This window comes from Biomphalaria glabrata, chromosome 6, assembly GCF_947242115.1.
Source record: "Biomphalaria glabrata chromosome 6, xgBioGlab47.1, whole genome shotgun sequence".
NCBI classification, from domain to species: domain Eukaryota; kingdom Metazoa; phylum Mollusca; class Gastropoda; family Planorbidae; genus Biomphalaria; species Biomphalaria glabrata.
Genome location: NC_074716.1, coordinates 46,371,268 through 46,443,356, shown reverse-complemented (window position 1 = coordinate 46,443,356; position 72,089 = coordinate 46,371,268). Strand labels below are relative to the sequence as shown.

The window sequence follows — 72,089 nt, the reverse complement described above, 5'->3', positions numbered from 1 at the left end:
ACTTAAATCTTATCTTTTCATCGACTTCTAATGGTGGCTCTACAGTAATTAATTTGACCATTTCTTCCATATTTTCTGGTTGAACAAGACTGTTAAAAAAAAGTGTTTTTAATTTATAAAGAGTATGCTTGTAAGAAATATAGGGGCCAATGGTAATATGCATATATTATGTCTTAGTAACTGCACAGTGCTGGGGTATATATATATATATATATATATATTAATAATGCAGTGAAGTCATTTGAAAACCTAAATACACTTTCTAATAAAAAGAAACAAAATTAACTGAAATAATGGTTTATTTTATTAATTAATGTTTATTAAAACATGGACATTTATTTTCATTTGAAAAGCACAAAATAAATAATGAAATAATGTTTAAACTAAAACAAATGGGTTTCAATGTTACTCAACTTGACTGGTTATATCTTTTGCAAACACTGCTAAAACTATGGACTATTTCAAAAATTTCATTTTAATAGAATGCTACCATTTGTCAATATTGGGATTTCTGATTTATATGTGCACAACAGCATTTTAAATCTCTAATAGCCAAATTCCTACCTATAGAATGTTGGTTATGCAGGGTTGTGTGGTAATAGGATCTGTCTCAGTTTAATTGGGGCATATAAAGGGAAGGGTGGGTGGGGATTATTCTGTTTAGGTGAAAATTTTAAGATGTGTTTCCTGTTCTCATTTGAGAGAGTAAATTAAAGAGTGTACATTTAGTTTCAGTGATTTCCCCATATCTCTATATATATACATTTTTTGGTGAATTTAGTTGTTTTTGTTGTTTTTTTTTTACTTTAGAATCCCTGTCATAGTTTAGCGCTCTATGTAATGCTGAATTAGCGGAACAAATAGGATGATTTCAAAATATATGTATCAATGCTGTAGTTCTTCTATTAAGCAGCATTATTTTTCATTTTGAATAGATGAGCCTTACTAGAGTTAGGTCATTATTATGCACATTTTCGTGGTATCAGACTTTTTTATTTACATTGAAAATAAATTCCATTGAAAAAGAAAGGGATTCTATTTAATATTAAAATATTCCAATTTTGCAGTCTCTATCATAAGAGCCCAGGTGAGAAAGGAGGAGGGTTTGGCATGGGGCTAGCGACCCCACCGTGTAAAACCACAATTGCTACAGAAACAGCAAACTTGACACATACAGAAAACTATACATGTGCGAGGGCAGCCAACCCCCGATGACGGTGTTGGATCAAACCCAACATTGCCAACGACAGATCTTTATGGAGACAGCTTGCTGCCCAATGCGCCGAACGGCACGGGAGGACCTAAGTCTAAGTCTATCATAAGATAATGTAGTGAAAAACTTTTGAGAGTTCTGTTTGATAATACTTACAATTCCACCAACTTTCTATTCTGTGCCTTACATTCCTGAAGGATGTCATCTTCATCCATTAACTCACGTAGTGTCACATCCTTAAAAAAAAATACATGTTTATTATTTTAAATACATTGAATATTTTTAAGTTAGAAATAATTTTTACTATTTCCTGGACCAAAAAAACTTCTAAACATTTAATAGCACTAGGTTTAAAAGCTAAATTTCCCATGATACAACTTAGAAACAGCTCTTTAATCCAGCTTGAAACAAGCAAATTGAAAATGTTTAAAATCATTTTAAAAAGAGTGCTTTTACATATGAACAATAAACAATAATGTTTATCAAGATGCTTTTCAATTCATAAAAAAAAAAAAAAAAAAAAAAAAAAAAAAAAAAGGCTAAAAGTGCACATGTTGACTAAGTGATGTAGAACATTTTCAACAAAAAAAATTTTTTTATGAAATAATACTTTTGTTAATAGGTTGTTACGTTGTTTGGGTAGAGGGAAAAAAATGTGTTTACAGTATATATTTGTTTTTTTGTTTTTTAATATATGTAGATCAATTATATCAAATGAATCTACTGACCTCTTTGTCCAACAATGTATCTATATGTGAAGATGTCAAAAGATTAAATTTCCAAAACATGTTTATCTGCAAGTAAAAATGCATGATTAGATTAAGTTTTTGTTCAAATATTCCAATTATATATTATTATTATATATATTATTTGAATAGTTATATATATATATAATTATATATTGGAAAGGAGTTATAATTACTAATTAATCTATTACAACCATAAAGAGAATAGTAGGACAAAAAGCAATATAAAAAAGAAGACTGATTGAAACAAGCTTTTTCCACTGAGTTTATATCACAGAGTACTGCTACATTGTTTCAAACAAAATACCATAGAATCAAAATCAAAAACTGAATAAAAAATCACTAAGCTCACCTAAAGGGGAAGAACTACACCCTAACATTTCTTTTTTTTTATTTTATTCATGTCTTGTCTATGTTCAATGAATAATTGTGCTAAGTCTCAACTTAATCCGAGAATGGGTGTGGGAGAAATATCTGTGCACACATTTTACCAGACAGACATACAGAAAGACAGAGTGATTGGTGATATAAGCTTTGAAAAAATAAAATAGTATCCCTAACAAGGTTTGATGTAAAAATGGAATGGTAGAAAAATTATTTCTAAAAGAATTACAAGATACATTTTAAACAATCACATCAATTATAAGTACAAACACAAACTAAATGACTAAATAGCCAAATCTAGACAAAAAAACCAAAAGCCAAAAAAGATGTCCAAAAAAAAAAAAAAAAAAAAACTGGCAGAGATGTGAACATTTATCTGCATAATCAGCTAAGTTTGATTACTTAATTCATTAGTTGTGAATTAAATATATTAATTTTCTATATTTGGGATTTTTTTTTCATTGTATGTAACACACCCACAATTTCATCATTTTCAGTATAATATTTTTTCTATCATGGCTGGTGAATTAGAGCTAAGCTTAAAAAAACTATGTGCCCTGAGGTAGCGATTTAGAGATAGCCTAAGTCTAAGTTAAAAAGAATTATAAAAATGGCGGAGAAGACCCTTTGAACAAATGTTTGCAGTTTCTAGAGAATGCTAAAAGTATTTTGTACAATTTCATCTACTCTTAGCTAAATTTGTAAAAAGAAAAAAAAATGTGCTATGAACTGGTGTAACTCAATATCTCAGACAGTTGAATTGAGTGCAATTAGTTTGTTTTTTTTTTGGTTTCAAGAATATCAAGGGCTCTTGATAATTTTATTTCACGATACTATTTCACTTTTTTTAAAAAATATTTAACATTTGGGGTACTATAACTTGTAAATACTTTAGCCCGCTGAATGGAAAGAAAACCAGCAGAGCCAATATTTTAGAGTTATTTGAAAAATAATTTAAAAAAAAAAGCAAGAGAGACCACTGTGAGTCATTTTCTTTTAGACCATCACATTAGCATAATCCTACCAAGCGATAAGGGAATATAATTACAAATTAGTCATATTGTTTGCTCAATTTCCTATAAATTTAGACACTTAACTTAATCTAGGACTAAGATACCTAGTGTGGTAATCCAGTCAAGTGTATTTGTTCTGTGAAATACACAGTAACTAAGTAACTGATAGTGGACAACAAGATTTTTCTAATCAACCCAAATGTACAACCCATGAAAAGAAACATGAAAACAACACATTAGCCAAGTAATGGTTCAAATAGTTCACATGACTATCTTAATGGGTGCTGCATGTGATGAATTATATGGGTTGACATGAATGATGCTAATAATAAATAAATTCTAAATCTCAGTCTTCAATGAGATTCAGAAGCCAAGTGCTTTACCCCTCTTAAATTAATATACATTACAACCCTGCACATACCGAACTATACAGTATAAAAACAGAAATGTTTTAAATGATAAAAAAAAAAAAAAAAAACTATAAGTGCATTAGAAGAAAATGGATGGCTGACATGTTTTTTGCTTTGTGCTTCCAACTTAGGGTTACATGTTAGGAACCTGTCTTCCTGCACGAGGTTTGGACAAGGAAGAAAAAATCTACATTTCTGAAGGGACGTCTAAAACTTATTAACAAACAATTTAAAAAATGGTAGGTTAGCATTGGAAATGTGAAAAAGTTGTTTCTTTACTATTGATTGTTTCATGGTTATTGTACAACTACTAAATTAGAACTATTCATTCTCCATTTTAATATATTTTTTTACATATAATACATAGCCATAAATATGCTTTTGTTTTTTGTCTCAAAGACAAATTTAACTGTCACAAGTGACTGGTAAGTATTTTTTTTTATCTCTCCATAAAGAACAAACATTTATTATAGGTCAGTGCTATTTTAAGCCTATTGACTGACATATAAGGAAAAGATTTGTTTTACCATAACCTTTGCAAAACAAAAATGTAGAAATTGATGTATTAAATAAAAATCTTTAATTTATGTTATGTATAAATAAAAATTGTACAAATTTGTTGCGTATGAATATGTACACTTTTTTAAGTACAAATGTGACCTGATCATAATCTACAGTACCAGCAACTTATTTTCTGTTGTAATCAATATAGAAATATAAATATTTTATATAAACCACTTTAAAAAAAAAAGCTTGTTAGAACAACATATAAATCCAATTTCAGTTATCAAGCAGTTTTAACACTGGCTGTTCAACAGACAATGACAGGAGTGAAGAGCAAGCTAAAACAATCAATTCTGTCAAGTGGGAATGTGTATCTGAGTGGTATTAACAGCTTAGTTTAAATCCCAATAGATACTTGGAATTTTTTTTAAAAAAAAAGAAGAACTCAAGCTGAGTAGCGTTTATTAAGTCCCAAAAGGCTGCACAGAAACATTCTTCCACATACGGATCCATCAGCATGTTCGATTAAGTAATGAGATGTACACTAGAACATGAGTGCTTATAGGAGCATGGTAACCACTAAAAATTTATCAATATATAAGGAATAATACAAGCAGAGAAGGGAAATACAGAAAATGGGAAGACTGACAACTTCAAGACATTCATAAATCTACTATATTTATATTTGTAAGTTACCACTGACACACTTATCAACAGATCTCATCAACTGTACGGATTCACATGAAATTTAGTAAAAAGGCTCCTTTGACCTCCTAGGCACTCACTATGACACGGTTTTGACAGATTCACAGCTTAACTTCTGCAATTTTTTGAAAAACTGCAAGCTTTCTATCAAATCTTGGTTAATTTATATGCAGTATTACCCCAAAGAATAAATAGAAATAGCACAAAAAAATAGGATTTCCTGTATTTTCTTTCTTTTCCCCTAGAAGTGAACTTATTCAAAAATTTTGCCTTATGTCACTTCCTTCCTTTTATTTTTTTCTAGAGAGAACAAGGAATATTTTTAGATTTGCTATTTGGCTACATTCAATTGGGTTCAAATTTAAATAAACAATTACAATTAATAAAACCAATCTGATATTTCTTTTTATTTAGAGGACACAATGCCAAAATTATTGTTGAGTGCAGAATGGGATAAAATACATTGTTTTGGTTCTCTAAAAAAATGTTTGCAGTCTTTTACCATACATTGCTTGCCTTAAGATTAAAGGATGCAAAAACAAAAAACAAAATAATAAAAAAAGAGAGAGAGAAGGAACAAGAAAAAGAACAGGCTGTTTCATTTCATTGTAACATACAATAATTCACGGGTTAAAAAGTATATTTGGGGAATCGTTAAAATGTGGCCCTTTAATTGAAATTTCAGGGGAAAAAAAATAGAGTGGATGTCACTGTCATAATAAACAATGTAAAGCATAAGAACAAATCAATAGCATAGCCAATACATACTTCTATATTAAAAAAAAAATAATAAGTTGTTTCCTTTTTACTTTTTCAAATCTATAAATATACTTTACTTTGTGACACATTTGTGTATATTATATGTTTAATTCATGGACTAATGGACATATATTCTGTGAGTGTTGATTTTCCATTTTGAGGGGTAAGTGTGATTAACCTATTTTTAAGGTTAAATAATTGTGTGAAGCTAATGATTTCACTTTTTAAAAATTCCTCTATACTTAGGCATTAAAACTGAAATATAATGTCAATAACATGTCAGAAATTGATCAAAAATGGTCCTAAAAGTAGAATGTTAAGAACTCTTTTTTTTCTGCTCTAAAAAATTGTACATTACCAACTTGTTCAAGTAAAACCAAAATGGATTTATATGCATATTACCTACTTAATTCTAGCTCAAAGCTTTAAGCCTAAACTCCCTAAACTAACCCACCCTAACCTCAAGTTCAGTACAGAAGCCATTGATGTGTACATTACTTAAGTAAAATGAGAAAACTTGATTCCACACAATAAGGAAGCAAATCAGTTAATTTGCAGATGAGTTAGCTAATGTCCACATTGATGGCTTACGAGCTTTATCAATGGTGGTGACATTTAACTACATTTGATTAAAACCTTAGATTAGAAGTGCTTGAGAATCTAGACTTGAGTCCACTGACGTGAATTTTACTTAGTCTTGATCTAAGATTTATATTGTATAGCCTATGGATTGAGTGAGAGAAAAGAATTTTTTTTTACCACTCCACTGATGATTTCTTTGTCTCTTAGACTAGATGATAGATCAAGATCTATGACAGAACTAAATACTATATATACTATACACTACTACAACTAGTCTACTAGATAGTAGATCTAGGTATCTAGAGTTTTAAAGACTAATCCTGACTAAGACTAACAACAACAAAGAAAAGAAAGAATTGACCAAATTTAGTAACCAAGTTTACATACTATACACTTGACTTACAGTTACATGTAACACTGTGACAGTGTCAACATGTGACTGTATCTGCTGATGCAGTCAGAGACACCCACAAAATCACAGGATCATACATTGATTGATACAATGAATCAGTAACATTCACTAGGGAGGTTAAATAAACAATATATATCTTTGAAAAAACAATTTTTCATTAGTACATCATTATAATACTTAAACAGAAATTTCCAATGGTGTATAAATTACGACTGTATATTTAACAGTTAGAAAGTTATGATTTTTTTCGTGACGTTTTGACCCAACATTGAGTGCAAAGGAATAAGTGAGAGGAGAGCTTGTCGCTGGCTAAGCCGGGTGAGACACACCCCCAGGTCAAAAGTTCAAAGTTGAAGTTGAGTTTTGTAGATCTACTTATTAAATAAGAAATTTAATAGTAGATCTTGTAATCTTGCATTAGTCATAATTAGTAGTAAATTTCTAGCTCACAAAGCTGATTTCATTTATATTTTTGAACTTTACTTGTTAAGAATGTAAATATTGAAGGAAATAAATTATCTCCCGGGTCTTGAGCTACAAGAAATGTCAGAGAATTCTAGACAACTTGGCTGCATTGTGATGGCAGAAAATAACAAAAATATTTTAAAATTGGGATAAAAAATGGATTGAAACAAAATGCCACAAAAAAATCATAACTTTCTAACTGTTAAACATACAGTCATAATTTATACTTATAGTCTACACCATTGGAAAGTTCTGTTAAAGTATTTTAATGATGTACTAAGGCAAACTAAGGCTAAGGAAAAATTGTTTTTTCAAAGATACATTTTTATTTAACATCCCTAACTAATAATACTGATAATAGTCTATTAGTATTACTGTCTATTCTCTATATCCAGTATTCGACTACAGTCACTACACTCTATATAATTCCATATCGAGAATCTAGACTAGATCTACGTCTACGCTGTCTACAGAGTTTAGGAGGAAGCCCTGATTCAGAATGACTGAAGACTGAAGGGAAAAAGTGAGTAGATCTAGATTATAGATCTAGATTCTAGATCTAGGGTAATTTCCCTCTTCCAAACAAGTTAAGTGCTGCTGCTGCAATTTTTACATTTGAATTTTTATAGCTCGGTAACAGTTAGTCCTAGGAAAAAAACTACAAACATCTATAAACTCGTCATCCATTTGCAACAAAAATAGCTATATTGTTTTGTTATGCTACGCATAGTTACAATAAAATATGATGTTGAAGAGGATCAGGTCAATGAGGTCCAGCGCTAACATTAACTAACACCATTCCCCGCTCTGTACACTAACAAACACTGTCTGTACACTAACGAACACCTCTTAGTTATTGCATTTAAAAATAATATTATCTCAATTTTTTTTTATTTTATTATCAATTTCTTTTTAAACCAACTCAAGACAGACAGATTAGTGTCACTTTTCCCTCTTTTAATTGCTCCCTTCTCTGCTAAACCCTCAACTTTACAAAGGGCCATATACTGTGACCTACCTAGATCTAGTTGACCCAACAAAAAAAACAACAACTGAGCGTCCCCACGCGTCTAGCCCACTCACTCCACTCAGTGAATGTGACCTAATTTGGTACCTGATTGATCAAAAATTGTCCCTCCTCCTACTTTTTTTTTCTAGTACTGTGTTGATGATACCATGCTAGGTATATAATTAGAGCGACAAGGAGTGAAAAACAAAATAGAGTGAGTGCAGGATTGCGCCACTCATGAAAACATTTTTTTTTCATTATTCACATTAAACTAAAGTTAACAAAACCCAACTCTACCCCACATCAGCACTATGTTTAGCGATATTCCCTTTCCTTTTACTTATTCACATCACACTTGTTTTAACATCCAAAACAAAAGCAAAATTAAGTAAGAAAATGTTAGACCTATACAAAATAAATCAAAGAAATCTCCATTTCCCAGACTTGAGTTACATCCCTCTGATATGCATTTTCGGTATTAGTGACTAGAAACACTAAATCAGGTTTCTCTTATATTTTAAGAATATGCAGAAAAAAATGCAGATTACAAATATGTAATTTGATTTCCTCTGAGATAAATAGTTTTTTTAAAATATATATTTCTAAGCTTTATTTCTTATTACCATATATTGTCATTGGAAATACACCATTTTGGTTTTAAGGCTTAATACTAGACTATCTCCCTTGTATTACTTGCCAACTTTTTTCTGTTGCTGTTTTGTCTTTCTTTCTAGCAGCTATTAGATCTAATATTAAAATTCATTTAAAATGATAGCATAAGAACAAAAAACTTTTTTTAAAAAAAGTTATTAAAAAAAGAAGAAACAACTTCATCAATTTTTATTAACATTTTTTTAGACCTTCATTTCAGTAAATACACTTAAAAATTCATAAGTTGACAGCATAAGAACAAAAATCTCTTTAAAAAAAGTTTAATATAACATATAGATAAGTGAGATAAATATTATATATGCTTAAAAACAACATGGTGGTCAGTAAAGGTATCTGGGCATCTAAACTATTATGCATTTTCAACATTAAAATAGGGTTCGTTAGTGTCATTGATAGTGATAAAGACCGTTCGTTGGTGTCATTGATTGTGACAAACGAATATCATGAAACACCCCATATCTACACATAGACAGACTATGACGTGTGTGTTTTAATTTTTAGGCCTATTAAGAAGCATTTTAGATAGATCTAGATATTACTAGACTAGTTCATTTTTAGCTAAAAAAAAATCTCCTCACCCTGGACCTACCCTCCTTCTGTCCTAGAAGAAAAAAAATGGCATCGTCCTACCAGTGCTCTTTGGCTGCCTGGTCGTGCTTTTGCACGCTGGACTGTCGTTCGGATTTATCGATGGTCCCGGGTTCAAACCCTGCCCGCTCCAATCCCCCGTCGTCCTGCGGGAGGTTTGGACTAGGAAGTAAACTATCTTCAACTCTGAAGGAACATCCGAAACATGTAAAACAAACAAACAAACAACCCATGTAAAGTAAACGAAACTAAATGTGTCTCTGTCTGAACTATAATTATATAATTATATTAAATTTAATTATAAAGATAATAAAGTTAAAATCACCAATCAGTCCAATGTATAAAGAAATGGAGTCGGAGTATAAATAAAAACACTAGACTCCAGACTAGAGTAACTTACATCTATCGAACACCTTCGTTTTAAGGTACTTATCGAACACCCCATTGTATTTTTTAAAATTCTCCTTTATTTCGATGATTATAAAGAAACTAGTCCATTCTTATTGTGCATCGTCCATTTCTTTATACTTAAGTTATAATTAGTTTCATTTTCACCCGAGGATCATTTTTTTACTTATATTCAAAGTGCATTGGTAATATTGGTATAAAAATTTCACATTTTTTGAACTCTTGGGAAGAGTGGAGTGAGTCTCGGGTTAAGGGTATTTTTTAATGCTAATGATGCTTCAGCTCAAAAAAACTATATAATACGCTTCTAATTAGGCTGAGAAATATTTACAACTATTTATTTGAAAGTGTCCTTTGTTACCTAAACATGAAAATTGAGGTTTAAAAAGGGGGTGTTCGATAATAGCAGTTTTTATATAAGCAATCTCAGCTTCGTATGATATCGAACGCCATTTTAATGTTAAAAATAAACATCAAAGGGATATAACCCAAAGAAGACAAAATATTTAAATTATATATTTTTTAATTGTTATTTTTTAAAATAATGTAATGCAAAGTACAGATATAAATTAATCATATGTTACAATTTGTATCAGCTATTTGTGGTTTACCGTAAATGTGCTATATTTTTTTAAGTAAATAGATTTACATCGATATGCACTAATTGTACCCATTTTAAAAGCTTGATTTTATGACACATATATTATAGCTTGATGCTAATAGCATCTATGCGCGACCACCGGAAGGAACAGAGTGGAATGTATTCAGTTGTTGTTTCTTTTCAGATCCCCCATTCCATTAACTTCTGAATTTGCCCCATTCTATTAACTTCTGAATTATGTGTTATAAACCAATACCTAGCGCATGTGCTTGATGTGAAGAGATATTAATAAAACGAAAGGGCAAAAGGGGGGGGGGGGTATAGAATGCAGATATGGTATTTTGAAAAAAAAAAGTCTTGGGCAGGTAAAAAAAAAAAGGTCGGGGGGTAGGGGAGAGAAACAGTGAAGACACTGTATCCAGAGATCATCAATAATTGATCGACCATTAGAATTTGACGTCAGCCTCAAATACAAGAGTCAGTTGTGCTTCTCGATCTAGACGTGTGGCGCCGGGTCTATAAAATTATATATATATATTTGCCATAAAGTATGATAAAGCTCATAATGCGCTACAAAGACACTCCTTTGAAACATCACAAATACACAAAATAATAACTATAACACATTTAACCACTCTCTTATTCTGCCTACACCCCCTTACCCGCGCTTCCACTCTCCAACATTCACACTTTTTCAGTGCAAAGTAACAACGTAAATATCAAGACTCAATCCAAACGCAGCCACCAGACTAACACACAACACAAAAAAAAAGGTCAGTGATAGCGTAACACACAGGTGTAAACCAGGCCATCAACACGGCCCCAAAACATTGTTCAAGTTGTAGTAAGAACAATGTTGAGGGGAAAGGGGGAGGAGCCATCAGTCGAGTACCTACGGTCAAGCCGCTAATTAGGTCACAAACACTAGGCATGATAGATACGTAGTATATATAGATATGTTGTTTGTGTGTGTGACAAATACTAAGCGTGCTCTAAAATACAGTGTTTTTTTTTTTTTGGTCAACCAGGTGGTTTAGGGAGGGCAGATTTATCTACATCTATAGGTAACACAGCTTGCAAGCTACCATAGCTTTTCAGCACTCCCCCCCTTCCCCGCCCAGATCGAAAAATATCTAGCACTGACTTTTGGGCTGTTACATACACTGAGCGTGCTAGATCGGCGGCTAGTTATGTAGGGCCGCGTACCGTATGTTTTGTTTTTAGGTCAACCAAGTAAACTGTTGTCTCCTGCAATGACTTGGGGAGGGCGGGATTATCTATTGGCTACCAAAGCTTATTAGGCTCTCCCTCAAATAAATAATATCTGGATTTAATTTATTAATGGCCTTATGTCTCAAAACAGCTTAGACCTAAATAAGTACTACGGTAATGCGTTACTGGGCTTAGCACCGTCAGTTTCTAAACAGAGCTGATCAGTGATAGATTCCTTCGATGTGGACCATTTGAAAATGACTAAAAATCTGTCTTTCTTGACATGGCTTAAAAAGAAAATGATATAAATAAAAAAAAAATATAGATTATAACACTTTTGAAACACCATACTTTTCACAAAATTTTAAGATTATAACACTTTTAAAACACCATACTTCTCGTGTGTTCGATAAGTTCTTAATATGTTCGATAAGATAAGATAAAGGTAAAAAAGTGTTCGATAATTTAAGCTTTTGAAATCATCAACCTGACCCATTTTAATATCAAATATAAGTTTAACTATGAGTAGTAATAGAATAAAACATGTCTACTTTTTAAGAAAAATGGATGAGGAGTTCACTGATACAATCAGTTTTTTTCTAGGTCTAATTTTTACGGAGATACACAAATTCAAACATAAAAAATGTCGGCGAATGAGCTTAACTTGTTCGATAAACGTAAGTTACTGTAGTTCCGTCTTAGCTATCAAAATAGAGGCTCAATTTAATAAAGATTGTGGGGTGTTTGTTAATGTCAGAAAATAGGGGGTGTTCGGAAGAGGGAAATTACTCTAGATCTAGTAGATCTAAAATCAGACTGTATCACTGTAAAATCACTGTAAATCAGACTCAGACTGACTGTCACTGACTGAATGAACTGAATCAGAGTTGAGTTGTTGCTGCAAGTTCGCAATGATCTAGACCTGCATTTATCATGTTTACTTACTTATGGTTCAAAAGCACAATTCAAATTATTAGCTACCAACATAGAGTATAATCTTTACAACATTTGTAATAGATCAGATGTTTATGAATATGTTATTTTATCCCCCGAAATAAGTAAACATAGGCGGGAACAAAGTGCACAGAACAAAATGGCTTCCGAACTAGTAACTCTCGTGACTGCCCATAATTATCCGAGATTTTGCGAGAATCTTTTGCGGTGTTGAAACTTAAAAATAGATATGAAATCTAGAATCCAGATAATGATAATCTATAAATATAGACCTAAATCTCTGTAGATTTAGATATCGAGATCTAGACCAATGTCTTGACTAGATTTTTTTACTAGATTGATTAGATCCATAGGACGTCTCATTTAACTTCCTAATGTTCAACATACAGTGAATATGCACAAAATATTTTACAACGCCAAAATATTACCTTTAACCGCAAATGTACTAGTTTTCTAGACCTATATTTTTTTATTTTTTTTTTATTTCACTCCTAGATATATTATTGACCCTCTAAATATCAAATTAATGTTCACTATTTGGAATGCGCTCTTACACAGCTTGAGGTATAGATCATGCTGTAATATATAGACATGACATAGACAGGAAAGGAAAAGATCTCAACGAAATCTCAACGTCGCTCTTGAGGAAGGGAAGAGTTTGTTTGTTTGTTTGTTGATTTGAGGCACATCGGCACAATTTAGGCCATGTCGTGCCTGCAGTCCCTTAAGGACTACTCTCTCTCTCTAAACAACAAGGGCCAGATTCTATACAGTCATATAATTAAAATCAAGGTCTATTCACAGTTAAAATAGTAAAGGTAGTAAAAATTTAAGGAAGGGAAGAGAAACAACCGCACTTATCTTATCTTATCTTATATAATACAGACGTTACTTCAAAAAAGAAGATGATTACGTCCTACGCGTCATGCATTTAGTCATACATATTAACCAATGACTTAAATTCAGCCAAGTCACTGGTTTTCCTGGCTAGCTCAGGCAACCCATTCCATGCTCTAATAGCACTAGGGAAGAAGGAGTGTTTGTACAAATTTGTCCTAGCATATGGGACAAGGAATGTGCCTTTATCTTTGTGTCTTTCAGAGTATTTTATTAAATTTTGTATTTGAAGATTATGGTTCAGTGTTTTATGTATGATTGCTACTTTACTTTTGAGCCTTCTGTCCTGAAGGCTTTCTAAATTTAGTGATTTTACTAAAGGTGTAACTCTAGTCAAATGTGAATATTCGTTTGTTATGAATCTCACTGCTCTATTTTGTGTCTGTTCCAGTTTTTTAATGTTTTCTTGAGTTGAGGGGTCCCAAACGGAGGTTGCATATTCTATTATTGGCCTAACCAAGGTTAAATAACATTTTAGTTTTATGTTCTTATTTGATTTATAGAAATTTCTTTTAATAAATCCTAATGCTTTGTTTGATTTTTTTGTAGTTTCATCAATATGTGGACTCCATGACAGTTTTTCATTTATTATAACACCTTGGTATTTTGCGTTTTTAGTCTGTGTTACTGGTTTGCCATGAATAAGATAAGTGGAATTAATTTGTTTTAGTTTTTTTGTTACTCTTAACAACTGACATTTTTCTGGGTGGAAAGACATGCTCCAATTTGATTCCCTTTTCTCTAATTCTCTTTGTAAAATATCTGTGTCTTGTGTAGTTTTTATTGTTCTATATATTATGCAATCGTCTGCAAATAATCTGACTTTTGTTCCTGAAGTAATGCAATTTGGTAAATCATTTATGTAAATTAAAAATAGTAGTGGACCCAAGACTGTTCCTTGAGGTACACCTGAGTTTACTGTTATCGGTGTTGATTTAGAGCCATTTATTATTACAGTTTGTTCTCTCCCTATCAGAAAATCTTTAATCCACTGATGCAGTGGACCATTAATGCCGAAATATTTTAATTTTTTAAGCAAACTATGGTGGTGAACTTTGTCAAAAGCCTTAGAAAAATCTAGTAAGATGGCATATCTATTTGTTCACTATTATCTAAGCTGGAAGACTCGATTAAGACAAGTGACATGAGACAGGCGTGGGGTATCATGAACAAAATGTCAGGAGCACAAGTCAAAAGTAAAAATAATCTTGCTACAAGAGACGACAAAACATTATCCAACGAGTTAAATTATTTCTATTGTCGTTTCGACACTAACGATTTTAATTATATGTAAGCCTACAGTTCGATCTTATTCTTTTAACATTCTAGTAATATTTATCTATAATAAAATCAGTATTAAGTAGAATATGTTTCTTACATAAACGATAATGCACAATAAAATGTCTAAATTAATATATGTGCTTGTATTTTTGCCTTGAATTAAAACCTTTTGAAAATAATGGTACTCTTTTTTTTTAAAAATTATATTAACTTATTATATAACGGAAAATCTTACTTATACTGGTAAAGTTTAAAATCTCATTAAATAACATCGATTTAGAATTTCAAATTTAGATCTAGTATCCAAAGAAATAGAAACGAAATCGTTGGAGTTTTTAAAACATTTGACCTGTATAACTATTTTAAATTGTAAAATACATGCTTGACTAACCATGTCGGTGTGCTATCTTCTTGTCTGACCACTAAAAATACAACTAACACTATTGCATAACCGTTAAACGCGCAAGGGGAAAAAACTGGGTGATCTTGTCATTCGATACACTATATAGGCCTACACGTGTACGTTTATCTGGCCAGGTTGTTAAAATCAGTCGGAAACACGTCTTTTTACTTTCTGGGCAGGGAGGGTGAATAACTATTTTAGTGTAAAGATATATCTACGAACATGCTTGACTAGCCACGCCAGTGTGTTATTTTCTTGTCTGACCTCTCCACATTAAGCAAACACTATTGCATAACGCTTAATGCAAAGTAGTCTTACAGTATTATCGACTACACACGTACAGTACACTAGGCGTACATGTGGTCATGTGTATGTCTAGCTGACCAGGTTGTTAAAATCAGTTGGACACAGTCTATTTACTTTATGGTCAGAGAGGATGTGGATTAAGATTTTTTTTCTAGAGTTGGTTACCCTAATGCCTTTAGATCTATATAGACCTAGCTGTTGATTTAGACTTAATAGATCTCAATAAAAGGGTGTACTTGACGTTCCTGCGGTTAAAAAAAATATTGTTTGCCGCAAATGAATTGATTCAAACCACTAAATATTGACCTAACTCACTAATCAGATTCTCAATAGAAACAGAAATTAAACACCTCCACGTGGCTCACAAAAAAATTCGGAACAACCTCATTCATAATAGGCCTACTGCATAGAAGCTTTTGGCAAAAAAATGTTTAACATTTTATAATACTGCTACTTTCAAGTGCAAATATTTACTCCCATAACTTCTACCAGGATCTTACTTTACTTAGAGGAGCTGCAATGGCCATTTTCCGTGCGGCACGCTTTTCTTCAAGAATCGAGGCCCATGTTTTCTCACTTTCTATAGCTTTCTTGGTCACCGTCTCTCTCCAACTAGTGCGGTCTAAGGCTATGTCTTCCCAATGGTCAGTATCAATGTTCATAGATTTTAAATCCCTATTTATCACATCAACGTAACGGAGGTGAATGCCTGCCTCTAAGCAAATATGAATCAACGTATCTTGTAGGGTCAAAGCGTACGAGTGGTGGTCCAACGAATGTAAAAAATAACAGTGAAGATACAGTTGTTGTCATCAATGAACTTTTTGTCTGGGTGATGATAACATTCTTTTGCAAAAATCCTCTTTCGGCTTCAATTGAAGAAATTTACAAGTCTTTATTTTGAGAGGGGGTTGCGGTCGGATTTTTTTTTTAAAGAAAAAATACGACAAGGAGGCGGTAAGTAAAATAAGGTTGAAGACCACTGATACAGAGAGAGACCGTCTACAGGCTTACTAAACTCATTTTCTTCGAAGCGTTTAGTCAAATTCAATATAGAGATAATAGACTGCATGTCTGCAATCGGCATATTAATTACAATTACTCGAGTTATATAAGCCTAATAAGGTTTGTCTTCGATTCTGAAGAGTAGTGAGGAATGTAGTTGGCTATTTCCCGAGGCTATGCAGACTCAGCTGCGACCTACATATTTTGACACACTAGCGCAGGCATTCTTCTTCTTCCTCTTCTGGCCAGCTTTTTGCTGCTGAGCTGTGAGCTCTTTTGCAGAAGGTGTCAAGGAAAAAAAGTGTGCTGTTTTCTTCTGTTGTTCAGCACTGCCGTACAGGGTGTTGGTTATGTTGGGCTGGAGTGGTAGTAGGGTCTGCCTAAGGTGGATTAAGAAGGGGCATTCAAAAAGCGCAGGCATAACCATTGTCCGCCTGTGGTCGATTTAGATTTTCTTTTCACCGTCTACGTCTGTCCTCGGCAGCGGAATTTCTTTTGTTTTATAAAACTTATTTATTTTTATTTTAAGTCTTGACTTCAACGTAGGGTTATCCTTAATATGTAATATTATGTTCTATTCACTGGCTAAATGGGCATTCATGCTAATGCAAGGTGGGCCGACACCCTGTTCCGTTGTCACAGAGAAATAAATAAAATACTGTAGACATTAATTAATAATAACAATAATAATATAATAATAACAGAGACTTTGTGTTTATACAAGTAGACATAGACGACTATCATTTTTATTACGTCACACACCAAAGGAGCCTGTGCTTTAAAATGTAGTAGAGCCCATCAATATATATAGGCCTATATATATATTTTATTATCATTTGTTGTGGTTAATATTAATATAATATATTAATATAAGTCTAACCATGGGCGTAGACAGGAATTTTTTAAGGCATATATACGTATGTCCCGCATAAAAATCAAAACCATTTGATCAATCTTGATAAAACGTGGCATAAATATCCATTAGATCATGGCGGAGACAGTAGTAGGCCCTATATGCATTTAGGCAATGTTCCACACACTACCGGAAGGCCCTAAAATAAAAACAACAACACTAAATATATCTCAATTTAAAGACGTCGTGGTTAAAAAAAAAAGACTCTATACAGTGTAATATAACAATTTTTTTTTTTAGAAATAATGTAATAGCCTATATCCGTAGAAAGTGCTACTAGATCTAACAGTCATCCTGGGGCTACACACTTAGCGGTTAAAAAGCAACATAAGGCTTATACTTCTTATCAAAATTATAGAGCTCACTGTATGCATGTGTTTAGTTACCAATGCTTCAACTTAATAGAATGATTTTGAGGACAGGTAGGCCAAGACTTGGATACCCATCATGTGATATGCAATTATGAGCCTGATTGTATAGAAATGCCCATGCCGTTTTGACACACAGTCCGCCCCTGTTTATTAAGGACGATTTTGACAGTGAGTCGAGTCTATGGCCAAACCAGCTCAATGTTCGCCTCGCTACAGTATTAAGGAGTATTGTTTGCCAGCCAGAGTGTTAATTAGATAATGTACAAACTTTATTTTTTTCTGATATCTAAAAGTAGATTTAGTATTCAAACTCAACAGCTCCATTGGCACCCCGAATATGCAAGAATGGTCTAAAAAATGACACACTTTATCTCACTGCACCAACAAAAATAATAATTCTTGTCCTTAAGTAAATTCATCACTTGATATGTCCCTCAGGAAGCCCAGCGCTTGTGGATTTAACGCCTCTATAGTTGTGCCAGGATTCTCTCTCATACATTTGGCCGGCTTTTTTTAGTGTTAAACCAAAGGTATTGTAACTCGCTTTCCAATACTTTTCTGAAAATGGGGAAAATGAGTAGAAGTTCACAAAATTTAAGGTAAACTTCAACAGGCTGGAGAGAAGAACATGAAAAACGCATTTTTAAGATTTTTCTCAAGTGCTGGCAGTCAGAAGAAGCCCTGTACACAACCACTCGTCATTATCCTTGCAATAAAAGGAAATTTACAACTCTTTCAAAACTACACCATCAGACTTATTGATAGAGAGAAAAATATTAAGAAAGAAATGCTTAAAGGTCAAATATAGCGTCAGCATTAAAAAAAATATTTTTTTTCTAATAATGTTTTAAAACATATGCAATTTAATAATTTATATAAAATTCCACTATTTGAAGCAGCATTTGTAAAATACTAGGCCCTATGTACAAAATTGTAAGTTTAACTTTCAGTTAGAAATTATGATTTAACGTTTTTATAAATAACCTATATTTTCACTTATTTTGTGTGCCGTATAGCATTGCGTAGAACACTGGCCTGTCAATGCAAAGGTAGAGTGTTCAAATTTCTGACGATGTATATTTTTGTATTTATTTTTTTCCTTCATTTTTAAACAAATAATAACTGTATTAAGATAATCTAAAACTTGCAATTTTGTCCGAAAATATATTTAGGGCTTATCTTTTTGATACTAATCTGAAATCAAGAGAAATGCCTGCCAATTTTTTTTACGTCGATCATCTAGCAGCTTATTAATTATTACTTTTGTACTGTTATTGACAGCGGAGTGGCTATATGGGCATTAAGGCAAAAGCCCGGTGGGCCTTTACCCCAATTGGCCGTTAGGATCACTGAAAGAGTCACATAGATGCCCCTATGTATTAAATTATTAAAGGTTTTATAATATTCTCTTATAAATTGACCATCTGAGCGTCCTGTTAAAAAAAAAGCTCTATACAGTGTAATCTAACAAATTTTAAGAAATAATGTAATAGCCTATATCCGTAGAAAGTGCTACTAGATTCAGTAGAAGTCATCCTTTTAGGGGCTACACACACTTAGCCATTAAAAAGCAATATAGGCCCTATACTTCCTAACAAAAATATAGAACTCACTGTACGCATGTGTACAGTTTACGATGCTCCAACTTAATATAATTATTTTGAGTACAGGTAGGCCTAGAATTGGATACCCATCATATAATATGCAATTATGGGCCTGATTGTATAGAAATGCCCGGGTCCATTTTGACACACAGTCCGCCCTTGGTGCAAAGTCGTGCACGTGCACCCCCCCCCCCCCGGACTCTGAGAGGCCGAATTCTAGCCAATTTTTAGCACTTCTAATCCATTAACTTCTTCTAAGTAGCAACTGTATTGCTTCCACTGAAGTACAATTGTAAAGATACGCTATTGTATTAGACTTATAACAATAATAATAATAATAATCTTTATTATCGAGAAAGATATTTTCTTACAATTTGTGCATTACATGTCATCAAACTAGCCTAGGCTTTTCAGGAATTGATGCACCCTTCCCCTTTCCTTAATCCCGTGTAGCCTAATTTTAGACAATCATTTGCACCTTCAAGTCTATGGGCGTAGCCAGAGGGGGGGGGGGTGAACCCCACCCCCACCCCGAAATAAAATCCCACCTCGGGGGGGGGGGCGGAGTTTAGTGATGATCTTTTGCTTTAATTTTGTTTATTTTAGGTGAAAGTTTAATACTAAACCATCACTTGCCCCAGCACAGCCAAGGGGGATTTGAGTTTAAAACCCCCTACCAGGGGGTTTTGAGTTTGAAAACTCCTACCAGGGGGTTTTAAGTTTAAAATCCCTTACCAGGGGTTTTGAGTTTAAAAACCCCTACCAGGGGGTTTTGAATTTAAAAACCCCTACCAGGGGGTTTTGAGTTTGAATCCACCTCTTCTATAAAACAAAATGCAAACGACAATCCCAAAATTCCAAGAGCACATCTAAGGAAGATTTTGATTTTAAACCCCTCTCCAAATTTTAAGATAAACCCCTCTTCATTAAAAAAAAAAACAATTACACACTCAAAATTGTATGAGCGTAGCCAAAGGGATTTTGAGTTTAAACTCCTCTTCAGCTGGGTTTGAAGCTAAAAATACCTCTTTAATATAAAAAAAAGCAAATTACGCACTCAAATACTATGAGCATAGCCAAAGAGTTTTTTTTTAGTTTAAACTCCCCGCCAGCGGGGTTTGAAGCTAAAATAAATCTTCAAAATAAAAAAAAAAAAAAATTAAAAAATTCGCAATCAAAATGCTATGAGCGTAGCCAAGCCTAATTGGTGTTTTGAGTTTAAATTTCTCTTCAAAGGGTTTTGATGCTAAAAAAAAACCTCTTCAATATAAAAAAAGCAAATTACACACTAACATTCTTTGAGCGTAGCCAAGCCAATGGGGGGTTTTGAGTTTCAACCCCTCTCCTCCAGATGGCTTTTTTTTAAAGTTTAAAATCCTTCAAGATAGTTTTGAGTTTAAAATCCACCTACAGGGCGTTTTAAGGTTGAAAGCCTCTCTCTTCAATATTATTTCTAAAGCAAACTACAGTCACCAAATTCTATGTCCGTAGCTAAATGTGGTTTTGAATTAAAACTTCAAATTGAAAAGCACTAAATGTGGCTCTACAAAGATGGCTAAGACGGATTTTAGGAGTCAGTTATAGAGATCGGGTCTAAATCAAGGAAATCCTATGCCGAAATGGGAGTCAACCCCTTAATAAGGTTGTGACAGAGCGTCGCATGGGGTTTGCGGGACATGTTCTCCGACAAAATGAATTACGCATAACGACATCCTAGTTGCGATGACATCCTAGTACAACTTGGCGTCACACTTTCATGGAGGTCTTTAGAACAGGTGGGAAGAGGCTTCAGACATTGCCAGTGACAATTTTTTTTGTGGAAACAGCTTGCCAGCAAATGCGCCGAACTGCGCGGGAGGGTCTAAGTCAATAAGAATAGCACATTAGGTTTTTGAAATAAAACTTTTTAATAGCAAAATAATGCACTGTAGGTACCTCAGAATATGCATTTAGTTGGCTTTTAATACCAGAACACCCCCCCCCCCGAAAAAAAATCCTGGCTACACCCATGTTCAAGTCAATTAACTTTTTGAAAGTAGCAACTTAACCAGCAATGCTTTCATTTAATTAGGGCCTGCAGTTGCAAGGAGAAGCTTTGTTGTAATAAACTAGAATAAGCTCATCACATAATAACTTATATATAATAACAGGTTTTGCGCGGCTTCCTGATTATCCAGGGGCTAGTGGAAATCTCTTGTAATTGCAAAATATACCAAAAAGTTCTGGAAATCTCCTGAAATTAAAAATCTCCTGAAAAATCATAAACATTTCCCCCCCAAAAATTGTCAAAATTGTCATTTTGGGGTGCCAATCCTACGCTCGATAAAAAAAAAACGGCATTGTAAGTTTTCATTTAATAAAACTTTATAAAAACGAATGTATTTTCTAATACAAAATCTTAATGTTGACATTATGCTTATCCCTACCCAGACTAGGCTCCGCGCAATCCGTTTCGCATAGGGCCCCGCATTTGCTTGGACCGGCCCTGGCCACAGTCATCGTTTCGACCGTAGGGAGGCATGGGCCGCACAGATGAACTTAACTTGTACAGTAAATAGTTTGTTCGCTTCTTTAGTTGTTTTTTTTTTTTTTCACGAAACAAACATTTACAGTGCTCTTAATATAACAAAGGGAAAAAAGGGGAGGGGGCGCAATAGTTCTTTCTTTAATAATTAATTAATTCCACTTATCTTATTCATGGCAAACCAGTAACACAGACTAAAAACGCAAAATACCTAGGTGTTATAATAAATGAAAAACTGTCATGGAATCCACATATTGATGAAACTACAAAAAAATCAAACAAAGCATTAGGATTTATTAAAAGAAATTTCTATAAATCAAATAAGAACATAAAACTAAAATGTTATTTAAACCTTGGTTAGGCCAATAATAGAATATGCATCCTCTGTTTGGGACCCCTCAACTCAAGAAAACATTAAGAAACTAGAACAGACACAAAATAGAGCAGTGCGATTCATAACAAACGAATATTCACATTTGACTAGAGTAACACCTTTAGTAAAATCACTAAATTTAGAAAGCCTTCAGGACAGAAGGCTCAAAAGTAAAGTAGCAATAATACATAAAACACTGAACCATAATCTTCAAATACAAAAACAAAATTTAATAAAATACTCTGAAAGACACAAAGATAAAGGCACATTCCTCGTCACATATGCTAGGACAAATTTGTACAAATACTCCTTCTTCCCTAGTGCTATTAGAGCATGGAATGGGTTGCCTGAGCTAGCCAGGAAAACCAGTGACTTGGCAGACTTTAAGTCATTGGTTAATATGCATGACTAAATGCATGACGCGTAGGACGTAATCATCTTCTTTTTTGAAGTAACGTCTGTATTATATAAGATAAGATAAGATAATAATCTGCATAACTAGAACGTAATAAGCAAATTAACGCTACGACTAAGGCCATAAATCGCAACTTGCACCCCCTGCAAAAAAATCCTGCGGGCGCCCTGTGAAAATGCGCTACAATTTTACAAAGTGTAGTGATACCTCCAGGTGCCAAGCTCTCGTATCGAATGTTGATGTATAGGCCTATATAGCTCGGTGATGGATTGTCTAACTTGTAATAACTAATAAAAAAATAATTAATGTTAAAATACAGCAAAAGTAGTAATTTTTTTCCACACAGTGAAAAAAAAAGTTGCCGGAACGCCGTACCGGTGCGAACCGTCATAAAAAAAGTACTGTACATATATATATATATATAATACAAATATATGTAAGGCTTGTCTTCGAGTCCGAAGATTACTGAGAAGATCAGTATTCAGTAGCCTCATTTGCGACCTACATATTTTGCCACATCCAGAGCAGACGGTGCTCGATTTAGATTCTCTCTTTTTTTTTTTAAAGTGATCTCCAGTCGTCTTGTCATTGTAATATTACACACACTAATGGCTTATTAGGGAAATATTCTATTATTTAAAAAAAATCTATTTCATAATGTAAAATCATCTTCTTGGCTACCATTTTTTAAAATAGTCCTTTGCACGATGGTGTTATTTTTTTTTTTTTTGAACTTAGTTTGTCAGTCATGTCTGATCCAATCTCATAACATACACAAATGCTCAAGAAAATTACCTTAAATCAGTGGTTCCCAAACATTTTTGTCTCGTAGACCCCTGGGAAATCCTCACAGACCCCTGGGGGTCTCTATATAGACCACTTTGGGAATCACTGCCTTAAATGGACTTGTACAGAATGCGATAATTTGACACGCGACTATATCTCATAGCATACATGCAATGACATGTTAATTCCAAAACTATTTCTCATAGAGAAATCTCTATCAATTAGTGTTTGGTTGATTCGTTTGAATTTATTTTTTTCAAAGCTATAAATATATTCCCAGCATCCTCTATTTCTATTAATACTATTCTATTAAAATATGACTTATGCCAGTCCTAAATAGGTATCTGACATCTTAGGGGAAGATAAAAGTTAGATGCTCCAGTACTGGACAGATATCACCAAAAGTTAAACATTAAAAAAAAAAAAGGTTACAAAGACAGTTTTTTATGGAAACAAACTCAAAATCGGCCCCCGAAGTGGTCCACCCAGGCAGGCTTCAATATTTTCAGAAAGAACATCCGAATGAAATTATATCAAAGACAAATGAGAGATAAGAATGGAGAAAGAAGGTTGACAGATCTTGTGTAGTGCCCCAACGGTCCAGCAGATCAAAGGATACGTGAAAGTGAATGCAAAGTTAGATGTGAACCTGGCCTACCTAGTTCCCCTTTCAGACATTGTGGTCTCTAGGGCAGATGATGTAAGGTTCATCTGTTTTTGTGGCCTACGGTTATCGATGGTGTCATGTAGCCATCACAACAACCAACCGCCTTTACTTTTCCCCAACTAATGTCAGATACCCATTAGAGATGGGTGGACTCAGAGGCGCCCAAGGAGGATACCGAAGTTGAAAATCCCAGTCTTAGCCAGGATTCGAACCCGAGATCCCCGGTTCGGAAGCCAAGCGCTTTACCTCCCAGATACCGCGCCTCTCCTGGTCTCAATGAAGTCTTATAGTTTGTGGAATTGTTTTGAAAAAGCTCAATCTCTTTAAAAAACAAACAAAAAAAAAACCTTAAGCAAATGCAGTTTAGAAGATTACTATTCGTTTTAAGTTAGGTCTAAGTTATAATGCATACTAATTAGCTTTTTCTCTTTAAAAAGCTGCTTGCATAAGTAATTTAAAAAATTAGATTTTTCGCTATAAGAAAAAAAAAAAGTAGCCGTTGCATCAGAACTTTGAATGGTCTAAAATATTGTGATGTCGGATTTTCACTATCTTTTCTAGTTTACGAGATCTAAACGGGACGGACGGACAGACATTTCACACAAAACTAATAGCGTCTTTTCCCCTTTCGGGGGCCGCTAAAAAGGGGTGAATTAATTTATGGTGACTATTCTCTTCAAACAAGCCATCTTTTCTTTAGCTACATATGAGTCTCAATGGTAAATTTAACACTCATAAACACACACACACACAAAACAACAACAAAGCAGGTACTTGGATGGTAAATTGTTATTATTATAGATTATATATATATTATAATGTGTGATGTATAAATCTCTCCATGGCCATATCATCTTCCAATTTTCAAGGGCTTAAGTTTCATCTTTTCAATGACATAATCCTAAAGTCTGTGTTTACTGTTTACAACGTGAGTTTAGAAAAAAAAAAAGGAGGTGGGTGGGAAGAAGTAGCGTCAATGTTGAACACTATACAGAGATCTGTTATGTACAATGCCAAGAAACAACTTGTCCAACAATGCTCACTAGGTAGCCACAGACAAAGTATTATGTATGCATATTATATTTATATATATATAAATGGTCATTCAAGGATATGCTGAGTCATTTCATTTGGTTGCAGGAGCAACACAGCTTTACCATTAAAAGACTAAATCTAAGTTTATTCATATGCACACTTGTCAAAAAAAAAACAACAACTGTAAATCAGGAGAAAAACAAAACAAAACAAATTTCTAATTCAATTTTTAAAGAGACAAATCAACAAATAAAATGAAACAAAGATTGGAAGCCACAGTCTGTATGACTTCTAAGATAAACAAAATCTGGCTACTACTCAACATGCCTTACTTTAGAGTGAAGTGAACTAATTTATCTTTCCAACAACAAAAAAAAAAATCCTTTGATATTGATAATGAACACAAACTGTACAACTTAAAAAATAATATAACAAATAAATATGAAATGCTAGTTAAATTTATTTTTCAACATTCCTCCCCTCCCCCACCCCCAACCATCTCTTTTTGCATAGCCCATGTACAGTCAATGGAATTGAAGTAATGGAATCACATGACTCTACTATTTTACACAGTATACAAGGGAAATAAATGTTTGCTACTCTCTCTTTTATGTCCTCTTCAATTTTTGATTACGCTTTTAACAAAATCACCCTATTTTACATTCATAATCTAATGTTCACAAAAGATAGTACGCTTTGTTTTTTTACATTGGGAACAAAATGGTATGAACCAATGAGCTGAATTCCGATGAAATGACAAGGTCAACTTTTTCAGGGGTAAAACAACCTGTTGAAGAGGTTACATTCTTTCTACCCGGAAGACGATGGGCTGTTTTATCTATCTATCTATAAATATATAGGTTGTAGTTGTTTATTTGATCACCACATATTTTGCCAGGTTGTAACACAAGTATGTGCATTAGAAGTATGAACAAAAAAATATAATGTTTCTATTGAAATAAGTATACAGACAAAAACTAACATGTTTAAATAAAGCATAAAAAAAAAAATTACATCTGTAAAAGAAACAAATGTATATGACCAACGATGATATTCAAAATCATTCAGGCTCATGTATTCTTTTTGTAAACACAGCCAAACATTCCAACGCAATGAAGCAGATATAAATTTTTATATACTCAAGCACCACCAGTTCAAGCTGATCACGTATTATTACCATAGACTGCAGAAAGCAGTTGTCAAAAGTAGATTATCTTCCATATCTCATACATCAAACAGCACCATTCAAAATCTAATGACCCTGCTGAAACCAATTATAAAATCCAATATATAACTAGAAAAAAATAATGATTACAAATGATATGTTGTTATTATTTGCAATTTTATAAAGACACCTTAGTCAATTGTACAAATGAAGCAATAATAAAATTAAGTCTTTCCATTGACAGTACATGAAATATGTTCAAGTTTTAATTAACAAAAAAAAAAAAAAATTTAAATTTCCATATATATATAATATAACTTCATCCAAATCTTTATGTTGGAATTAATGTATGAAATTTCATTCTCTTGGTTCTAACAAGATGGTATTTTCTTTTAGACAGTAGACCATTGCAAACACAGCTGAAAAATAAATCCCCTCTCTGGAGGGCACACAGACCTAGCATAAAATGTTCACCACTCAAGCACACATGAACATCAGGGGGGCACAATTAAGTAGAGCTTCTAGTATCACACTAAGGAAGTGAATGTATTTGGTGCATGATTCATAGTATAAATAATTTGAATGGATTCATTACATACTCTTTAATCTTTTCACACAAATATTAACATCAAATCTGTAGCAACAAAAACAAAAAAAATTGTATGTGCCTAAAAAAAAACCTCATAAAGACTTAAGAAGCACCTTTAGCAAAATTTAGTAAATTATTTACACAGCCCTTAAGGTTCCCTTACAAATTAATAATGTCTTTTTTATAAATTTATGGTCAACATTTTCATTGCTTGTCATTTTGAAAATTGACTTAATACATTCTAAAATCAGTCTGGCTGGGCATCACTCCAATTGCAAAGCATGAAACACTAAGCAAGACAATTAACTAATCCAATTTATTAAGTGACAATATAAAAAAAATGGGCTCGGTTTAGTCAATATCATATCAATTATCTGAATCAAACACATGGCACCATGTTGAAATGATGTTAAATAAAAAAAAAGTATTGAACTATATTAATAAGATAATAATAAAGATTTCAAAAAATAAATACTGCAATAAAATCATGACATCAAAGCAAACAGCAACAGCAAAGAAGAAAGAGCTACAGAGCTACACCAATACATAATACATAAAATGATGGTAAGGCACGCTAAGAAATTGTAATATTCTTTGAAGATTAAAAAAATAAAATAAAATAAGAATATATTATTTTTTTTTTTAGCTTGAATATAACAGCATTAGTGATGCTGAAGAAATCACAAGAAATGTCCAATCACAAGCAGTCATATCTAATTAGATAACACAATGTTATAAATCACATCATGTGAATTATTTTTGCGTCGAGGAACATATTTATATTTTTATTAAGATTATTAAAAAAAAACCTAATCAGTCTTTGGCTGGATACAACACTGATACCCTTTTAAACAAAAATATTTCATGTTGAGAAAATGACTGAATTTATACTGAAATACAACAGCAACAAAGGAAATTTAAAAAAAAAATAGCAAAAAGAAAAAGAACATATCAGAAATTGGTATAAATCGCAAGCAATATAATTAATTTCACATGATGAAAAGATTGAGCACTCTAAATATGCCTGAAGACTTCAAAAGACTGAAAAAAATGTCAAACCTACTCGTGGAGTAAAGTACTCAGTAATGAGGTGGCTATGCACATAGAATTAATTACATTATGAGAATAGAATATTGTATGTATAATCACAATTAGGGGAAAAAAAGATGTGTAAGTAATTACATGACATAAACAAGGAAAAAAAATATGTAAAAAACAAAGTGTGAAAATATGATTTAAGTTAAAGAGTTACTAAAGAAAGCATTATGCACATAGTTATTTAAGTAAATTGTCCATCTGGCTCTCTTTGATAATCAAGTGTAGCTTATGCTATCTGTAAATAGTATAGAACATATAGAGGCTCTGCAAAGATTTCTCCAGCTATGGCAAGTCTGAAGACATCAAAGCAATTTTATAACACTGAGGATGTTATCAGTTTCTAATGTTGGATCTTGCACCACACGAGGTAATCAACAAAATGGCAAAAAAAGTGGTTCATCTTTCATCGCTAAGTGACCACTCACAGCAAATAGCTGAGGGGGGTGGGGCAGAGATTTATGTTTGAAACTGCACAGACAACCCTCATTATGGACATATTTTGTGGACTGAACACAAAAAAAAAAATGTGATTGAAATTCCACAACTTGATTTAAATCCTCTTCTACAGCTAAATTCTATCTTAGATGTCCCAACTGTAGAAGTGAAGGTCAAAATTTATCCCCCCCAAAAAAGGACAATATTTAGGAAGCAGTTAGTGGTCAAGAAGACAATTTGAATAAATCAATTACACAATTTTATTTTTAAAAGCTAAAACTAAAACATCTTGTTCATTTTGGCTGGCAAATTTCCATTATAAAATGAATTGAAAATAAATGAACTGATCTGCCTGATTTATATAATGCATTTCTATTTAATCATATCACTAAAGCAATGCCTGTAAAATTAATCAGATCTAAGCATGACAGAAACAAAAAAATGCAGATGCTTTATGACTGGATCTAATTTATCACAAATACAATGCTTTGGCGCCAAGTCAAGCCTTTGAGAAGAAAAAAAAAGACTTTGCAACACATACAATTATTACAAGGCAAAGAAGCCAACAAAAAAAAATGATATATATATATATTTATAACACATGAATGGGACTGAAGGTGGAAAAAAAAAATTTCTTTTTTTTTCTTTGCCATTCTTTTAAGAAACTTATCTCCAACTATAAGAAGCATGTTGTGGAGTAGTGGGAAAATCTATCAATAAATTGATAAAAAACAAAAGTATTCTTAATCTACTCTTCTAATGTGTGTTATTAAGAAAGATCATAAATATTTAACACTATATAACAGATGGAGCAAGGAAGCTCTCCCTACATAGCATCCATTAGCCAGAGTTATCATTCTAGCACTAGTAACATTACACAAACTGTAAACAACGTCAACTTAAAAGGAACTAATGCTTAAGAAAACCAACATAAGGAATGAAATCAGGTTTATAGAACATCAACTAATGACGCCTAATGAAATTAGGATTTGAAGGGAAAAAAAAATGATTTGTAAAAGTGAGCATATTAAAGTGTATACTTCTAAAAGCGTTTGATTCAGCCATTTGCTACCTCAAATGTCAACAAAATTGAAGGATTGGTTAACAAAAGAAATCAGCCACAAACATTGGGCTAAGATACTTCATCACTTAAGAGTGAATCTGAAGAGTTGCTTAGCTCTGAGGTCTATATTTAAAAAAGGGTAACTATCAATAGTTGAAGTCTATGTTATAACTCCGTGGAGCTCTTGGGCCGAGGTTTGCCACGTCGTTGAGCTAGCCTGGAAGCACCCACAGGTTCTAGAGTAGCCTGTTTGAAATTCTGTGAATTAAGAGCCTTAAATGTTGCAGCTACAGATCCCTGTAAATAAAAAAAAAAAAAAATCCCTTTAGTTTTTCTCACATAAATTAACTACAACACATATCTATAACTAGATACGGAAAAAAACTTTAGAAATTTTGGTTCATTTTATTCAGAGGTAATAATAATGTAAATATACATATTTAACAATCAGGGAAGGGAACAGACTTTGCAAAATTTTAGGAAATTTACTACAGATGTTAGTGAACTGGGATGTCATGGTGACCTTAAGATGTTGCTGAATTCTTTTTAAATTATGTAAAAATATATAAATTTAGTTTTTTTCTTTAACTCTTTGGCTCCGGAATTAATTCGGAATTATTTGCCACTTTTGGACGGAATTAATTTTTCCGCCATTTCAGAGTGCGCTACTTTGCTTCGATATAACTTGTATAACTTTTTTATTTATTATTGGAAAATAATAAACTTGATATAGAATTAAAGAGAAATGAATGCTCTTTCCATTTCTTATGTTTTCTAGTTTGCAAATTATGTTGTTTTTGTAATTTTGGGTTTTGAATATAAAAATTAAAAATGAAAAACTCACCAACTGACATTGAAAATATCCATCCAAGTGCATGTTTAAAGAAATTTATTGTTCAAATTGAATCCAAATAGCTTTTTTTTCTTATTTTTATCCATTTGTTTACAGAACACCACAGAAGAAACAGCAATAGATGCAAAAAATAATAAACTGGAACTAATAATCCAATGTCACTACTTTAACGAAAAAGCCCATAAAAAAAGCAACACGCTTGGAACAAAACACTTTTACCCTAAAACTAGTCCAACTGTACAGCATATATATATTTATAGTATTTTCTTCTAAAGTTCTTCATGTACTTAGTATATAAATATTCCTTCTAGTTGTGATATTCATGGAAGCAGTCAATATGAATGTGTGGGTTCGACTCCCATCCAGCGCAAACATAAACCGTTCTCCCTGACCCAAAGTGTTTACATACTCTGTCTTTCTTTATAGTTATAGGTCTCCATTCTATGAAAATGGATCTTATTCTAGCAGGGGTGTTCCATTTAATCCTATGGTCAGCAGAGCTATTTATTTTGCTAACAAGACTATCAACAATGTGATTGTCAATGAAAAAAAACATTCCATCTCAATAGATGCAGTGCTGACTAAGTCTAGGTTGACAACCCAATTTCTTGGTGCAATAAATCTGAAATTGTTCTGTTTCAGTGCCTAGATGATAGATCTAGAGATCTACATCTATCTGATTAGATTTAGATCTAGATAATGTAGAGACAGCTAAACTAGTTCTAGATCTACATTGAACATTAGCTGGGGGTGGAGTGCTTCATCAGCTGATAAACTTCATCATTACTAGACCTAGGCTTAGGCCTAGGTCTAGACCTATAAATTAATTTACTAGATCTAGATCTATATAATTAGATTTATCAATATCACCATCAGATGAAACAAAACCACTGTCATCTGAATTCTTATACTTCTTTATCAAAGAAATATTTAGATCTACAAAGTTTATATGGCCTTGGTTGAAGCTCCATGTTAAAAAAACACGCACACAGAAAAAATAAATGTCATCTCTTTACAAACTTCGTACAAAATAAAAACACGTTAAATGAAGGAAATTCCGGATGTTTAGCAAAGGGAAACTATTCTAGATAAACAATTAAGCAATAAAAAACAAGAATCGGAGAAATGGAAACGAAAAAAATAAATTTGAAATAGCCGATGCCCCCAGCGTTGGTCCGACTTTTTTCCCCTTTTTAAAATCAACGCCCTGTGCGTTGGTGCGGAGCCAAAGAGTTAAATAATGTTACAAACAAATTACACTAGATGAGCTTTACTGCACAAATACAGACAAAATGCCTGCAAGAAACTATTATTTGTACATTTAGATGAGAGAACTTTTAAGATTTTTCTTTTAGCAATAGCTTTATATCTGGTTCAATAATAGGTTTTAATTTGATGCTTTAACTGGTATTGTAACAACAAATCTCACAAAAAAATATAAAGAATTAGTGTGTAAAAGTGTTTTAAATTCAAAACATGCTTCTTGAGTTTTTCAAATGCTTCAAAAGTATGAGCTACACTTAGTTTGTTTCACTGATAACTAAGCTGTATATTAATGAATAGGAACCTGACTCTAAAAAAGCAACTGCGAGAAAGCAATTGAATCTCTGCAGACTTCACAAAAGCAATTATATAACTAATGCTTTAGAGGAAGAGAATGCTCAGCAACAAAACTGCATATTAATTTAAGGCTTCTTTTTGTGTGACAACCATGTGTGCACCAAAGATATGTGGAGCTTACTGCCAAACACTTTCTTTAAGAGATATATTAGTGGAATGTGAAGAGTCTCATTGAAATTTCCAGAAAGATTTTTGAAGCCAAAAATACATAGATCAATCAAAAGCTTACCTAAAGGTAGTGTTAAGACTAAGACAATATATAAAGCAAAGACTTTTGGAATTTAAAATTGAACATATTGCCAAATGATAAAAAATTTATATACTTTTTTGGCCAACATGTTACCTATCGACAGATTGTGAGATAGAGTTGGTGAAACATTTTTTAAGCAGCCCTACCTTAAGTGACCAGTCAATTCAAAGAAAATGCTTACTTTAACTAACTGTGCATCCTGAAGAGTTAGCCTGAGGTGGGGCAATGAGTCTCTCTGAGATATCCACGGGTGATTGAGCACTTGTGAAGCTGTTAATCGACTGTGTGGATCAATGTGTAGCATCCTCTTAACAAGTTCCTAAACATAACAATGGATATCACAAATCATATTCCTCTAAATTTCTCAGGGTTTCACATTAACAAGTTCCTAAACATAACAATGGATATCACAAATTGTATTCATCTATATTTCTCAAGGTTTCACATTTACAATTTTATTTATTTAATGAAATATTTACTTTTATTTTATTAATTTATTTAATAAAAAGGATACAGCAAAATTAATGTTCATTTAATTAACTTTCAAAATTCAGGTGAAGTCAAAACTTTTTAAAAAAGTATTTAAAGTACCAGGTAGTAAAATATGGTTTAACCAATTAGCTCCTTCTGCAGTTGGAAATGTTTTCTCGTTTTTGTCCTAAGCTGTGTAGAACATTTCTAAAATCCCTTTTCAATATACTTGCTTGAAAATTTTAAAGTAGAAGATTTCTTATAGTCTCGTTGCAAGCATGATAACTAATCATTGTGGATATTACCTATTCTATTTTTAGTAAAATTGGCAAGATTTTTATTGCTAAAATAATTATTCAAACTAATAGGCCCATAGCCCCAGTGTATAAGCCCCACCTGGAAAAATGAGTATTTTTGAAGCTTTTATATATTCTAAAAGTACTAAAAGTATATATATCTTTTTTGAAACTAGACATATCCTTCTATTTTTTAATTAGATCTTAATTTATTTATTCTAAGATCTTAAATTTGATTATTTTTTTCAAAATTTTTTTTTTTTTTAGGATATTTTAAATTTAGGGTTATTCCTCTTTGCTTAGGGCCTGGAAAGGGTTGTTCCTAACCGGAAATAGGAGCTATTGGGTTAATATGGTATGGTTATAGCTATTCAAACTTCTGTCAGTTAAACCTTAAGTAAATTAATAATTTCTACCTTGGCTTGAGGTGACACAGAGTCCCAGTTTCCACCAACAAGAGAAAATTTACCCTCTCCAATCCTTGCTAAGATGTCATTTGGCGTGTCATTTGGACCATTTGCAAAAGGAGTATGACTGATGAAAAAAAAAAAATTCACTTTCATATTTTGTAGAGAATCTAATTTTACTGTAACCTAATTTTAAGTATCATGACAAGATACATACCCAGCAAGCATTGTATACAACAGAACACCAAGACTCCAGACATCGCAGGATGCATCATATCCTTGGCGCTTCAACACCTTAGTAACACAAAAAATTAATTTCAAGATGTCAATACTACTTTATGACCAAAACAAAAATCACTTTTAACCTGTACTACTAATGCTAATTACCTATTAGATAGGAATGGACTCAAGTTTTCTAAAACTTCACTATCCATTAAAATGGAAAGCAGGAAGTAACCGAAAAAATTTTGGCCACAAATTCTAAGCTGTGTTAATAATGTAAAGATACATTACTTATGATGGCTGTTGGCTGAAATGTTGGGTTTATCAGAACTATTAATTTTTTTCTCAACTAAACAGGAAACAAGCTTAAACCCCCATGTCAAAGTCCTAGGAAGCTAAGTAAGCCTTTTACATATTCAAGTTGTTGAATAACCAAGTTTAGACAAACTATTGTGGTTAAACAGCATACATTGATACATCAAGTAGGCTGACATATTTCAATATGCCTTCAAGATGACATTTTTTTTCAGACTCTCAGATATCTACCATCAGTGTCAAAGGTTATGTAATTAACTAATTAGAATTGTGTAAATACTACAATCATGCATAGAAATCTCAGAATGTAGTATGTACTTTTTAATGTTAATGTAAAGAAAAAGAATGAAGAATGAACATACTTCAGGGGCTACAAAATTAGCAGTATAGCATGGGGTCATCAACAAGCCATTCTCTGCTCGCAACTGTTTCGCAAAGCCAAAATCACATATACGTAAACTATCAGGAGACCCACTGTCATCAGCATACAAGATATTCGATGGCTTGAGATCTCTGTGAACTACCTGGAACACACATAAAAACATAGGTCAAGATGTGTTTTTTTATCCCCCGCCCACCCCGAAAGAACAGAAATTATGTTACTTTTTTTGCAAATTCTCTTTATTTCAGCCAAAGTTATTCTATGCTATTAAAACTTACAATTAGCTGAAAGAACTTGTTTGTTTTAATCATGAACAAAATACAACTACCGTCATCTTGTGCATAGTGAACAAAATCCACTGAACCAAGAAAATCAAGCTGCACTTAATTATTTACATTATTTTCATTCATTAAGCAGTGTTATGAACATAATGATAACAAGAGTCAAAAACCATGTCTGCTTAGTATGGCTTTAATACACTGAATGACTACACAGCACACATTCTTACGGACGAGTTACAAGCACATGTAAACATAAGAACGACAACCGATACAGAATATAATTTTCATAACATTTTGACATTTATCAACTTCAAACCACCCCTTAGAATGTTTGAAGCTATTATTTGGTCACAAATGGCACTTTTCTCCTTTGCTGTCCCATACCTGCACATTTCATGTTTTAAAAGTACATAATATTTATCATTAAATAATCTAATTATTTTCTTTTTACTGTAATGAACACTGCTGACAATCAACTGAATATGAAAGTGATGACCTGCCAAATGACAGTAACCATAAAAAAGGTTTGCACATATCACATTGCACCAAAACTTCCCTCCAAGCCGGAATAACTATACATGATTAAGTTGAAAACCTATGTGTGGCGCTTGCTCTAATCCCTATGCATTTAAGTTTTAGTTTGAAAAATAAAAAAAATAATGCTATCTCAGTTGTTCTCTTAAAACAAAACAGCATAGAAAGTTACACAGCAAGAAGTATCAAATGGGCTGGTAACACAATTGTATAGTTGTCCAGCTTAAAGGTAAATTTAACGTATCAAAGACGTTTTAAACATATAATATGCTCTATTTTTACGTGAACATGAATATCCAATGACTGGCTAATTAAACGTACCCCATTTGAGTGTAAATAATCCACTGTCTTGGCGACGATTTGAAGCACAGCACTAGCCTCTCTCTCAGAGAAAAACTTCTGTCTCAAAATTTTATCTAACAGTTCCCCTCCTCTCATTAGTTCTGTGACTAAATATACTTTGTTTCCATTGTCATAAACCTGTTCAGATAGACAAGAGGTAGAGCCTGAAACCTTACAGTTTTGTTCACACACGCAAAACAGTCATAGCACTTATCAGGAGATCAAGATAAAAACAAGAACCACACTATAACATTGTCCCTACTCTTATTTACAAGTCCCTCTGATCCCAAATTTAGACTTTAACTAATGTCCAACTAATTTCCATAGACTCCATGTAATGCTAAACTTGCTTTTACAAAATTAATTATTTAATATAAAATTCTAGAAATATCTGCTAAACAATCAAGTGCTGCTAAAATGTGCAGGTTAACAAAACAAAAACAATGCCTAGAATAAAACAAAAACTTACATCTCTAAGAGTTATCACATTAGGATGTCGACCAAATCGCAACAAAATTTCAACTTCTTCAGATGGATCCCTTTTGTCTTTGTCCATTATCTGTTAGTTATACAATATAAGAATTAATGCTGCATTAGCTTTCAAAATAGTATATTTTAAGCTAGAGATTTACATTTTGTAAAAATCCAGTAAACTATGAACTATACACTGAAATAATGCTTTAAATTATATACCTTTACAGCAAAACTATTTCCTGAGGCTTTGTGAATACAGCGCTTGCAGACTGAATAAGACCCAATGCCAATATCCTGATTAAAAGACAATGTGTCATAAGTACAATAGATACATCTCATCTATATATTAGCTTCAATAATAATGAAAACTTTTCACCCTTACCTCTTTTAATTCATAATCATCACTAAATAGACTTGTCTTTACACCAGGAAGCTGGATTAACAAAGAAAATGAAGTTTCTTTTTAATAATATATTATGATAAGGGAAAAAAAAAAAAAAAAGTGCATCTCATTGCCACAGCATTGATTCTTGTATTTGAAATATGGGATTTTTTAATTACGTAGAGATGAATTCAAGGGTAACAGTTTAAGAGACACTGAGAATTTGAGGATAACATTTTAGGAGACACATTTAAGTATATTTTGCTAACATTTAAGTTTTGGTAGCTTGGGAGGAAACAAAAGTAAAAAGTTGCCCATGTTAAAAAAAAAAACAAAAAACAAAAAAAAAACACTTTAAAATGAAATAATAAACCAAAATACAAGTAAAAATACTTCAATGAGGTAAAGCTAGTAGATGTTTACCTTGGCCAGATTGTTGTTGTTGACAAGAACATGATCTGGGGGTGGAGTAGGATTTTCAGATTCTAAAAGAGCTGGTGCTATGAAACTAAATCCTCTGAAAAGTTCATGTGCAGTGGCACTGGGGGGAATGCCAGGTGAATCTGAAATACACATTAAAAGTATTTTATCTAGGAGATATTTCCATGGTCTGAAAGGGGAACTTTACTTTTATTTACAATTCCAATCGTGCTTATAGAGAAAAACAAAAAAAGTTATGGCATTATTAGATATGAGAGGTCATCGTTATAGAAAAAAAAACAAAAAAAACTACAATCAAGATCAATACATTTAACCCTCTGTTGCCTGCCATTTCGGTTCTGTGGCTTCCCAGGCCAATATGATTGGCTGATTTTGGTTAGTCTATTGTCTATTCCAATCTATGTTTTTTTAACTCAGAAGCTATCTAACATACTTTTTTATGTCAGGACCAAAAATATCACTTTTTTTTCTTTTGTGTTTACATGAGAGATTTTTAGCAATGTCTTATGCTAATGATGGTCTATTAAAGATCATACATTCAATTAAAAGAAAACTTTTCAACTTTCAATACAAATTTATTCTTAGGTAAAAGACAAAAGAATGTAACCATATATGTTAAGACAACTTTATTAATGGTGTAATAAGATATTCTCATAGACTTTCAATGGTATTGTAGTAACCTAGTTTAGTTAGAGAGTATGTTAGGTTTGTAGATAAATATATTGTGTAGTTTTTTTTAGAGGTAAAAGTAGCGATGTAGTCAGACAGACAATAACTTAAAAGAATAGGCCAGCAAGAAAGAACAATAGCTTAGAAGAAGGTTGATTAGTATTAGAGATAGATAAGTAACGACATACAGGTAGACAACATCCCAAGTGTTAATAAATGCATCATTTACGGTAGTGGAAAGTCTTGAGTATGTTCATCTTGTTAATTGTAATGTTCTTGGGCTAATATAGAAAAGTTGATGAAATAGTAGTGGATTTGCATAATACCCAAGATACTAGCCAGAGCAGTATACAATAAACAATGGACAAAAAAAATTTTTTTGATCTTAAAATACTAAACTAAACATATGATTTTGGCTTTCACATACAATTAAATTACAATTTACAATGAACTAAATTACAATTTTAGGTCTACCTAGATTCTAAATTATTTTTATGTCTACAATAAATAGGGAAATTTATGCTGGCACTGCAGAGAACTACTGAGCGTGTCAGAGTTTAGAGTCAGACTGTAAAATAGTCAACTGTAATTATTTTGAATAAGTTTTTATTCTAGGATACACAATTTAGATTCCTGCAGGGCAGACTAGATGAAAAAAAAAGTTACTGAAGCATATGCCAATTACAGCCTTCTAGAAAAAATTGTATTACCTTGTAGATACAACCTTCTAGAAAAAAGTGTATTACCTTCCATTGCTTACCTTTGGGTGTTTTAGATGTGAATTCTTTATCAAAGTAAAACACATCATCTGTTTGGACTACAGCAGGTTTGAATGGGGGTTGAAGTTCTCGCTTGAAAAGTTTCACCCAGTTTATTGTGCTGAAAAATGGGTGCTTCTTGATTTCCTCCATACCGTTAGGAGCTGAACCTTAGCAGAAAAAGACCACAAAATGAAATTCCATTATTTGAAACATTAACATATATTTTTTTTTCAAAGTGAAACAAAAGAAATGAAATTATCTTCTAAAGACAAAATGCACCTAATAAATAAATGACTTTATTAAAGAGTAAAACAATTATATTTCTAAGTATTTATTTTCAATTAAAGAGAGAATGTCTAACTCCACTTTGTCAATTATATTAAAAATAAACAACATTTATAAATTTGACCTCCTAGAGTTCTGCTTATTTTTACCTAATCTGTTAGCTGGGTTTCTTTTGAACAATGCCCTTAACAAACTTTGAGCTTCGGCACTCAAAAATGGTGGCATGCCAAGCTTTGCTCTGTAGAAGAAAGAGCACAAAACATTTCAACTGACACTCTCAATTAAAAGAATAAGTATTCAAAAATAAATTGTACAACTTCTAATACAAATGTAAAAGGCTACTTGTAATTACTTCAAAATCTGAGTCATTGTCTCCTTCCTATTAGCACCTTGAAAAGGAAGTGCTCCAGTCAACATTTCAAACTGAAAAACAATTAAAAAATTTAAGCCATTAAATTAAAAAAAAAAAGTAAACAAGCAACATACAAAACCAGAAGAAAACTTTACGATCACAATTAAACAGATCAGAAAAACAAGATCTACTATAAAAATAAGAAGAGGTACATAAAGGGTCATCAATAAATGTTCCCCTTTCAGAGATCGTGATCTATAGGGCAGATGAAGTATATGTCATTGTTTCTGTGGCCCAGGGTTAACGAGGGTGTCATGTGGCTAGCACAACGACCAGCTGCCTTTACTTTTCCACAACTAATGTCAGCCAATAGAGCTGGGTGGACTCTGATAGGCTCAAAGACCCGAAATTAAAAATCCCAGTCTTCACCAGGATTCGACTGCGGACCTTGGTTCGAAAGCCACTAAAAAAATAAAGGAACTGAGTTATTTGATCTTAACATATTTTGGCCACATAGTTAACTTACTGCACTCAAATTGGAACTCACCCACACTCAAATCCTCCACTCCCAGAGGAAAAAAAAAAAGCAACTTATCTTTTAAAATTATTTGGTTACTACCTAAAGAAATTCAAAACAAAAAAAATGCATGAAATGAGAACAAGAACAGCAAAGGAATAATATTTACCATTAAAACACCATAAGACCACCAGTCAGCAGGAGTTCCATGCCCTTTTCTATTTACCACTTCAGGAGCCATATATTCCACTGTACCACAGAAAGAGTAAGTTTTATTTTCTTCAAAAATTGATTCTTTACTTAGACCAAAGTCAGTTAACTTTATATGCCCTTCAGTGTCAAGAAGAATGCTGCAGATAGATTTAAAAATGAAAGATTGATAGCAAAGTGTTGTTTTTTCACCAAAGAGTCATTTCTGAGTATCAGAGTTGATCAATATACTTGATCAAATTCGAAGTTAAAAAGATAAAAGCTTGAAAGCATTGGTCAACTACATAAGAGAAGACCTAAACACATCATACTGCAAGACTTTGGTACTTACTTTTCAGGCTTAAGGTCCCTATATATAATGCCCAAACTATGAAGATGGTCTAGAGCTAATGCCAATTCTGCTAAATAAAATTTGACATCCTCCTCTGTGAACATAACCTGTGACAAAACAATTGAGTCGTTTTTACATAGCACAATAGTTATACAACATGTTTCTTTACAAAAAGTATCAGTAAACAAAAATTAATATCCGTAAAAAAACTTTAAGTCATAGAATGAGACTAGAAATGCCTTACTAGCTTTTGATACATACAAATTAAAAAAACAACAAAACTCACTTCTTTAGATAATCTTGTAAATAAATCACCTCCTCTAAGAAATTCTAAAATTAAATATAGTTTGCCTTCTGTTTGAAATGCTGAAACAAAAAAACAACAATTATTTAATAGTTTCAGTCTCACACTAAAGATAATATTTCACATAAAAGCATATTGGCAACTTTATTAAATGTAATTATTCAAATTCACCCAACAAAATGTGAGATATTTAACAAAACCTAAAGCTTGCCAATACATTAAAAAGTTCACTAAAAACACAATTCAACAAACTAGGCTTAAAGGGACACTAAATTTTCAAGTCTGACTTGTTACATACCATAATGAAGTCGAACTATAAATGGATGATTGACATCAGCCAGAATATCTCTCTCCATCTTTGTTCGTTGACGATCTCGAACTAATAAAGAAAAAGTATGTTTAATTTACTTCTTTCAAAAAGCATGATACAGTACATGAATAACGAAAATGGAGAAAAACATTTTTTAAAAATTACTTTCATGTACACCCCAATGCAATGTATATTTAACATTTTTAGCTCAAGTGCAGAACTCTAAGACTGAATATAGTGGAGAAAAAAAAAAAAAAATTTGCTTGTTGTAAAACAAGAAGTACCTTTGAGTGTAGCTTTCTTCAATACCTTCATTGCATAAAGTGTACCAGCATCTGGTAAAGTAATCTTTCTTACAAGAAAAACCTGGAGAGATGAATATTTATAAAATAAGCTTAAAAAAAAAAAAGAGCCAAAACTACAATAAATTAAATTATTATTTTCATTCATTCAACTATGTTAGCTATACTATGACTTTCCACTACAGGGTACTTATACATTACAAAACAAAACAATTCAAATTGAATCATACCTTTCCAAAAGAACCCTGCCCTAAAACTTTGAGAAGTTCAAAGTGACTAGGATCAGCCTTTTCTCCACTTTTTGAAACATTTGTGATTTCCACCTCATTTTCAGACTCCTAGTTGTCACAGACATACATTTTTATTATACATTTCTATAATGTCTATTTCATTAATGAGATTAATGGTAAATTACTCAATTTTTTTTTAAACATACTAAAACTAGATTATCTATTTACCTGGTCATCAACTAGCATATCCTCTGTGCTTCCAGCCTAAGATATAAACCAAATAGATAAGCCAACATTTATATCAAAATAACTTAGTTAAAATATTACAAGGTATAAAAAGCTTGTTAGAATAATATTAGGCCCTATAGAGATAATATATATATTATAATAGCAAAAAAAATATTGTTTTTTTTTCCTTTTTTGGAATTGCTACTACATAGAGAGAACATAACTATTCTTATATTTAATTTACAAGTAACAAGGTGGGGGCTTATACACTGGGAGTCCCTGCCTGTCTGTTAAAATTTATTTTTTTAAGACTCTCTAGTCTAGACTCTAAATTGATTGATGACAAGATCTAGAATCTAGATAAAACAGAACTACTGGAATCTAGACTATTATCTATTTTATGTGAGAGTACATAACTATAGTATAGACACTATAGTGTGACTATAGTCTACTCCACAGTCATCTATGGTTCTATAAATATATTCTATAGTCATACATAGTGACAGTCTTAGACAGTCTTAGTGAATGATTATGATGGTTACAGTTACACTATCTAAGTTAAACATACAGTCAGTAGACTAGTCAGTCTGTGAACTCTGTGAGTCTAGATTCTAGATAATCATAATAGATCTAGATCAGATCTAGCTAGATTCTAGATTCATTATAATTATAATCATTATGATTATTATATTATTATAATTATAAAGATCTATATTTGGATAATTTAGATTAGACTTAGACCTAGATCATGAGTAGATGTAGGTTCTAAAATTTATTCTAGAATAAAACTAAGAATAAAGTCTCAGACCTAGGTCTATTCTAGATTCTAAATACTTAAAAATAAAATACATTTATTTTACTGTTGTTAAAGTTAAAACGACGGAAGTGACTTCTCTACACTTTCCCGGAGTTACCGAGTGTTGTAGTGTAATATAATTATAAGAATTACTTTAATCCACAAAATTGATCGTACCTCAGTCTCATGTGCAAGTTCCATGCGACGCCATGGATCGGCATTTAGTGCCAAAGGCATTGCTGCAGGTGAATACAGAGGAATTTTGACACTGTTTACTGTCACCGACACAACGATAGAAGTAAAGATCAACCAATATGGCTGCGTAGACAACAGTACTGATGGCCAGGACAGCTATGCCATCACTGTTACAATTATTAAATTGCCGCTTACTGTGCAAAACAAAAATAAAATCGATGAGACATCCAATATAGATGTATACAGTGTATAAAGTAATAAAGTATAAGTCTTAAAGATATTTTATCTTATCTTACTGGAATGATAAGAAGCACGCCAGGCTAGAAGATTAAAAGGCAAATTAGTTATAGGGTATAATAACCATAATCTTCAAATACAAAATCTAATAAAATACTCAGAAAGACACAAAGATAAAGGCACATTCCTCGTTCCATATGCTAGGGCAAATGTGTACAAATTCTCTCTCTTCCCTAGTGCTATTAGAACATGGAATGGGTTGCCTGAAAGCTAATGATTTGGCAGAATTTAAGTCATTGGTTAACATGCATGACTAAATGCATGACGCGTAGGACGTAACCCATCTTCGTTTTTGAAGTAACGTCTGTATTTTTATTAGATAAGATAAAAATATGTTAACACAAAACAATTACGAAAACACAAAAACATGAAATATTCAGAAGGACATAAACAATTATATATGAAGTAAAGTTGCCCTTTATATATATATATATATATATATATATATATATATATATATATATATATATATATATATATAGGCCTACATATATATTTATGAGAGAGAGAGAGAGAGAGACATATGACCTATATACAGAGTTTAATTCATTGCTTAACGTGCCTGACGATTGAAAAAATGAAAAGCGTAGGACGTATAAAAAAGTCACGTATTTATCTCTTTTTTTTTTTTTGAAGTAACGTCTGTAATATATAAGATACGAAACACTCGATGAGAAATGCTTTTATCAACGTGCTATTTTAGCATGAAATTAATTTTTATTACAGTTTATAATGCTAACAAACAAAGAGATGAACACATGTGCAATGAGAAGGGCATGTTTTTTTTTATATAGAAAGAAATCCGTTTATTAAAAGACATATTTTATTGACAATCGGACATAGTCACATACATTTATTAAATTAATTACACAGGTTAATTTTTAGCTCTTCTATATACACAGTGATTTGTCTTCCTTTGTGTTTTCTTTTATTTAGGCCTACTATGGTAGTCCAGCTCCGATGCTAAGAAGGGCTGTACCTTTTCAAAATGCAAATAACCTCGTTTAAAAGGGGGATATCATAATAATTGTGTTATACGGGTACATTTACATTACACTTAGGGTATCAATCCCTGCCAACTCCGTAAGATTGTTGTTGTATTGTAGTTAGCTTGTACAAAGAATATATATGAAAGAGAATTTTGTAGGAAAATAAAGCTGTAAAAAAACAACAACAAAGAAACAAATAAAACGTAATGTGCTGTTTATATTCTGTCTTTACCTGCGAGTAAATATTTTCCACTCTCTCTCAAAATATTCCCAAAAAGCTGTGTAGGTGACTTTTAAAATAGTTTAATAATATCTATTCTAAAGGTATAGAGCTTGTAATGGAAAGTTTTGCCCTCCTTAGCTAGTATATATATATATTAAAATACGTTATATTTCAAACACAGCAGGCTGTGTTTGAAATATAACGTATTTTAATATATATATATACTTGTTGGGAAGAAGCCTTACACGCTAACTTTACATTTCTGTTAAAAAATCTTCTCTTTTTTCTTATAAATAAAAAGAAGATAAGTCAGGGCTTTAGTAATTTATAGTTAAGCTATACATCTTTTCCGTCAGTTCTTCGTTTTTATTTTCTTTTTTACAAAATCAAAATCTATCTCTATCTTTTTCACAATGCACAAATGATCAATCGTACTTTATTTTTGAGAGTTTTCGCGGGGTAAAAATACGTATTGATTTAGATTGATTAATTCTTAAAAACGCCTAACTGGCATTTAGCACACCGACGTAAACCATCAACTTCCTGTTGTGTAGGGTAGTGGTAAAACATTCCTAGCATTGTTGTTGATAAATCTACATTCAAACATTTTTATGCTCATACTTAGTAGATCTATATTGTATTGCAACATTTGCTGAACACAATCATTTAATAATACTGCCGAACGCGTAGATCTAAATACTAGACTATTTAGACTACAAAATAAAAAGCTGTTATGAATGAAAATGGTTTTCTTTAAAAATGCGATTCATTCACAAACAGGATAAATTAGCCACGCCCACTCTCTTTTTTTTCAACGCCCACTCACATTGATTTTTTTTTTCTTCTACTCGACACTGCGGTAGACGAAGGTGTGGAGGCTAGTCGATATCTCTGTAGACCTGATTTGAAAAAAAAATCACTTTATGATGTCAAGCAAATTTTCGTTTAAATTTTTAATCTTAAAAAAAAAAAGGCAATATCTTCGATTCCGGGTCGGAGTTCAATCCTCGACTTTTCTTGCTTTAATTTTTGTTTTTTTTTTATTGGAGGGGATATTATAATGTTAAACGATCACTTGCCCCAGCGTTGTTATAGGGAGAGGAGGGAGGTTGAGGTTAAAATCCCCCCCTTCCAAAAAAAAAAAAAAATAAAAAAAAATAAAACTATAGGCCTAGTTTATTCCATGAGTGTAGCCAAGAGAGGTTTAAGGTTAAAACCTCTCCTAAAAAAAAATAAAGGAAAAGTTCAATCATTAAATTCCATGAGCGTAATCCAAAGGGATTTTCTAGCTAACCTCACTCCCTCCTGAATAAAAAAAAATCTACCAGTCGCTTGGCTCAATTAATAAAATACATTGCCTATATAAATGAATAAATAAATAAATATATATATATATATATATATATATAATATATATATATATATATATATATATATATACATATAGTCCTTTTCGTCACTTCACTTTCAGAATGAATATAACTTCTTTATACGTCTATGACTGATGCCAAAGGAAAACGACAAGCCGAAGATCTCTCTTCCAGATACCCTCCTTTCCCCCCACTGGCTCGCACATGAGATTTGACCATAGCGCTCTAAGCATGCCATAAGCTTAAAATATGCGTTAAATAAAAGCCTTTCAAAAAGTAATAAGATAAATTCTATACAGAGCTTTGGCGACAGAACTTGTGACCGAAAATATATACTTTGGGCTATTCATTTTGGGTGAGGACTTTCTCCATTTGGGAAAGCGTGGTCGAGAGGCCAAGTGCGCTTGAACTTGGCTTGGCTACCTAGAAGGGGGCTCGAGGTTCGACACCCGACTCGGTCAGAGTTGTGTTTACTGAGCACCCAAAGGCAGCACGAAAAACCATCTCCTAGATACCCCCTCCCCCCCACTGGTCCACAAATGAGATTGGACCAAAAGCGCTCTGAGCATGCTATAAGCATGAAAGTAGCGCTATATAAAAGCTATAATTATTATTATTATATTATTATTATTATTTAAAAGTGAAACACCGTCCACAAGCAAGGCAAAAACAAAAAAAAAATGTTTAGAGGTTTTATATCAAGTTGAATGACTTAAGCACTGATTTTCTTAGGACATCTAGTGTAACCATTTCTATAAAACTTCACAGAAATTTTTTTGCTCTTTAGCTTACACTTTGAGGAGCTTCCTGTCAGAAAATATAATTTACCGCCAGATACAAAATTCCATTTAAAAGCAAACGCGAAAATCCTTGAGATTAAAAATAGTTTAAAAAACACACACTTTTGGTAAAACAAACAGGCCCGGAATTGATTTGATATAGAAAAAGTAAAGGCTGTTGGTCGTTGTGTTGGCCACATGACACCCTCGTTAACCATAGGCCACAGAATCAGATGACATTTACATCATCTGCCCTATAGACCACAAAGTTCTGAAAGGGAAACTTACTTTTTTACTTTACTACCTGTATGTGTCTAGAGCTCTCTTGTCTTAGGGAAACTGAAGGCCAGCCAGGTTCATTTAGAACACTGACAATCCACACGATTCCAGGGACTTTCGATGGCAAAATCAGCTCTTCACTTTCACGGATGACTTGTCAACACTTTTACCAGACGATGGCGCTAATGTAATCCCCAGGTAAGTCATGTACCGAAGATGCATGTTAGGTAGCACCGATACGGCAACTATATTTCTATTGTCTTTTTAAACTTAAAAAACACTCGCGCTAAAAAAAGATAATTTTGTTCTTTATAGGTGGTCCCAATGATTACAAGTGTCAGTACTAGCTTTTAACGTGAGCATTATTATTTTAAAGACCTTGAGAACAAATGAAAACAAGAGTATATGAGCAAAGATAAAAGGGCTGAATCAGAGGCGTAGTGAGCAAAAAGTGCACCCGGGGTAAGGTATTTTAATGGCGCCCCCTTTTTTTCATGAACATCACATAGAAATATAGGCTGCGTGCCCCCCCCCTTGCCTCCATCACTACGCCTCTGGACTGAATATCATTTTTGGATCTTTTGAGTTGAGCTGCTCCACTTCTTCTGGTTATAGACCATCCAAAAAAAAATAAATTTTGTTATCATTATTCCTTAGAAAAAAAAAACAACAACTGTAAATTAAGCAATTGTAAGGGGAAATCGAAATAGATGAAAACTTGTGATTTGTTTCATTGCTAAGTGATACATCCCTGCATTAGGAATACTTCAAGACAATTCACACACATCCAAAACTTCACTTTTAGCAAGGTATATTCCAGTGGTTCCAAAACATTTGTGTCGTAGACCCTTTGCCACGTTTTCCTGTTTTCGGTAGTCCTTATTCTTACAAGGTATTCGGCGTTCGCAAATACAATCCTTCAGGGAACAGTATCAGGAAAAAGAAGAAGAGACAGGCATAGAAAGCGATGGGAAGACAACATAAAAGAAGGGACGGGCCTGCCGTTGAAAGAGGTTCTAACCAAGGCAAAAGAGAGAGAGAAGAATGGAAAAAGACGGTCGACAAATCTAGCATGGTGCCCCAACGATCCAACAGACTAAAGGTAAAGGTATGCTTTGCTAATTATGCATTTTCGAAAATTCATCACCTTCTAATAGTGTTGCTATATTTTTGACATCTATCTATATGATAATATGCGCAATGCACAGTAATACATTAATGTAAACGCTTTGATATATTTGATTTCTTGATATGGTCCAGTGTTTGAAGAGCGTCTTAGATAATAAAAGAGTAAAAAAAAAAAAAAAAAAAAATAACAATGTTGCCCCTAAGCGACGTCATAGACTTCTTGGGCAAAATAAAAAAATAAAGTTCTAATTTAACTTTTTACTGATTTTTTCACTGATTTCTAAGTTTATTAATAAAATTCAAATTCCAACGAAGCAAAATAAAACCTAGATGTATTACACCAAACATAAGTAAATACCTACCGTATTAGTAGGCCTCTCTAGTAACGGTATTCTTATAACAAGCTTCAAAATAGTAAGTTTAATAATGAGACTTATTTATAAGTTCCCCTTTTAGACCTTGCGATCTATAGAGCAGATAAAGTTAAAAGATGGGGGCTCGGTGTCTGAGTGGTTAAGCGCTTGGCTTTCGAACCTGGCGTCCTGGGCTCGAATATCGGTGAAGACTGGAAATTTGAATATTGGGATTTCCAATGCGCCTCGGAGTCCACCCAACTCTAATATGTACCTGACTTTAGTTGGGGAAGTAAAAGCGGTTATCGTTGTGCTGGCCACATTACACCCTGCTCATTAACCGTTGACCAAAAAAATAGAAGACCTTAATTATATCCAGTAATATGCTGTATTTATTAGAAGATTGGCAACTTTGCTGAAACCCTTTCCAATTAGATATAAAGATGAAAAAAAAAACATCATACATTTTCTGGTGATATTCCAATAATTCCGTGATGTGTGGCATTGTACGTCTCTAGAGATGATCTTTCCGTCTACAACTTGACCACCAGCGGCTCCCCTGCCTTCTCTTAGATATCAGACATATTTCTTTGAAGCCAGAAGAGCTGGTATCTCTTCAAATTCGCATATTATATGCGTCTTTCCGTACTTTGTTTTAAGTAGAGATCTTGTAAAACGCTCGCAAACTTCTCTTTGTGATGTTGAAGCTCAATTTGTTTAAAATTTAAAGTCTCAACTTTCGAAGACCCGTGTCTACAAGTGGCGTAGCAACCATGGCGCGAAGGGGTTCAATGAACCCGGGCCCATGACAAAAATGGGCCCACATGGACATTTTAAAAATCGAAAAAAAAAAAAAAAATTAAATGTATAAAATTTATTGAATAAATTGTTTGTGCATTTTGTGTTGCTATATTTTTGACATCTATCTATATGATAATATGCGCAATGCACAGTAATACATTAATGTAAACGCTTTGATATATTTGATTTCATGATATGATCCAGTGTTTGAAGAGCGTCTTAGATAATAAAAGAGTAAAAAAAAAAATATAACAATGTCGCCCCTATGCGACGTCATAGACTTCTTGGGCAAAAATAAAAAAATAAAGTTCTAATTTAACTTTTCTCTTTATATTTAGACATAAAGATAGACATACATTAATTATGTCTATGGACCTAAACCAATGCTGATTTCGGATATTGTTTTAGTATCTTCCTTGATGGAATACTTTAAGACATTGCAACTAAAAAGTCATTGTTCTGATTTAGTATTTAATAGAACAAGCAATCTGATGAAGTGGTTAAACAAATACATCTAGTAATCACCAAAAGTCTTCAAAGGGAAATGAACGCAAAGATACACGAATCAAGGGAAAAAAAGAAAATTTCGAAACTTTTTTTCTGCTCATTGTCTACTCCATTTGTGTGGGTTTAGTCAAAGTTAGTCAAGAAAAATGTTGGCAGCTCTTGAGCCAACTGTAGTATATCTAGAATGTAGTAAGTCATTCCAGAAATAACCTTGATATTGTGAATATTGAGTCTGCAGAAGTAGCTGGATCACGTGATGTTGATGCACACTAATGTCTTCAAGGCAGAAAATTTGAAAAAGTCGTGTAAGGATTGAGTGTCATGAGACTATTATGGACCATTGCCAAAGGTTACGGCCTTTTTGAAGAAGCCAAGGTTTGAGACAAACCTTTTTAATACAATCGTCATCCCAACGGAGACTTCCCAACAGAGACATCCCAACGGAGACATCCCAACGGACACATCCCAACGGAGCCATTTCAACGGACACATCCCAACGGAGACATTTCAACAGAGACATCCCAACGGAGACATCCCAACAGAGACATCCCAACAGAGACATCCCAACGGAGACATCCCAACAGAGACATCCCAACGGAGACATCCCAACAGAGACATCCCAACGGACACATCCCAACGGAGATATTTCAACTGACACATCCCAACAGAGACATTTCAACGGAGACTTCCCAACGGACACATCCCAACGGAGACATCCCAACGGAGACATTTCAACGGAGAATTCCCAACGGAGACATTCCAACAGAGAAATCCCAACAGAGACATCCCAACGGACACATCCCAACGGTGACATTTCAACGGAGACTTCCCAACAGAGACATTCCAACAGAGACATCCCAACAGAGACATCCCAACAGAGACATTTCAACGGAGACTTCCCAACGGACACATCCCAATGGAGACATCCCAACAGACACATCCTAATGGAGACATCCCAACTGAGACATCCCAACGGACACATCCCAACGGAGACATCCCAACAGACACATCCCAATGGAGACATCCCAACTGAGACATCCCAACGGACACATCCCAACGGAGACATTTCAACGGAGACTTCCCAATGGAGACATCCCAACAGAGAAATCCCAACGGAGACATTTCAACTGAGACATCCCAACGGAGACCTCCCAACTGAGACTTCCCAACTGAGACTTCCCAACGGAGACTTCCCAACTGAGACTGCCCAACGGAGACCTCCCAACTGAGACCTCCCAACTGAGACTTCCCAACTGAGACTTCCCAACTGAGACTTCCCAACTGAGACCTCCCAACTGAGACTTCCCAACTGAGACTTCCCAACGGAGACTTCCCAACTGAGACTTCCCAACTGAGACCTGCCAACTGAGACCTCCCAACTGAGACCTCCCAACTGAGACTTCCCAACTGAGACCTCCCAACGGAGACGTGTACAAGAGTAATATAAACGTCATCTACAAAATTTCATAGAAGTTGCTTAGAAGGATTTTAGGAGTCACAGAGATTGGGTTACAAAGAAACTCTATGCAGAACTGGCAGTCGACCACTTAATGAGCTTGTGACGAAAGTAGCATAAGGTTTGAAGGACTTGTCCTGCGACAGAATGAATTACACGTTCCAAGTAAAGGAATAATATGGAGGCAGATATGATTCAAATGCAAAACAAAAAATAATTCAAAATGTTTTGTAAAATGTTTTACATGTTTTGGATGTTCCTTCAGAGTTGAAGATAATTTAATTCTTAGTTCCAACCTCCCGCAGGACGACCGGGGATGGCAGCCGGCAGGGTATGAACCCGGGACCATCGACAAGTCAGAACGACAGTCCAGCGCGCATACCGCACGACCAGGCACCTCACCTTTTTGGAGGCTGCATACATTGCTTCAGACCGATTCTTGCACCGAACAGCTCGGAATGATGTTAGTCTAAGTAAATCTAAGAAGTTGTAACTACACTGAATGTAATGACACCATTAATTCTATAATGTATTAGCGACATAGCAATATCTTTAAAAAAAAATGTACTGATGTATACATGATGGCTAGATTTATTTTTTACTTTATGTAGAGGAGGGGCCCACCATAAAAATTTTGAACACGGGTCAACGAGTAGCTTGCTGCGCCACTGGTGTTTACATTTCATAGACCCCAATTCATTTGTTCGCTCTCATGACGAAGTCGTTGTAGACCCCTAGGGGTCTATATAGATCCTTGTTTGGTAATCACTGCTACATTCTTTCAGAGTGAAACAGTGGTTAACCTCCCTGCCGCCCCCCCCCCCCAAAAAAAAAGAAATACAATAAAAACTCGATTTAGCCTACATTGGTAGGCCTATATGTTTTGTAATCGACGTCAGTTTTTATGGGTCTTAATTGTGAAATTACCATTAGCAAATAAAATATTTCAAGTTGTTTCCCTTTGCAATGTGATATATTGCGTGCACTGCTTTGAAAAAAAAATGTTTTTAAAAATATACACACATTTATATAGTAGCAGTTTTGATGCCTCCGCGCTTTTAAAAAAATCTTTTTATTGGTTTATATTAAATATTCGCAAAAAATTTGGAAATTTCTGTTTATTTACACTTTTATTATAGACAACTAACTAGAATCAGGGCACTTAAAATGAGTAAACATTAGTGAAAAGCACCGATATCGCGTAGTCTGAACTGGGTCGTAGTTGGCCCTAAATGGACAATGCACATCTCCAAACCCTTCAATCTTGTACCTAAATGACCCTACTTTGACTTATTTTTTTAAAGCACAACGGCAGTTTTTACCTGTAATGTATCTTTGCCATCCATTTTTTTTAAATACTATTTCTTTCATGGCATGATTTGCGGTTACTCTCGAAACTCTAGCTACTAACTAAAACTAATGCTTAGTCTCTGAGTCTTTATTAGTAGGAGCTTTCCCCACCCCCCCCTTCCTGAAGATAAAAAGATTATTTAAATATTTAAACAGTTATTATTTAAAATAATCGAATATTTACCGATTCAGCTTCAGGAGGCATGAGGCGGAATGAGCGCAGGGAAATAAAAGGTGTGTGTGTGTGTGTGTGTGGGGGGGGTTACCAAGCGCAGACCGAAAATACATTTATAGATAGAACGAATTACCATTGAACCTCCCCTCCTGTCTCTCTTTAAAAAAAAAAAAAGGGCCGTTTCTTCTATTAAAGTGAGTAGTTGGCAGTGGCGTAGCTAGGGTATTTGATGCTCAGTGCGGCAGCGCCTCATGAAATTAATTAAAAAATGTAAAACAGCGAAAAGACGTGTTTTTTTTTGTCCCCAGAACGAATACAAAACGATACAACAAATGAAACTTACGTGCTTTCTTGCTGGCCAAGTGAAAAGTAAAGTTCCCCTTTCAGATCTTGCGATCTATTGGGCAGATGATGTAAAGGTCATCATAAAGACCAACCAGCTTTACTTTTCCCCAACAGGTACCCATTGCAGCTGGGTGGACTCAGAGAGGGGTCCCGATATTCGAAATCCCAGTCTTCACCGCGATTCGAGCCTAGTACGCCAGCTTCGGAAGCCAAGCGCTTAACCACTCAGCCACCGCACCTTCCATGCTGACAAAGGTATCAATAATTGTTTACAAATTTTTATATTTTATTTTTAAATTTACAAGTGAATTCTTTGCAAAATGACTGAAACTAAAAATAATCATAGTGACATTGAAATAAACTATGACTATTAGGTAGAATATATAGGTATGTCCATAAGATCTAGATATAAATGAAACTAGAGTACTGTGCAATGAAGTAACAACATGTACCATGTGTCTCATGGAAAGTGGGGGGTCTAAAAGTACGTTGCCTTGAGAGATTTTTAAAAAATGTAGTAAATTGAATTCAAGCTGGTCTACAGCTTACAATTAATGTAAGAGAGAACATAAAGATAAAAAAAGTTGCAAAAATAATTAAATTTTTATTTTACATTTTAAATACAGGTCCGGTAAAAAAAAAAAGTTCCCCTTTCAGATCTTGTGGTCCATACGCCAGATAATGTAAAGGTAATCTGTTTCTGTGGCCTACGGTTAACGAGGGTGTCACGTGACCAGCACAACGACCAACCGCCTTTACTTTTCCTCAACTAATGTCATGTACCCATTAGAGCTGTGTGGACTCATAGGCGCCGAAGATACCGAGCCAGGATCCGAGCCCCGGACCCCAGTTCGAAAGCCAAGCACTTAACGCTCAGCCACGGGGCCTCCTACATGCCCAGTAGTTAGTGTTTTTTTTCTGTATTTACACTTTTTTTTTTTACAGAGAAAGTTTGTCCCTAGTTTGATGCCCTTCACCACTTGATGCCACGTGCGGCCCGCACCACCCTTACATTGCTAGCTACGCCTCTGGAAGTGGGTATAAGAGTGTAGAAATACATCCGGTCAACATTCTAGGCTTCTTTAAACCCAGTCGAGACACAGAGGAAAGGGTTGGAGCGTAATTATTGTCCAGATGAAACCACGGCTGGAAGGGTAAAACGATATCAACACCCCCCCCACCCACAACTCCCTGCAACCCTCTCCAAAGTCTCCACGGGGTTCTCACGTCATCAGACTGGTCAACATAATTTCAGACAAGCAAATAGGGCAACCCCGGGTTAGGGAGGGTGTTTATTGTAGGCTCTCTAGTTGGAAGCCAGCAGATGTTGGCATAGGTAAAGATGAAAGCGATAAGGAAAACAAAGGAGACAGTAAGAAAGACAATATACCGGTGATAAGGATGAGTATGCAGGACAGAATGTCTATGTGTGTTTTAGAAAAATCAGTGAGAGAAAGGAAGGGAGCTCACGCTGCCAGTCTGTTTGTCAGTTTGGTTAAAAAAATGTGTAGATGTTATTTCTTCCCACACCCATTCTCGGATCAAGTTTAAACTTCGCACAATTATTCGTTGGCATAGACAAAACATGAATCAATAAACAAAGTAACCAATTAGTCAATTAATTATTTTGCTTGATACCATCAAGGGAAACTTCAGTATTCACATATACGGCTAAATTTGTAGGGTTTAGTGACTTAACTAATTCTAAACGCTCTTTCTCCCTCACGCATTCTTCGATCAAGTTAATTCTTTTAAGAACTAGTTATTACTCCTCGCATGACATGCATCATTAAAAAAAATTCATATTAATCAATTAATAATAGGTAATTATTTTTGTTTGTTTGATGTCGAATAATTGATACTTTAAACAATTATTTATTGTACCTAACAAAGCATAAATCAATTTTAAAAAATACTAAATTAGTCAATTAATTATTGGTAATTAATTATTTTGTTTGAGATCGAGTCAGAGAAATAACGTGCTCATTATTGATAGATACAGCTTTAAGGGCAGAGTTCTTCCCCTTTAGACAAGCCCCCCTTTGTAAAAAAAATATTTTTTTAAAACATGTTTTGCTTTTTGTGCATTCAGTCGTCTAGTTTCTTGGAAAGGCCCAGCATCCAATTCTTGGCCCCGGACTTACAAATACTTTGCTACGTTACTGACTCGAAGACAAAGTTTAGTCTTTAAACAGGAAGGAGTAAAGTGAAGTACCGTTCCCCTTTGAGACCTTGCGATCTGTAGGACAGATAACGTTAAGATCATCTGTTGCTTTGGCCAACAGTTAACGAGCAGTGTCATGTGGCCAGCACAACGACCAACCACCTTTACTTTCCCCAACTTAAGTCAGGTACCCGAAATCGCAGTATTCACCGAGATTCGAACCCAGGACACTTGGTTCGGAGGCTTAACCACTCGGCCACATCCCCATTAACAGAAAGGAGTGGTATTCTCTATTTGTAGCACCAAAATCCAAACTTATTTACGTGAGAACTTTTTAAACTCACTTCCTTAAGACTTTCACGTCTTCAGTTTTGTGCTATCAATATCTTTATGTTTAAGGATAATTATATCGCCCCTACATTTCCTACTATAGCTTTCTCATCTTTTTCTATGTGTCTGTATTTTATTCCTCTTTTCAGTGGGAAAAAAAAAACTGTCCACGTCTAACATGGCGCCGAACCAAACAAGAAAACTGAATATCCTTGGACACCAGCTGGAAAGAGGCTGCGGAAGACTCATATGACCGATCTCTGCAGAGAGTGCTTGCCACCATGTGCACCAACTGCGCGAGAAGACCAGAGCATAAGTCTAAGTCTGCATTTTTTACACTACCTCTATTCAAGTTAGAATTTCATGGAGGGCTGAGGAACCCTAGACGCTTATCTAAAAAAACGGCTCGATTTTTTTTTTTTTTTTTTTTTTTTTTTTAGAAATTTGAATTAAATGTATTTCGCTGAGAAAAGAATTACTAGCTCGTTGAACACACGTGGAAAACTTTAGTAAGTAAAAAAAAAATGATACAAATTTAAATTTGGCTAGATCTCGGTCTAGATCCAACATCGGATTTGAAAGGACAGTCGCGTTCTTGAAATGACTATCGCTTTCGGGAATTTCTGAATGCAAGGCTTTTTGTACAAATGCTCCTTCTTCCAGTAGTGCTATTATAGCATGGAATCCCGAGCCAGCCAGGAAAACCCAGTGACTTGGCAAATTTAAGTCTTTGGTTAAGCATGCATGATTAGATGCATGACGCTTAGGACGTGATCATCTTCTTTTTTGAAGTAACGTGTGGATTATATAAGATAAGAAGATATATAAATTATAAATTAAAATTCAGGAAAATTTTGCGCATAGTCTTTTTAGATTATATCTAAATGCTTATCATTGGAATATAATATTCTAGTGTACTAGATCTAGATCTCTACATTCGCCTAACCAGGAGTCTTTCACTGTGAGAATGAGGGAGTGGGGCGGGTTTTTATTTTATAATATTTTATTATACTTTTCATATTGCTTAAAGAATGTAGACAGGAACTTTAAAATCTTAAAAAAAAAATCTTAAAAATACTTAGCTAAATACTAGAGGAACCCTTGTCTGTATTAACGCATGCATCATTATGCGTACTAAATTAAGTTTTTTTAAAAAAAACACTAAACTACAAGGGAAAGGCAATTTGTTTGTTCCTACATTATACATTCTGGCAACCCGAAGCCAGAAATTGTGAGAATCCCTGTCTCGGTGCCAAAACGATACTGTTTAAAAACAAATCGATATGTAGGTCTATCTAAAAATGTGAAAGTGGTATCGATAGTCTATCAGTGTTTGATACTCCCAAACCAAACGATGCCAGCGTGGTTGAATACGCTGACTTGGTCGATACCACCTCGTGAGTCTTTATTGCCACCATTACCCAAGGCTAACAATAGACCGCGATTAGAGTCGGCCCTTAAAATTGTTTCCCAGGAGACTGTTTGCTCATCGCGATACTGGTTTTACTGTAGATATGTTTACACGTTTTGTGAGTGGAGGCGTGTGTGTATGTGTGTTTGTATGAATGGAGTACATTTCGAACGCGTTCCTGTGTGTATCTGTGTGTTTCTTTGCTTTTTTTCTCTCTTAGAAAAAGATTTTGATTTTTTATGTTGTAGAAGTACAGCATTGGGGACTTTCGTAAATGACGTAAAACTATAAATAGCTAACATTTCGGTGTATCTGGTGTACTGAAGTTTTGATAAGCTAGGTGGTGAAAAAAAAAGTTAATGATAATTTGTGTGCACTTCTTGGTACTGCAGAAACATTTTTTTCCTATACCTTCTCTGTCTATCTATCTATCTATCTATCTATCTATCTATCTATCTATCTATCTATCTATCTATCTATCTATCTATCTATCTATCTATCTATCTATCTATCTATCTATCTATCTATCTATCTATCTATCTATCTATCTATCTATCTATCTATCTATCTATCTATCTATCTATCTATCTATCTATCTATCTATCTATCTATCTATCTATCTATCTATCTATCTATCTATCTATCTATCTATCTATCTATCTATCTATCTATCTATCTATCTATCTATCTATCTATCTATCTATCTATCTATCTATCTATCTATCTATCTATCTATCTATCTATCTATCTATCTATCTATCTATCTATCTATCTATCTATCTATCTATCTATCTATCTATCTATCTATCTATCTATCTATCTATCTATCTATCTATCTATCTATCTATCTATCTATCTATCTATCTATCTATCTATCTATCTATCTATCTATCTATCTATCTATCTATCTATCTATCTATCTATCTATCTATCTATCTATCTATCTATCTATCTATCTATCTATCTATCTATCTATCTATCTATCTATCTATCTATCTATCTATCTATCTATCTATCTATCTATCTATCTATCTATCTATCTATCTATCTATCTATCTATATAATTAGTTTAAACTTAGAGTAATGAAATAGTTGCAGAAAGAAGTTATAAAAAAACTAAACGCTAAGATCCTATTGAAAAGCTCCAACAAAAAAAGGCCGGTCTCAACATGTGGGCTAATGAGGCTTGGTCTGAAAAGAAATTGATGAAAAGAAACTAAATCGCTCTCCCAGAAAGGAAGCGCCGGCTACATACGGTCAGTTGGGCAACTGATTTACACAATTGAAAACCACAGGGCGATGGTGTCCATGTATCGCTGACGTTTCTTCCATTCGGCCATCAGCGTCTTCTCGCTCGGTCAGTCTCACGATAGCCTTGCCGAGAGTCATTAACCCTTTGGCTGGTCTGAAGTGTCCAGCGTGAAGTGATCATCGATCGACCAGTTGCGTGCCTCTCCCCCTCTCTCGCTCCCCCCCTCACTCATAACCTCTGATTAATTCCGTTACTCTTAGCCCCCCCCCCCATAACTCGCTGACCAAGCGCCTTGCCCTTTCATATCTACGCACGTCTATCTAAATATAGAAAATGTATAATCTACAGCGACTTCCCCCCCCCTTTTTTTCATCCTACACACAACCATTTCATTAGAAGTCTACAATGTCCTGCAGCTTAGAAATGGGGATACACTGGACCTGGTGGCTTAATGGTGTAGTGCTCAGCTGTCAAACTAAAGATCAAAGAAGATCAATCTGGGTTGACAAATTCCAGGGCCCGTAGTATGTTTTTAAACAAAAGCAACAGCAACAATAAAATTACATGTTTACTGTCTAAACAGTAGTTAGTTCCAATTAGAGCTGGGTTTGCTCAACCTTATGGCCATCATTTGGGAACATTCATAAAGATCATGAACTCTTCAGAACAAAAAATAGTTTCGAGATGGATTGTGAACCAAGCACCTTTAAGTCAGCAGCCAAGTGCTCTACTACAAGGCCACAATGTCCGTGTATGATGGAGTTAATGTTTCGCGAATTCCTCTAAAAATACTCTAAAGTGATAAGTTTGTTGTACAGTTGGGACACAAGTTCCCTTACAGTTTATAGAATCTGTAATTCTTTGCTTCATTACTCAACAATTTTAGCCAGTGCTAGAAACTCAAAATTTTTGGTAATCTCGTTTTCAATTTTGTAAATTTTGTTTTCAACTTTGGAAATATCGTTTCAATCATAGACATAAATAAATATAGACTGGCCGATTAAAGAGTTTTATGAAACAAAAATTTGTGACTTGCAATTTTGTGTACTTTATTATAGAGCATTTATGGGCAGTATAAAAGTTAAGTATTCATATCTATTTCAGCCGTAACCTATATAAGTATTACAATATTTTCACTAGTGTTTTTTTTTAATTCTCTCAGCGTGAAGATCATGAAATTTTTCATAATTCGGAAATCCGAATACAATAGATATACATGTTTTCAAGTTACATGAAGTTACTTCCTTTTTCCAGTTCAATTTTTCGGGAGATCACTCTTTTTGTAAACTTTTAAACCTTGGAGTTATCGTTTCTAATCATAAAATCTCGCTTGTAACTTTTGGGGGTTTCGAGTCGATCATTTAAATCATATTCTATTATTTAATATCTCACTCTTACAAAGGTGGGATTTTTTTTTCTTTGTCTCCCTTTCCAACCGAATCAAGGTTTCAAAGCATTTAAATCGTGTTAATTTTGTTTTGTCTGTTCTCCAGAGCACCTGTGCAATTACGGTTCCTAATTAATTCCCCCCCCCCCCCTTTTTTTTTTCGTGAACGTTAAGCAAATGCTGCCTCTAACTTGACTGTCAAAAAGGTACTAAAGTAATGGCCAACCTATTCGATTCCCCCCGTCCTTCGGAACCATTACAGATGGACCTGTGATGTAACAGCACATTCTTATTTGTAGTTTTTCTCCTCTATCATATCTTAGAATAGTGCTTTAAAAATACACTGCAAAGTTTTTACATTGATTAGCCCTTATCGGAATGCAGAGCAAGGCCGTCTTGTAAGCTCTACTACTCGCATATGTTATAGTAATTTATTTCACCCCGTTACTGCTCATTGTGCATCGATTTCTTTTCTCTGTTTTTTTTTTTTTTTTTGTCATTAGGTCGGACACTAGTGCATTTATAAAATAATGTCTTTTTTCAAAAAACGTCTGTACCTGAATAAAGTTATTCCATACAAGAAGAATGTACTAAACATTTCTTTGGCATCCCACGCCAAGTTAACCAATGAAAGCTTACCGGAAGTTGACATCTGCTTTAGCAGAATATCTCTTTAGCCAATCACCATTATGTCCCTTGACGCGTAGCATTTAGTTCAACATGGCGCTAAATCGAACGAAAGACTTTTTTTTTCATGGCAGTGCTTTCAGCAGCAAGGAAAGATCCACTCGTCTAGATTAATGTCAGATGTCACTAAATGAGATGTGAGTGTGACTAGATCTCAGTAGCTAACTATGTGTTCTTACCGGCGAAAGTATTTTGATAAGAGCTTCTGGTGTCCTTCAAATATGGCTGCATGGTCGTGTAGTTTGCGCTCTAGACTGTCGTCTCGGTGGTTGCAGGTTCGAATACTGTCCGCCGCCATCCCTCCCGTCGCAGTCATTCGGAAATTACTTCTAGAATGTAATAATTTTCAATTCTGAAGGAACATTCGAAACATGTCAAACAAAACAATATACTTATTCGAATAACAAGAAAAGCATTAAAAACACATTTAAAAAAAAAGACAATACCTCCACTATACAATTTAAAATAAAATACAATATAACATAATTAATAAAAATAATTTAAAAAATTAGCTTAAACTAGATATCGAACTCATGATTTTGACACCGCCAGTTTCTTGAACGAACGATTCTACCAATAAGGTCAGGAGGCATTGTATAAGAAAGCAATTATTTATTGGTACCTTATAGTACCTTATAGTATCTACTTCTAGATCTAGAATATAGACGTAATCTATTAAAGATTTACGTAAAAATATAAGCAAGCTTAGATAATCTATCAATAAGCTTTAAGCAACTTTAAATTTAATAAACAACTCAGTTATCTGACTACGTCATGCATTTTTTTAAAACTCCAAGTTATAGCTAAACATAAATTTATTTATTTAGAATGGTCAAACTAGAGTTTTCCCCGTGTGGCCAACGAGACAGTTATTCGTCTCAGCGATATACATCAACCTTTAAATTTCTATGAAAATCGTTAGGTTCCATCAAGTTCTGACTTGAATTGTTAAAAAAGATAAATTTTCATGATAATATTTCATGTTTTTTCCCCTGAGTTTGTGTGTGTGTCTGGGTGGAATACATTGCTTGAGTTCAAATCCAGATGATTTGTACACGAGATGATTTGTCATTGCTTGTAGCCTGAGGGCAGCACAAAAACTTTCTCCCTTGGCCTACTCCGTACATGATATTGGACCAAAGCGCACTAAAAGAGTGCTTTAGATTAAGCATTGGGAATATATAACAATAATAATAATGAAAAAAGTAAAGAATCCATTTCAGACCTTAAGATCTATAGTGCAGATGATGTGAAGGCGGTAGGGAAAGGGAACGTCCTGAATTCGAACTTGCGAGCTAAAGCCTTCTCGGGCCAACGCGCTAACTTCTCTACTAGTGTAGAGTCTATGAACGTGGAAGATTGCTATTTCATGTTTGTGTCTAACTTCTCTGCTAGTGTAGAGTCTATGAACGTGGAAGATTGCTATTTCATGTTTGTGTCTAACTTCTCTACTAGTGTAGAGTCTATGAACGTGGAAGATTGCTATTTCATGTTTGTGTCTAACTTCTCTACTAGTGTAGAGTCTATGAACGTGGAAGATTGCTATTTCATGTTTGTGTGCACTAAGACTCAGACGACAGCCTAATAAAAAGGGGACTAATTCTTATACCACCACTTCAGTCTAGTACTATTTCATTCCCTTGAGATACCAAACAAAGCATTTTATTACCAATAGGTAATTAACTAATAAGTTCATTTATTTTAAATTGATTCTTGTGTTGTCAGGTAAAAGAAATAATTGTGTGATATTTCAGCTTGATCTGAGATAGGATGTCGGAGAAATAACGTGTACAAACTTTTGGCTAGACAGACAGAGTGAGTTGATATAAGTTTTGTAAAAAGTTGACAAATCTATAGTCCGACTTGTAATGTCGAACGTTCCTCCCAAATGAAATTATTACGCCCCCCCCCCTCCCCGTAGTATATCAGGGAATGATGGGAACGAATCCAACCCAGGACAGTTCAAAGCGCATACGGCCGAGACCAATCGTCACAGAAGGCAGCACAACGACCAACCGCCTTTACTTTTCCCCAACTAATGTCAGATACTCATTAGAAAATTCCGAAATTAAAAATCCCAGTCTTCACCAGGATTCAAACCCCGGATCCCGGTTTGGAAGCCAAGCGCTTTACAGCTAATGCCACCGCGCCTCCTCATAAAGTAGCATCTGCTGCTTTTTTTATGCACCGTGAGCAGAAGTTCGAAGTGGTCGAAAAGCGCCTGGTCTCGGGTTAGATATTGCCCACAGGCCGTAGTTTGATCATCACTGTCTTACAGCATCACACCTAACTAATTTAGAAAAAAAATTAAGTCCTGAACTAAATTAGTATATCTTCTTAACTGGCCCAATCGAATTGATTTTAAGCTATCAAGATGTAAAAAAAAAAAAAGCCCAAACATTTATAGCTAGAATAAATCAAAATTTCGACCTCCCCCCTGTATAAAGGAAAAAAAACTGGAGTAATTCTTCGTGGAACACTATGTCAACAGTCGGACGTGAGTACTTCATCCCGCGGAGATGTTTGCTCTCATTAAATTTCAATCTGTCCGCAGAGACGGGCCCCGAGGTGACGAACCACAGCAGGTTTTACAACTGCGTCAAACGTGTACGCTGAGTTGGGTGTCAGAAGTGGTCTGGATTCCTACGATATCCCCCCTCCCCCAAAATGTGAATGAGAATCGATTCAACTTCTTAAACGATATCGATTTTCAAAGTGTCTACCCAAAAAACTGTGTTACTTACATGGGCTGGCGAAAACTTGATAAACGCCTTCGGAACAAAAAAAAAGTGTTTATTTTAATTTGACTTGTTTCTTCTTATCTTATTTAATTACAGTTCCTTCAAAAAAACAGAAGATTATTACGTCCTAACTCTATCCATGTGTTAATGTAGTCGTAAGTTAATTAGGGACTTAGGCTTTGCTAAGTCATTGTTTCTACTGTCTGATTCAGACAATCCGTTGCCTGCTCTAATTACAATGGTACTAGGAAGGAGGTAGCACTTGTATTAGCTTGTCCTACCATATAGAATAAGAAAATCGCCTTTATCTTGATGTCTTTCTAAGTAATTTATTAGATTGGGCCCTAACTTTTCCTTTTAGTAATACATATATCTTCCGTGTATACAGCAGCAGTACGGCCATACAGTGTACTGCACTTTGTCTTTGTTTTAACGATATATTTCAAACTATTTCAAAGAGTTTTAAAGCTTGCAATTAAAATGTTTAATGTCACTTATTAAAAAAGGACGATTCGGACATTTTTTTGTTTTTATAACTAAGCATTTTAAAGGCATAAATGTATTTAAAAAAAAACAAAATAAATCGTCTTCAATTTAAATTTGAATCAAGGAAAAATTGGTTGAGAATAGAAATCGATTCTGAAATATCTAGATTCGTCCATCACAAGAAAGAGTTGCTCAAACTGGCTTTGAAGTGACGCCAATTGAGCTATTTATAGATGTCGTTAGGTGGCTTGCGAGTTCAGAATGAGGCCGTCGCGTGCAGTAAAAAAAAAAAAAAAGCCAACGGGAAATTCCGATGATCATCTCTAGTTCTCCGAGCAAATTTTTAAACATTCATGTTTGCTGATAAGAAAATAGTGCACACTTTTGTTGAAACTTTAGAATAACAGCGTACTATATATCCAGCTAAAAGAAATCGATTGTTTTTTTTTTTTAAATTTTCACATGCAGACAGCATTAGATGATCGCAATATAGCTATCTTTTTGATCATCTAGGCTAATTACTCGACGGTAGATTTGATCGCTTGGCTAAAATTTGGGCCTTCAAAAATAAAAGATTTCTGATCTGATTTCTGGTTACTGATTGCTTGATAATTTTAATTGCATAAGATTTTTAATTGGGTTGTTTAATAAGAGGAGAGTATGTCTTCCTTACTGTCATTACGAAATATTATATGAAATGAACAATTAGGTTTACTTATGGGACAATGTTTTGATATTATACAAATGCTACTGATTTGGAATTTTATTTGTTCTAATATCAAAATAATGACACTGTGTTCTATAGTTTATAGCAAACCGTTCTGGTCAAAAAAAAATAATTATTTTGTTTTAAAGCCGATTTATTCAGGACTGATTGTTCGCAATTTAACGAAACCAAAAATCACAATATATTTTAGCAAACTTATATCACTAGAAAAAATATAACCTTGACGTCAGCGTTATAATCTCCCCTTTGTCCCATTTGTGTATTTTTCATCCTCGTCGTCTGCTTCTCTAGAGCTAGAGTTAATCCCCCTTGTTATGTCTCGCTTCAATCCCCCGGTGTACAATTTGCTATTAGTATTCACCATTTGTCGCCCATGTAAGTAGATCCTTTCTCTACATACCATAAACCTACTAATGCCCCTCCCCCCTCACCCAATTGCTTGCTCTCACTTTGTCCCTCCTGCTTCCACCCCGACCCCTACCGGGCCCAACCTTTCCACCCCCCCCCTTTCTATCCCCGTAGACTCCCATACCAGAACCAAGTGCGCCAGTTATAATTGATTAATAAATGATGCCCTGTGTCCCGGCTTAGGACAGGCACCCGTGCCGCACGACTTCCTCCTCCCCGCTTCTCTACGGGAATGTTTATAGATTTCTTCGCGCTCCAGCCATAAAAGAGTTCCAGAACCTATCACTGCTACACGCAAGAACTAAAAATAGTACACCCATAGCAATTATTAGGAGTGTAGTGGCTTCCATACTAGGAGCCGAGGGTTCGAATCCCGGTGAAGACTGGGATTCAAACTTCAGGATTCTAATGACGCCCTTGTGTCCATACTGACATTGGTACCTGACATTAGTTAGGAAAAACAAAAGTTTGTCGCTGTGCAGGCCACGTGACACAATCGTGTAACCCCTGGGCCATAGAAACAGGGGTGCTTTTACATCATTAGCCCCCCCCCCCCCCCCATGGATTGAAATGGATTTACCATACCCCTTAAATAAATAATAAAGTTTCGTATGTAGTGTTACTAAGGTCACCGACCAGGGCGGAAGACTCCGACGCTGGACTACAACGGCCACATGTTCACGCCAAGGCGAACCACCTAATTGGAGGTAATCGGCTGTGGTCAGGCATGGAGAGGGATGGGCGCAGCCATGAAAATATCAAGCCCTCTTTACACCAGCGGGCCAACAGACTAACGGATAGGTGATTTTGACGTCTGCCAAAAAGGAAGTAGTCGTGTTTTTGCGTTAATTAGGCATTGACTTTCGCTCTGTTGTTTACTTGAAGTCAATATTATACTCCAGTTCGAAATGAGTCCATCATATTATGACATACTCGTTCATAAACAGTTGATAGGTTTCACATCATATTTTGACGACATCCGTCTCGAACAGGTGTTCGTATATTCAAGGATGCTCAAAAAAACCCAGAACTCCTCATATTTTTTTTACGCATTTTTTAATAACATTTTTGTTGTTCCATTGTCGTAAAATGAAAGTTTAATAGTTCCCTTATGTTCGAAAGAACCCAGAACTCCTCATATTTTTTTTACGCATTTTTTAATAACATTTTTGTTGTTCCATTGTCGTAAAATGAAAGTTTAATAGTTCCCTTATGTTCGAAAGAACCCAGAACTCCTCATAATTTTTTTTTACGCTTTTCATAATAGCATTTTAGTTGCTCCATTGTCGTAAAAGGAAAGTTTCAAGGTTCCCGTATGTTGAAGAGATGTGAAGAGCTAAGCAATGTGATTCTGCTGTGATAATTAGTGACGGATGGTATGATATAGCTTTTAAAAATAGACATATTATCAACACGACCTATTCTGTACGTGGGAAATACTAAAAATGTAGCTATTTATAGTATGCCATCATCCCTAATGGTATGGGACAGTTTGTTTATTTCTGAATCTTCAGGACTTCATTCTACTGCTAAATCTATATCTATTCTAATACATTGAAATTGAAATGGTTTTAACGTTTCTGAATTGACAACTGTAGTAGAGTTGTTCGAAAAGAAATACGCCAGAGTTCCGAGACACTATGTGGAGTATAAAGAACAAAACAAGCAAAATGTAAAATAAAAATACTTATAAAACAATATCAAAGTTTATGTTGAGTGAAGGTAGGCCACCGCTTAATTACTTCCATATCTCTCAATATTGCAAGTTTATCTCCCATTTTTCTATGCAAGACAAAATTAATTGCTTACCACTAATTGATTAAGTAATTTAAAAAAAAAAATTGATTTATGTGTTGACATCGAAAGAAGGAAATTTTGTGCATAATATCTAATTGATCCTAATGTGAGGAGAATGAGAAAAAAAGTGTAAAATAATCCACCCAGACAGACAGATGACGGAGTGAGTGAATTTTAGCTTTATTTTAAAAAAAAGTAACCAACAAAGAACTTTCTCTTCTAAGAAATATCCATATGGATTATGGATGATTTTACCACTATTTACCAGTAACTTATAATTTGAAATAAAATTATAATATATTTCTTTAGTTTAACAATTACTTAGCATGTTCCGAAAGCGTGAGTTGTTTTTAAAAATGTTTTTATGCCAAAAAATATATACCATTTTTAATGTAAGGTTATGAAACACAATTCACTTTAATCCACATACTATTTTTTATCCGTGCAATGCTGTAAAGCCTCTAAAAGTTGTATGTGTACGTGTTCGTACACACACCCACAAACTAATGCATGTAAAAGGTTCATTCCAATGGACTCGAATTCAGCTCAGTTGCACCAAGAATTACGTTGTGATTCTACTCGGGCTACTGTGGTAGGTGAACATTGTAGGACAATTTTTAAATGTTTACTTTTGGTGATTGTTTAGAGGCGAAAATAGGATCAACTGTTAATGTTTGTGGAAATATTTGTTCCAAGATGGGATGTTGAAAAAAATTAAAAGTTCCTTACAAAAAGCTTTTAGTTTCTCATTTGTAAATCTATCCATCCATCCATCCATCCATCCATCGATCCATCCATCTATCCATCTATATATATCCACATTTATTATTATTAATATATCCTATAGTCTTAAAGGGAAACTCCGATGGTTTTTCAAATTTGAGTTATTGACATATTTAAATTCTAAGTAAAAAGTTGTAATAGTACACATTTTACCATTTTTTATTTAAATGCTTAGAAACATTGCTATTTAATAAATTAGACAGTAAATTCTTGACATCTCCAAAAAAAAAATGGGGTTCTTTAATAATTTGTTTTTAGGTTAGGCATACGTCACTTCCCTCAACAATACTGAAAGGGAAACTAGAAGTGACCAATCGTATCGCTTCATTCTTACAGTAGCTGTTAGGCTTAGTGACGGCCTAGTCAAGCGCTATGGTACAGTTATATATAGATAGATTTAAAAGCATTAGGACAACCAACTCGAGAAAAAAAGTACATTTTCATCTAAGCCCCGCCCTATCCCAAGAAGTAAATAGATCGCAGGTCTGACTGATTCGACCACTAACTGGTCAGTGTAAGGCTAGTCTAGACTACGTGTAGTCAGTCATGACAAAACAACCAAGCGATAGTGTTTGTTGTGTGTTGAGTGGTCAGGCGAGAAGATACACACTGCCGTGGTTAGTCAAGCATGTAAATCTCCTTTAACACGCATTTTTGTTTCTTTGCTTACAAGATCTAGATCTAAATGCATAGACGAAGATATATTTCTTTTACGAGAATGTTAACATTACTGTAATGGTTTTCCGTTATATGGTAAATCGATATATTAAATTAATCGGCATGCGTAACGTAATATAGAAACCCGTGAAAGTCTGACCGTTTTGGATGCGCAGGAAAATTATGTCAGAAAAATATCAATTACTAAGTTATTATTGCAAATAAAAACAATATAATAATATATTCATTATCTGTAAATCAAAACACATATTATATCAAGAATTATCAAAACCATCAGAGTTTACGTTTAAGCGAGCAGTACCAGGTGACCGAGCCTCGCTCGGATGAATAATTTGTTAAGGAAGGATATTTACCCGAAGTCATTTTGGGAATATTTTTGTAATTACGAAAAGTCCTCATACAATCTAGACCAGTGGTCTTCAACCTTTTTTGGCCTACCGCCCCCTTTTCGTATTTTTTCTAGTCAAAAATTCGCCAGCGCCCCCCCCCCCTCCTCTAAGAAAAACACTTACAAAGAATCGTGAGAAGGCAAATATGAACAAAATGCCATTTTTTAAATTAAATTTTATGCAGAAAATAACATTTATCCCGCATGGGAGACGAATGCATGTCAAAGGCGATCTTCTTTGGCGAGCTTAGAGGAGGAAGGCGTTACAGAGGTACCCCCCCCCCCCGTAAGCGCTATAAAGATTCACTCAGGCTTCATTTCGCCCTCACTGGCAAAGAGGAAAGTACCTGGCTGCATTCTCTGGCAGCAGATGGCCTCTGAGATTGTCAGTTGGGGAGCGCTCACAAAAGCTGCGGGACAAACATTTGAGACTCAAAGAAAAACTTTATTGAAGACAGGCGCAAAAGACGAAAACTTAAATGGACAGCCAGCAGACAACGGCTTTGTCTGCTCGATTTCGGGAAAATATGCAGGTCGCAACAGGGTTTGCGTAGATGACTTTCTTTCAATCCACTTTTAAATTATTGAGTATTAGGGCCTACTGTTTTTAGGTTATAATTGTAAATTTGAAATTTATTACAAAATGAAATTTAGCTAATGGGAACCCTCTGCCTCCTGCAGTCTGACAATATTAGAATTTTCAAACTTTACATAAGTCAAAGCAAGTCGAAGGTCTCCTCTAGTGGCTACATCCACTCTTTTTCTTTGCTTATTTATTAAGTTTGTTAAGCACTAAATCTAGGTTAACCATGTATGTTGATGGAAAAGCTAAAACATAATTCGTTTTTCGACCAAAGTTTTGGAATTTTACTCAAACATTCAAATGCAGCCACATCTCTGTTGTGCCTCCAATGTTAACATTCATTTTACTGAAGACATAATTTTGTAAATCTATTTTTAAGTGCAACTCAATTTAAACATCAGAAATAGATGGGTCTTTTTTTTATTGGTCATTTATATATATATTTTTATATTAGAAGCGAAACGTAATTTCTTTATAGAGCATTGTTATGTGAATTGCAGATATGGTGGGGTCTTTAGGCAGTCATTCATTTGTCAACAAACAAGTTACGTGAGATTGTAAAACTCTTTAAAATAGATTTAATATCTCGATAAAAGAAAAAATGATATAATCAATGAAAATCCATTTCTTTCCTAGAAGTCGGAGGTTGGTTTCAATAATTTATATTAGATACCTACCATTTTAACAAATGTTTTTTAGCCTGCTTTAAGTCATCGCCAACCGTTGAATCTTGCTGTTTCTCAAAAAAAAAAAATTGTATTTAAGAGCTTAACAAAACGAGCAATAACAAACCCCTTTCGAAATCCAGCAAACACTTCAGTTTACAACAAGCAGTAGCGGCCTTAGGAGGGTGGCACTTGGGGCAACCGCTCCATGCCCTACGTCTGAGGGGGACCACGCGAAAGGATATTCTCTTGTCACCGTCAGGTTCGAAAACTAGACCAGTTCTCATAAACTACTACTTGTTGCTCAACATTACTGGGCATTTATATGATACTAATTACCTTTTAAGCTCTTAACATGACATTTTTGGTTTCGAAATACTGTTCAGTTTCGAATAATATAAGACACTAGTCAACCGGCGGCATAGCATACGCCGCTATTTTTCAGGGCCGGTCTTAGGCCACTGCAACCTATGTGACCGAAGGATCCACACTTTCATGGAACCCGCGCATATTAGTAAGACAAAAATTCTCAACTCATTGGCCACATCGGGAAAACTAGAACTTTTGGCTAGAATGTTTTATGAATGAAATTTTTTCCATGACGTCAAAGGGAAAAAAACTTAACACCGCTTACTTCACTAGGCTATTTGTATGATTAGTTATTGTGTTTTAATGGCTTTATAAATTGTTTTCACTTTAATTGCGTAGACCCGTAGGTAGCTTTTACTTTGTTATTATTTTGCTGATGAATTACTGCAATGTGGTCAAGCTTCGAAGTCTACTGTCCCATACTAAAAACATAGGAAATGGTCATAACACAGCTTATCTATGCCTTATCTTACTCGTTCACACTGAACATGATAACCAGGGCCGGCCCTAACATTTGCTGGGTCCTATGTGAAATGCATTGTGCGCGGCCCAATTAGAGTAGGGATAAGGATAATAAGTGAAAATTAGGATTTTATATAAGAAAATAAATTCGTCTTTGCATTTCATTTTTATTAAACGAAAGCTGATGATGTCTTTTTTTTTATCACGCGTAGGATTGGCATGTACCTTATTGATTGACACCCCAAAATAACAATTTTGTCTATTTTAATTACATTTTTATGAGTTTCAGGAGATTTCCAGGAGCTCCTTGAAAATAGGGATACCACGCCAACCCTATTATAAGTTATAATGGTTTAATTCAATAATTGACACCTAGAAATAGCGCGGGGCTTATGAAAGTTCGAGGCCCAATGCGGCCGCATGGGTTGCAGTGGCCTAAGACCGGCCCTGATGATATCCATCTGGCGGTCAACGAATTTTCATTACGCTGCCGCCTCTTTTGGTTTAACTATAGACCTCGGTAAAAGTCATGTCCCAGAAGTCACACAATAAAATCTACTTAGCAGCCTAGTTAATGCCCCTTGCTTCAGTAGTGGTCCCTAGCATAAATATAAAGGATAAATTATACAATTTAGCTAAACCTTAGAGGCCCAACTGGTCTGAAATTATGGGGTATCTGGAGGTGTATGGGGTATCTAGGAGTGGTAGGACCTCTAGTGGACAGGCAGTCGTACCCTCTTTTTGAGGGTAGCTTGGATCACTCTTGGTCCCCACTCGGTACCCAACTCTCACCTGTGGCTCCCAGAAGCTGTAGCATGCGCAGCTGCCACACCCCGGAAACGGCTTTGACTGGCCGGCTAAACCAGGTAGAGGGTATCTGACGTGCCCATGGCACTCAGTACACTGAGGTTCTGTCAAACCTAGTATGTGAAGTCTGGACTTGGCGGCCTGTGCGTAACGTCACAAAACTAGACTAATCGGACAGAATGGCAAGTACCAGCACAGTGCTGTGGAGTACTCAAGAGCAGGACAAGACACACAGAAAGTCTCTGGTCATCCACTGCACCCAAACTTGTCCCCGGACGTCTTGATTCAAATATACTAGTAGTCCATATGTCTTTGCAAATACTAAAGCTTTTTTTTCTTTTGTCACACTAAAAATATTTTGTTGAAACGGATAATAATACAAGATTACACCTTTTATAGAGTTAAGCAAAATAAGTAGGCCACGGTCAGGTCTGTATAGCCTCATGAAATGCTATACAGTTTCCTAATCTTTCTACTCGAAAACTATGCCCCATTATTATAATTGTACGACAGCTGATCCACGCATATAACACTCGTTGAGTCACCCTTCACGTTACCCAAATTCTACTGAGACATTGCAGTAGGGAATCAATTACGTCATAAGTGGGACGTTTCAGTAGCTTCCGTCCCAGAGTTCCAGAGGCGCCAATACCAAGAACGCCGAGTCCCGTCACCAGAACTTAAGAGAAACTTAAGAGAAGTGGCAAGTGAAACCTGTGTACATTGTGGTGTTCTGGATAGTTCCATTCATTCTCGAGATACTGCAATCTGTTTTTCTCTCCCCCCCTCCCCACAGCTTAGTGGACGTATCCCCAGTGTTGGATTTTATTTTTATATGGATTTGTTTTTTAAACTGTAGCTTGGAATTTAAAATCAAGGTAAGTTTTTCTGTGTTTTTTTTTTTAATGTATAAAGTACTCGATTTAAACTTTGGTACGTTTTCGTGATGATCGCTTTTTTAAAACTTGTTTGTAAACATTACTTTGTAAACATTACTTTGTAAACATTACTTTGTAAACATGACTTTGTAAACATTACTTTGTAAACATTACTTTGTAAACATTACTTTCTAAACATTACTTTGTAAACATTACTTTGTAAACATTACTTTGTAAACATTACTTTCTAAACATTACTTTCTAAACATTACTTTCTAAACATTACTTTGTAAACAATGTGGATTCAAAGCCTTTTTTGGTAAGAGATTTACACGTTTGGAGGTTCATAAATAATCGAAACGAGCTGATTTCTTTTATAATCTATAACGATAGAAATTAGAATGACATGAACTATTTTTTTTTTTTTTTACCATATTTCTCACGTTTATACATTTATCCTTGGAGTTTCATGATCATCCAGCATTTAGAATAAGATATTTATCATGTATTAAAGAATTAGCATTTTTAAACGCATATATTTAGGCTTGTGACTTTACTTATCTCGAAGAATAAAAACTTTAAACTTTTAACTTACATATTTTACAAATGTTTACTATTTAGTTGGTAACAATACTTTGCATTTTCGTTTTATTCAAAACGTTTCATCTTTTCATTTTCTTACGTTTTTTTAGGTTTCATTACCACAT

The 72,089-nt window shown here is 34.2% G+C and overlaps 3 protein-coding genes across 11 annotated transcripts in view; 1 reads left to right on the top strand and 2 right to left on the bottom strand.

The window, feature by feature from the left end:
• LOC106078225 (serine/threonine-protein phosphatase 6 regulatory subunit 3-like) overlaps positions 1–12,799 on the bottom strand; it is a 34,708-nt gene extending 21,909 nt beyond the window's left edge. For all 6 annotated transcript variants that reach the window (XM_013239049.2, XM_013239063.2, XM_013239056.2 and 3 more), the window contains exons 1-4: positions 12,629–12,799; positions 1,942–2,007; positions 1,370–1,449; positions 3–89 (exon numbers count right to left, since the gene is read on the bottom strand). In XM_013239049.2, coding sequence (XP_013094503.2) covers positions 3–89; positions 1,370–1,449; positions 1,942–2,001 — 227 coding nt within the window. In that variant the 5' untranslated portion in view covers positions 2,002–2,007; positions 12,629–12,799. The remainder of the gene's footprint in view (positions 1–2; positions 90–1,369; positions 1,450–1,941; positions 2,008–12,628) is intronic.
• Positions 12,800–24,956: 12,157 nt separating this feature from the next.
• On the bottom strand, positions 24,957–42,475 carry LOC106078255 (ribosomal protein S6 kinase 2 alpha-like). Its single transcript, XM_013239091.2, has 21 exons — positions 42,310–42,475; positions 41,337–41,372; positions 41,109–41,216; positions 40,861–40,942; positions 40,565–40,645; positions 40,249–40,328; positions 39,963–40,069; positions 39,591–39,771; positions 38,905–38,975; positions 38,702–38,790; positions 38,267–38,434; positions 36,820–36,959; positions 36,397–36,447; positions 36,234–36,308; positions 36,010–36,099; positions 35,520–35,678; positions 34,364–34,525; positions 33,682–33,758; positions 33,474–33,591; positions 32,472–32,609; positions 24,957–29,864 (listed from the first exon to the last, which is right to left on the bottom strand). Exons 1-21 carry the CDS (start codon positions 42,367–42,369, stop codon positions 29,733–29,735), a joined length of 2,205 nt encoding a protein of 734 aa, XP_013094545.1. The 5' UTR covers positions 42,370–42,475; the 3' UTR covers positions 24,957–29,732.
• Positions 42,476–71,070: 28,595 nt separating this feature from the next.
• LOC106078264 (synaptotagmin-7-like) overlaps positions 71,071–72,089 on the top strand; it is a 465,097-nt gene continuing 464,078 nt past the window's right edge. For 2 of the 4 annotated variants that reach the window (XM_056033680.1, XM_056033679.1), the window contains exon 1: positions 71,071–71,382. The gene's annotated coding sequence lies outside the window, so the exon portion shown is untranslated. The remainder of the gene's footprint in view (positions 71,383–72,089) is intronic. The other 2 variants (XM_056033683.1, XM_056033681.1) reach the window with 2 other exon arrangements.

Coding starts and splice junctions, on each gene's coding strand:
- LOC106078255 (XM_013239091.2), bottom strand. CDS start 42,369: ATGCCTTTGGCACTAAATGCCGATCCATGGCGTCGCATGGAACTTGCA. Junction 40,329..40,564: donor TATAGTTCGACTTCATTATG/GTATGTAACAAG, acceptor TTTTTGTTTCAG/CATTTCAAACAGAAGGCAAA. Junction 38,791..38,904: donor ACAATGACTCAGATTTTGAA/GTAATTACAAGT, acceptor TTTCTTCTACAG/AGCAAAGCTTGGCATGCCAC.